The sequence below is a fragment of the Lathyrus oleraceus genome, chromosome 3 (assembly GCF_024323335.1).
Source record: "Lathyrus oleraceus cultivar Zhongwan6 chromosome 3, CAAS_Psat_ZW6_1.0, whole genome shotgun sequence".
NCBI lineage: Eukaryota > Viridiplantae > Streptophyta > Magnoliopsida > Fabales > Fabaceae > Lathyrus > Lathyrus oleraceus.
In genome coordinates this window covers 417163794-417235882 of record NC_066581.1, presented here as the reverse complement: position 1 = coordinate 417235882, position 72089 = coordinate 417163794, and the positions used below count along the sequence as shown (strand labels likewise).

At 38.4% G+C, this 72089-nt stretch overlaps 1 protein-coding gene and 2 pseudogenes across 1 annotated transcript; 1 reads left to right on the top strand and 2 right to left on the bottom strand.

Moving 5' to 3' along the window:
* Positions 1-5593: 5593 nt before the first annotated feature.
* On the bottom strand, positions 5594-7436 carry LOC127129350 (protein MAIN-LIKE 2-like). The gene is made up of 3 exons (XM_051058561.1): positions 6762-7436; positions 6587-6677; positions 5594-6502 (listed from the first exon to the last, which is right to left on the bottom strand). The coding sequence occupies exons 1-3, from the start codon at positions 7427-7429 to the stop codon at positions 6050-6052; spliced, it is 1212 nt and encodes a 403-aa protein (XP_050914518.1). The 5' UTR covers positions 7430-7436; the 3' UTR covers positions 5594-6049.
* A 27698-nt stretch (positions 7437-35134) lies between these two features.
* Positions 35135-35234, bottom strand: LOC127133855 (uncharacterized; annotated as a pseudogene).
* Positions 35235-38959: 3725 nt separating this feature from the next.
* On the top strand, positions 38960-54261 carry LOC127131517 (NEDD8-activating enzyme E1 regulatory subunit AXR1-like; annotated as a pseudogene).
* The last annotated feature ends 17828 nt before the right edge of the window (positions 54262-72089 follow it).

Sequence of the window (72089 nt, the reverse complement as noted above, 5' to 3'; positions counted from 1 at the left end):
GTAAGTAACCTTCACGCTTCAACGAGTCAAACGGAAGAATAGGCTCAACGTGCCTCTGTTGCGCGTCAAAAGCCAAAAATATAGGAGTGGAGTGTGACGTTCGTCACACCATGTGTTACGCTCATAACACAAGGTAGCTGGGCGTGACGCTCGTCACAGCTTCAGCGCTTAGGCAATTTTGGGCTGGGCTTTAGTGGAATTGTTTCTCATACTTTTTGCACCTCCTTTTCTTTGTTTTTTCACGTATGCTTCAAATAATGTTGCCTGAAATAAATAGAAGGAAATACCAAGTAATATCGAATAAAATGAAATAAATCGAATCAAATAATAATATAATTTAATTAAATCGAGTCCAAAAATGTGATATTATTTCATGTTATCACATATATAGAATCAAGTTATGATAATGAGAACAAATTGATCAAAATACTTTTAAGCACAATCAATTCAAATGTTACACTAATAGTAAAGTCTATTTCCAATGACAAAGTACACAAAAATGCAATTGAGACAAGTTATCGAACACCTTGTGTGCAATCACTTTCGTTTAGAATTTTGTATGGTTTTGTTGATTTTCAAATCCAAACACAATCTAATATATTATGATCAACTCAACAAAACCTTTTTCAAAAGGTTATCAAAAAGTTTAACTAAAAGTATTTGTAAATGAAAAGTAATATATATATATATATATATATATATATATATATATATATATATATATATATATATATATATATATATATATATATATATATATATATATATATATATATATATATATATATATATATATATATATATATATATAGATAGATAGATAGATAGATAGATAGATAGATAGATAGATAGATAGATAGATAGATAGAGAGAGTACACAAGGATTTGTTTAGGAATTTACCTAATTGGCCTCGCTATGAGTATGTTTGTCCTCAAATTGAGATAATGAAACTTTACCCTACTTTACAAAAGTATTTTACAAGAGAAATGTAGCAATACAACCCCATAAGTCTTATGTTTGATGTAGATTCTAACACTTTCTTTTCCCTTGATCAGAGCTTGATCAAGTCACCCAACAATACAAATTTTATCCACCATCTCACGCTACTTCTTTGCAATAAACCCCCTTTCTTAAAAGCTTTCACTTGATCGAATCCAAATTCCAAATTATTGTCACCTAAGATTTACCAAGATGATCCACCGTCTCACGCTACTTCTTTGCAAGAAACCCTTGTTCTTAAAATCTTTCACTTGACCAAATCCAAATTCCGAATTATTGTCACCCAAGATTTACCAAGATGACCCACTGTCTCACGCTACTCCTCTGCAAGAAACCCCCGTTATTCAAAGCTTTCACTCGATCAAATATAACTTGCGTAATCTTGTCCAAAACCTTCAAATACCTAATTGATCTTGAAGGGAAATCCCAACTTGGTTTTCTTATTTGAAACCCCCAAAGTTATATATTGGACATTATCAACATTGATTCTAGATGACACCTAAATAAAAAATGATTATGTGTAGTTTGTTTGTGTGTATGCATAGAACGTAGGTTGAAGATGAAGAGAACTCTTTGATATTCTTGGTTTCATTTTTTAAAATGATGCATGTATGAAGTGTTTGTGTGTGTGTGTCTATATATATATATATATATATATATATATATATATATATATATATATATATATATATATATATATATATATATATATATATATATATATATATATATATATATATATATATATATATATATATATATATATATATATATATATATATATATATATATATACATACATATATATCTATCTATCTATCTATCTATCTATATATATATATATATATATATATATATATATATATATATATATATATATATATATATATATATATATATATATATATATACATACATATATATATATATCTATATATATATATATATATATGTGTGTGTGTGTGTGTGTGTGTGTGTGTGTGTGTGTGTGTGTGTGTGTGCGTGTGTGTGTGTGCAAGATGGAGGAAAAAGGAATGCAAGAGGTTTAGAAAAAATGCAAATTTTTTCAAGATTTTGAATGCATGTGCCGATCTATATAAGTCATGTGTCGACTCATACAGGTGGCACATCAAATGGAAGCTGCAGGCTTTAAAAATGACTTACATGTGTCGACTCATAACTCATATGTGCCGACTCATAGAAGAATTTTTCTTCTATGTGTCGACCTGAAATTCTATATGTGTCGACACATCAAACAAAAGCTACAGCCTTTAAAAATGATCCACATGTGTCGACTCATAACATGTATGTGTCGATACATAGACCTATTTTTAACATAAAAACATGTTTTTAATGCATGAAAACTTTTCTAAACTATGTCCAACCATGTCCAAAATATTTTTATGCTTTATAATGCTAAGATGCACATTAAGACTTAAAGGATATTGTCCAATATACATAAACACTAAAATGTCCTAGTTTTGACATCATACAAAATACATCTAACGGGAAGTTACACTCACAACCCCAATTTTTTCCTACATATAATTTATTACATTCGCCTGCATTCATATAACCATTTCATTTAGTCATGTATCTCTTCATATGCATCAACATGACCATTACATTTTGTCGCATCTCGAAATATACGATCCCTCACAATGATCGCAGAAAAAATGATTCGAGTAGTGTCACCGCCGAACTTTATTTATTCCAATGAAGGAATAGAAAAATATCGATAAAACCTTTGAAAATAGAATAATGGTCTTCACAACCATATTCAAGTTCGGGAGTCGATTACATAAGGGGAAGGTATTAACACCCCTCACGTCCGTTGTACTCAACGGGAACCTTTTAGTCTAATTTGCGGTTTAAATGTTATCTATTGTTCATTTTTCTTCGAAAGATAAAAGTTTGAAAATAGAAATGGAAGGAAACCTCAAAAGGGGAAAATGGAGGTTTTTTTATAGTATGCTTGTTAAGATCTCGCAATCTTGTGCCTACGTATCCTTATAGTGAAATAAGGAAATCAGAGCATTCGTAGTTTGGGGAACTACTGTTTGTTAGTGTCTATTAATGAACAAATGTTTAGATCGCGTTCTAAAGGCTAAACATTGGCCTATCTACTCTCTGCGAAGGCTTAAGCATTAATTGGTACGCGCGTTAGAAGAGATTGAACAATGTTCTTTTTAAAAAGGATTTTGATAAGTTGGGTTAATATGTTGGAAGTTTTATTTGAACAACGATTACTTAGATAGTCGAGTAAGGTAACTCATATCCAAATAGTCAAAGAGAGGAATTGAAGGCTCTAGATTGTCTCCCTTTTCATCCTTAATTAGAAAAGGGTTTGATAATAGTTAAGGTATTTTAAATGGATGACAAATACTTGGATGATCGAGTAAGGCAACTCATATCCAAGTATTTGGGAGAGGGAATAGGAGGCTCTAGACCACTTTCTTTTACATCTAAGTTTTTATGAAAATTGGTTTGTGTATGGTTGATATTTTTTAGATAAACGAAAAACGCTCGAATGATTGAGTTAGACAACTCATATCCAAGCATTTGAGGAGAGAATCAAAGGCTCTAAATCATCTTCCTTTTTATTTAGTTTATTATGAAAATAGGTTTGATTTAATCAGGTTAGAAGTTTTTTAGAGAAATGACAATTGTCTAAATAATCAAGTAAGGGAACTTGTATTCAAACAATCAAGGAGAGGAGTCGAAGGCTCGAAACCATCCCCCTTTTCATTTCTAAATTATGTTCAAGTATAATTAGAATGTTTTAATTTTGACTTAGTAAAATACTCGACATTGAATCGAGGTTTTAAATTTGTGCTTACAGATGGATTAATGGCACATTAGGTGAATTAATCTTCTGAATAATTAATAAAAAAACGAATATGTATCATTGTAAGAAAACCCAAGAGTAAGTCATGTGAGGTTGATGGCGATGCTAGAAGCAATCGACTTACAAAGAGGTGTTTGAAAATGGGCTTGGTATTTAATCAAGAAATATTTGACTTTTAACTAGTTTAACGTAACAATAACACATCATACATGGTTTATGAGAAATGAAATAAATAAATCAAACAAGCAAAATGTGTTAATTCAAAAAACCCTCAAAGAAGGTGAGCAATTAATAAAATATTTAGTAAAATTAGTCAAAGATATTAATGAATTAAATTAAACAAAATAAAGTTACTGAAGATACTAAGTAATTTAAATTAACAAAAATAAAATTATTCAAGATAAAAAGGCAAATTTACCGAGATAACCCATTTTTTCGAAGAAATTCCCAAAATAACCCAGTTTTCAAAAAAATTCCCAATCTACCCCACTTTTAGGAGGAGGCGCCAATTGGATTGGCGCCCCCTCTTAAAAATTGCAAGGAGGCGCCAATTGGATTGGCTAGGGCACCTGCCCTAGCCAATCCAATTGGTGCCTATGTGTAATTTTTAAGAGGGGGCGCCAATCCAATTGGCGCCTCCCTTAAAAAAGCCTCAAATGAAAAAACTTCCAACATGAAAGTTGTAGATCTTTTCAAGGAAATGAATTTGGATATAAATTTTGCATCAGTTGGAGTTTTTATGAGAAAGTTATGGGCAGTTGAAGTTGGACTTCTGAGTTTTTTAACTGTTATTTGACCGATAATGTTTTGTATTATTTCATGTGTTTCTTTTAGGAATATGAATTTTTGTCCAACATAACATTTTAAGTAGACATCTTAAATTTTCCAATGCACTTGGTCCCACCTCAAAATAATTAAAAATGAGTGAGTTAGGTCCCTGCGAACTTCACCCAAAATTAGGGTTTATGTCAAAACAAGTGTATGTGAATTTTGCCAAAAGGGACCAACTTCAAGCCCTTTAGTTTGAATGATAAAAGCCTCAAATGACAAAACCTTCAACATAAAAGTTGTAGATATTTTCAAGATAATGAATTTGGACTAAAGTTTTGCATCATTTGCAATTTTTATGAGAAAGGTATGGGCACCTGAACTTGGACTCTTTGACATTTTATCTGTTATCTGACCTATAATGTTTTGTATTATTGCATGTGTTTGTGTTAGAGTTATGAATTTTTGTCCAACATAACAAGTGAAGTAGACATCTTAAATTTTCCAATGCACTTGGTCCCACCTCAAAATAATTAAAAATGAGTGAGGTAGGTCCTTACGAACTTGACCCAAAATTAGGGTTTCTGTCAAAACATGTGTATGTGAATTTTGCCAAAAGGGACCAAATTCAAGCCCTTCAACATAACAATAACAAGTCCTTGAATTAGGGTTTCTGACCTATAATGTTTTGTATTATGATATGTGTTTATTTTAGAATTATGAAAGAAACCTAATGTTTGGAGTTTACACAAAGATAAATTTGACATAATACGAATTGATATTAATAAAATTTGGATTTTACACGAAGAATCCTAATGGTGATGACCGGGATCACCTAACCGACCTCCGGTCCCACATCCCCTAGCTACCCTAACCCTTGGCTCTAACCCACGTTGACGATTCTACACCGGTGTTTGTTCATCTGATGGTCCAAGAGCGTCATTACCACCTACAGGAGAAGATCCGTTGAGGTATTCAGCCAACTCAGCATAGTCTTCAGTATTCAATGATGGTGTACCGGTGTAGCTGAGCTCATGACCCATGCCAGAGAAGTTGGGGTGTGGTTGACTCATGGATGGGCGACCGGGACGGTTGAAGGGAGACATGGGTGTGAATGATGGGTCTAGGAACGGTTGGAAAGGTTGTTGGGGTGTTTGGAAAGGGTATGGTTGTGGGATGTTTTGGTATTGTGATGTTTGGGGTTCTTGGCTACGGTAGGAGGAGGGGCGGTTAGTGTTTTGGCTAAGGCGACTTTGGTAGGGTGATGGTGTGGGTGCGAAGCGATGTTCGGTCGAAGGTTGATGGTCCATTTGTTGGTGGTGGTATGGGGGATGTTCTTGGTTTTGGGGTTGGGTGAATGGCATGTTTTGGTTGTATGTTTGTGTGTTTGTGGAACGGAAAGTTTGACGGATAGGTGGTTGTGAGTAATCGGGCTAAGAATGTTGTTGGGGGTTAGATGTTGATCCTTCTTGTGTGTAACTTGTCTGGCGTGGGTCGTAGAGGTACATATCATCGGCGATGAATTGAAATCCAACTGATCTATACCAAGCCATATAAGTACGACTTGGTTTTACCTCATTTGGCATGACTGCGTCAGTTAAGACATGGTTATGACGGTGCTTCCACTTGTGACACTCTGATCTTGCGAAGGTTTGCCAAGGGTTGTAGTTCCATTGGTCGTTCACTTTACGCATATACCATTCTCCTAGGCTAGCTGGGGGATCTGGGATATTCTGGACCATACCAAACTGCAGCTTCACACGATCGGTGTTGTGCATCTCCACTGTTGTGAACCGTATTATCGGTGTGCATGTTGTCCATACGGCTGCGTCTTCAGGGTTGATCTGATGCTCATAATCCATATTAAGGTATGGACGCCAAATGAACTGAAATGTTAAAGACGATAGGATTTAAATGAATGTAGAAAAAGTCAACATAATATGAAGAAATAATGAAATTATTTTGCTTACGTCTGCCGGTCGAAGGTGATCCAACAGGTTGCGATATTGAGTAATACAGTGTCTCGGACATCTGCTGTAATTCATACCGCGTGCCGACCATCTACACCAAAAAGTTAAAATAAATTAGTTATGGGTACTAAACTGTAAGGAAGGAAGTAAAGATATAGCAATTTAAACAACTTACTTTTTTGCATATGGAAAAGTGAAGGGGTTGTTATTGACCGGTGCTAGAGACGGTAGTCTTGACCATCCCCATGCTTGTAGCAAAACAGCACATCCAGAAAATGTAGAAGTGTCTTTGTGGGAGTTTTTGCACAACGAACTATAGAGATAGGCTAGACATGCGGATCCCCAACTATAACTACCTATTCTATCTATATGTCTAAGTAAAGGTAAGTACATAATATGCATGCTAGAACCACTACCTTCGGGAAATAAAAAGGATCCTAGTAACAACATAATGTAACACCTAGTTTTGATGATTCGAGCATCTTCGGTAGAATGCTCATCTAAATAAAAACTATTATAATATGACTTTAGGCGTGAGAGTAGTATACCTTGTCCCCTAGCATTATCATCTAACAAATCAGTGTTTAAAAGCTCCATGCAAATTGAATTTGCATAGTTGGTCTTACCATTAACAGCTTTGCCTTCAATTCGTAGTCCTAAAAGCATGTAGACGTCTTCTAACGTCACGGTACACTCACCGGTTGGAAACCAAAATGTGTGTGTCTCTGGCCTCCATCTTTCGCATAAGGCTAGAATGAACTTGTTATCTATAGACCAAGACATAATTTTGCTAATGTGACCAAAACCGGCGAGTTCAACATAAGGTTGAATCATCGGGTCCATTGGGACAAATTCGTGGACTCGAGTTCGAAACCTTGAGACATCCTATAATAGAAATAATGTAACACTTGACTAAGTCGGTATTTCAAAATAAAATGGGGTTGGTGGAGATGAAACATAAAAAATAAGTATAAGAAAAAACTTACGTATGTCGCGATGTTTGGAACTGTTCCTCTGTGTGCTTCGCCCATTGTGAGTAAAGACATATTGTTGGGGAGTTGGTGTAGATGAAAATGGAAGATTTTGTTGAAGATGAAATTGTAAAATAAGTAATGTAGATGAAGTAGTGAGAAATGTAGATGAAGTAGTGAGAATGTTGGTGTGGAAGAATTGTTGAAGGAGTGGATGAATTTATAGGCAAATGGAGGAGTGCATAAAAAATTGTGTTTGCATGGTGTCTCCACCTCATTTGGCGACCATGTACAATATTAAAGAGGGGGCGCCATTCAAATTGGCGACACCATAGGGTACATGCATGCAAGGCTAGTTCTGAATGCTTGGTTTCGAGGACTGACTCCATGGGGGCGCCATTCAAATTGGCGACCATGTACAAGCCTTAAAGGTAGGCGCCAAACCAATTGGCGCCACCTTCTGCATGTCTGACACGTGGCATTGTTGTCTCCTGCATGCTGAACAACTCACTTATGGATGGCTTGCATGATTGACACATCATCTCTGACCATCTTAGGTGTCCGACACGTGTCTGTCTTGTCTCCTGCATGCTGATGACTACCTTCTTGATAGCTTGCCTGGTTGACACATCAAGTCACACTGTCTTGCAGGATTGACACATCATCTCAGACACGTGGCTCTCTAGTATCCTGCATGCTGAATACTCACTTCTGTCTTGACTAGCTAGCATGCTTGACACATCAACTCACACTGTCTTGCATGACAGACACATCAACTCATGACTAGCTAGCATGCTTGACACATCAACTCACACTGTATTGTATGACAGACACCTCATCTCTGAAATTACTTGCATGCTTGACACAGTATCTCAGAGTAGCTTCAATGTGAGACACTGATACCATCTATTTAAGTGTCTTACTATCACATTCATCTGCACTTGCAAAATACTTTTCATCTCCAAAATACTTTTCATCTTCACTCACATTCATCTTCACTCACATTAATACTTATCATCTGCAAAATACTTTTCATCTTCACTCACATTCATCTGCACTTGCAAAATACTTTTTATCTCCAAAATGTCATCTTCATCATTATACAGTATCAACGTTCACTGCAACGGTGAAACTTTTGAGTCTGAGCTTCATGGTTTTTGTTTTAGAAACACTGATACCATTAGAGTGACAATGAAGAGAAATGCAACCTTTTTGCATTTCAAAAAAAGAATACAATCCTTTATAGCATCAGGTATTGTGTCAAAGATGACATATCAGAATCCTATATTTTTTGAGAATGGTCAATGCAAGTTTTTCCCCCTAAAGATACGAGACGATGAAGATGTTGAAAGCATGTTTCTTAGTCATGAACATTCAGGCATGGATTGTATCGAGTTGTACATTACTATACAACCATGTATACCGTCTCAACAGTCTCAACTAACCGATCAGGATCCAGCTGGTGAAGATGCTGCAGATGATGCACAATGGTCAGATGAACTCAACCCAGAAGCCGAAGTAGAGGTCGACGTTGTTGATGAAGAAGAAGAGGAGACTGAGGTACAGGTTGATCACATCCTGAACAACGACGATGAAGATGAGGCTCAATCACCACCAATACCTCCTACTCATGCCTACAATCCTCCTCAACATATGACAAATATGGATCTTCACGACGATGAAACGTTCGACAGTGTCTTCTATAATCCGTATCCGAGACCAGTAGGCGAATTAAAGGTGGGAGACATGTTTCGTACCAAAGAGGAATGTGTCTTGGCAATAAAAAAATACCATATGAACAACTTTGCTGACTTTGTAAGTTTCGTTTGGCTGCATCTTACAAGAAGAAAAATGACTCTTGGGAGATCGCCTCAATAGACCCACCACACAGTTGCGTTGCAACTAACGTTGAACAAGATCATCGTAAACTGAGCACAACTTTGATATGTCAAGACATTCTGCCATTGGTAAATAAAGACCCATCAGTGAAGGTGAGTATAATTATATCCCATATCTGAACAACATATAATTATACTCCATTTTACAAGAAAGCATGGATTGCGAGGACAAAGGCTGTTGAGCAGGTTTTCGGCAACTGGGAGGACTCATTCAAGGAATTACCACGGTTTTTATGGGCACTAAAAACTTATGTCCCAGGAACTGTGGCAATTCTGGAGACAGTGCCAGCAATGATGCCAGACGGAACCTGTGCTACAGGTAATAGAATATTTCACCGTCTTTTTTGGGCATTTGACCCGTGCATCAAAGGTTTCGCTTTCTGCAAACCTCTCCTGCAAATTGATGGCACTTGGTTATACGGAAAATACAAGGGTACTTTGCTCATGGCAGTTGCACAAGACGGTAACAACAATGTATTTCCCATTGCCTTTGCTCTTGTTGAAGGTGAAACGGCTGGTGGATGGGGTTTCTTTCTTCGACATCTCAGAACGCATGTCGCTCCACAAGCCAATCTATGTTTGATTTCTGATAGACATGCTGCCATCGAAAGTGCCTACAACAACCATGACAACGGATGGCATGATCCTCCTTCTACACATGTCTACTGTATCAGACACATTGCACAAAACTTCATGCGTGCTATAAAAGATAAGAATCTTCGCAAGAAGGTGGTGAATGTTGGGTATGCTTTAACTCAACCGTCTTTTCAATATTATCGTGATGAGATTCGTCTGTCTAATGAAGACGCGGGGAGATGGATAAATAACATCCCAGTAGAGCAGTGGACAAGAGCATTTGACGGTGGTTGTCGATGGGGCCACATGACAACAAACATTGTGGAATGCATGAACGGGGTTTTCAAAGGAATTCGAAATGTGCCGATAACCGCCTTGGTAAGATCAACCTATTATAGGTTGGCTTCTATGTTCGCAACCAGAGGTGAAAGATGGAGTGCAGTGTTAATGTCTGGACAAGTATTCAGTGAGTGTTGCATGAAGGTCATGAAAGAGGAGAGCATCAAAGCTACGACACACGTTGTAACAGTGTTTGACCGTCAAAGACAAAATTTCAGCGTCCAGGAAACAATGGGCAACAGCGAGGGGAGACCAAATTTAGCCTACGCGGTTAAACTACACAGAAGTTGGTGCGATTGTGGAAAATTTCAGGCCTTCCGCATACCTTGCTCCCATGTCATTGCAGTATGCGCTTATACTCGTCAAGACGCTTACACCCATTTATCTGATGTGTACAAGGCCAACACCATCATGAATGTATATAGTCAAAGCTTTTCAGTACTACCAATGGAGGATTACTGGCCTCCATATGAAGGAGATATTGTTTGGCACAATGAAGAGATGCGTAGAAAGAAGAAAGGAAGGCTAAACAGCACACGTATCAGAACAGAGATGGATTCCACAGATAAAATGATAAGATTATGTAGTATCTGTCGTCAACCAGGACACAACAAAAACAACTGTCCCAATCAAGGAGCATCATCTAGATCTTAAGATTTTTGTAACATTTTATCTAGACCTTAAGCTTTTTGTAACATTTTATCTTGATCTTATGCTTTTTGTAACATTGTATTTCTGTAACAATCAATCAATATATATCATTAAGTTCTTGTTACAATGAGTTTCATAACCAACATCAGTACAAAACATCTGAAAACATAAATAATTCTAACTGATTACAACAATCAAATTAATGTCGTCTCGACCAAACATCATTTCCCTAGCATCCTTATCAGTCTTCATTCGCACCCAACCAAAGATACTGTCAAGTCTCTCAATACTTCTGATTTTTTCCCCTTCTGGTATTTTCCCGTCTAACCATCGAACCAGCTCCCTCTTCAGTTGATCTAACGTGGTGATGTTCCAAAACAACATCAGCAATTGAGGTTTGTCTCTCGCATAAATCACCTTACCGTATCGGCGACGAACACCAAACATGATAGCCAAATGATTATATGAGTTGTGGAACAATAGGTCACACAACGCATCTATTTATAAGACAAAAAAGGCATTTTATGAGGGACTCGCCAATTGAGTTGGCGCATCCTTTTAAAACATACACATAGGCGCCAATTGGATTGGCTAGGGCACCTACCCTAGCCTAGGGCACCTGCCCTAGCCAATCCAATTGACGCCTCCATTCAAGTTTTAACAACAATCGCCATATGAACAACTTTCATGTTCATCAAAAATCCATTTAAAACTTGGAAGCTCATCATTCATTTCAAAACATTATAGGGCATTTTGACAGAAACCCTAATTTTGGGTGAAGTTCGCAGGGACCTAACTCACTCATTTTTAATTATTTTGAGGTGGGACCAAGTGCATTGGAAAATTTGAGTTGTCTACTTCAAATGTTATGTTGTACAAAAATTCATATTCCTAAAATAAACACATGCAATAGTGCAATACATTATAGGTCAGATAACAGTTAAAAAACTCAGAAGTCCAACTTCAACTGCCCATAACTTTCTCATAAAAACTCCAAATGTTGCAAAATTTATATCCAAATTCATTGTCTTGAAAAGATCTACAACTTTAATGTTGGAGGTTTTTTCATTTGAGGCTTTTTTAAGGGAGGCGCCAATTGGATTGGCGCCCCCTCTTAAAAATTACACATAGGCGCCAATTGGATTGGCTAGGGCAGGTGCCCTAGCCAATCCAATTGGCGCCTCCTTGCAATTTTTAAGAGGGGTCGCCAATCCAATTGGCGCCTCCTCCTAAAAGTGGGGTAGATTGGGAAATTTTTTGAAAACTGGGTTATTTTGGGAATTTCTTCGAAAAAGTGGGTTATCTCGGTAAATTTGCCTAAAAAGTAATTCAATTAAAAAAAAATAAAATAAAATTAATCAAGATGCTAGTTAATTAATTTAAACAAAGTAATTAACTAACTTAAATATCGTAATAATTAATCACAAAATAAAAACAAGAAAAAAGAAAAAGAAAAAAAGAAATGGGCCTTCCTCAAAATAAAGCCAGAGCGCGCACCATGCAGTAACAAAGGGGTGTATCATTAGCAATCTGGCCCAGGTCCATTAGAAGAGGATCCAAGTTAGTTGGTCAATAAGTTAAAAGGAAGGAAACTCAATCTCATTGACTTCGTCCCAAACCATATGATCAGAACTCCAAAGCATCCAAAGGGGATTTGGGCGCGAGCACAGGATAACTATAGTGGGGGATCCAAGCAGGATCCCCTGTTGACTCAATAACTAGCGTACGCATGGCAACATAAGGGGCTGCCAATGGTGCAGCAACCAACATGGTGCATCAATCCACACAGTAGAATTTAAAGAAAAAAATGAGCGAGAGTTCTCATTTGAAGCTCTCTCTTCTCTCTCATACCTTCAGAGCCTTTGTGCTCTCCCCCTCACATCATGAACATTGTCGGTGTTCATCAAGAACACCGAGCCCTAACCCAGGTCCTCTACTACGACTAGGGGTGGCAATTGGATCCATTAAGGTAAAATCTATCTAATCCATCCATCAAAAAATCCATCCAATTCATCCACTACATAAAAAATTAAGTTAATGGATGGATCCAATCCATCCATTTATAAGCATGGATTGATCCAATCCATCCATTTATAAGCATGGATTGATCCAATCCATCCAACACATTTTAATGATCCAATGGATTTTTTTATCTAATTTTAAAAAAATAAATCTTTTCAAATATTAAAAAAATAATATGATCCAATGGATTTTTTTATCTAATTTTAAAAAAATAATTTTTTTTTTCGAAAAAAAATCAATTTTTTATGAAAAATAAAAAATATTTTTTTTCGAAAAAAAATAAATTTTCTTTTGAAAATTCAAAAAATCGATTTTTTCCAAAAATTTAAAAATCATTTTTTTTAAAAATACCAAAATTTAATTTTATTTTTGAAAATTTTATTTTTTACGAATATAAAATAATTATTTTTTTCCGAAAATAAAAAAAAAACAGTTTTTAAATTATTTTTTCGAAAATACAAAAATATATTTTTTTTTGAAAAAAAATGATTTTTTTCGAAAAAAACTGATATTATTTTATTGAAAAAAATAAAAAACTTTATGAAAAAAATAAGTGATTTTAAAAAAAAAAAATCAAAGAAAAAATAATGGATGGATGGATATCCATCCACTAAAAATATGATAATGGATGGATTGGATGAATTTTATTCTTAATGGATGGATTGGATTGGATATTTTTAAAAAAAAATTAGTGGATTGTTAATGGACTAATGGATTGTTTTGATCTATCCATTAACTATCCAATCCGTCCATTTTGCCACCCCTAACTACGACCACCCCAAAATCCATATTCCGGTTGGGTTTGCACCAAAAACCTCAACCGAAAAATAACCCCTACCCAGATTCCGGCCAAATCGCCTCCAAACCTTAAACCACCAACACAAACCTCGCCCTAAATCTCTCCCCAAAACAAAATCTAAAGCCAATTCCTGCATAAAAACCCTCAAATTCTTGGATCGAGATCTAGGGTTTCAAAAAAACCATAAACCCCTCATTTCAAAATTAGAGCGTAAACTATTACAAACCCTTAACTAATTCCATCGCTGACAAGAAAAATCAACTACAAGACTTCAAGACCAAACAAAAATAATGAAGCAACAAAATTTACACCTATGTTCGACTCAGCATACATAAAGAAAAAGAAGCAATCACCAATCACTACATATTATATTAGCAATCGTAAGTGAAGCTTAAGGGAAGAGGAAACTACCGTCCGGATGTTACCGGAGAAAAGAATCCACAAGTAAGCGATTTTCTTTGTTTCTTCTGTTTCCCATTTTTCCACTTCTTCTTTTTCTTTAGGATTTTCTCATTGGTTACTGTTGTTAGGTTGTAGTGTTTATGCAAATGATGGGGTTAAGCTCATCTATATCATATTTTCATTGTAAAACTCTGATTAGATTTCAGGGAAATAGAGCTTTACTAAGAGGGTTGAATAATATTTTTGCAAGGTAACCGTATGGTCCAAAAAAATTCTCTATTTCAATAGCTGAAATATGATTTTATATGGAATGAAAAATGAAAGAGGTTTTGCGTAAGGAATCAAATCTCCTCTGCTCATGTGAGGGGTTTTTTTGGGACAAATTATGAGTTGGCCTTTTTTGAGGAACAAATTCGTTGGAAAATATTAGTGCATCCCTCATTTCAAATCTCTGCTGGCTGATCTTGTGGGGACTATCTGATTTGATGAGCTGGCCCTTGGTTAAAAACAAAAACTCAATGGAATTATACAAATGTGGCAAAGCAATCCTTTTGGCATGTTTTTTTACTGCTAAAGTGTTACTGCAATTTTTTTACTGATGTATGTGGTGTATTAATAACCTTATTCGTACATTTTCTGTTGGTTTGAATGTATGTATGATTACTGATATGTTCATATTGTTTGTATTGATGCCTTGCATTTTTCATTTGTAGGAGCATTGAATATGGTTTCTTTTTGTATTGTGGTATACAGGGTGTATGGTGTTGTGACGGTGAAGCAAGATGATGTAAGACATGGTGATGCGGTGGAATGCATCGTCTTTCGAACCCCCTTTTTTTCAAATTTTATTCTTAGTATTTTAATATGCAAGTATGAATAATAATATCATAGTAATGTAATTTTAGTAATGACCAAATGTGTAGTAAACTTTTAAAGAAACTTCTGGTTGTAAGTTTAAATTTTAACTTTGACTTTTCTTGAATGATGCAAATTATTATGGTTGATGCAAATTGTCTTAGGTAAATAAAACGGTTTGGCATTTAAAAATATTCAAAACTTGGCTCACATGATTACTTTATAATTTGGTTTGCATTGTTTAACTAATCAAAACATTCTCAATTTAAGGAGTTTCTAGATTGTCTTAGGGCTAAAACAAAAAACAAATTGACTACTATTTTAAAACAAATTGACTAAAAAACCAAAGTGTTGACCACGAATTCAAAGTGAGGCTGACTTTGACTATTTTTTCAACACAAGTGAAAAAATAAAATGATGCATGAGAAATGGTCAAAAGATGAGGACCAAAACAATGCAATAATTGATTTTCTTCTAAAATGTTGTATGTCTACCTAAAGTATAATACAAGGGTATGAATGCTAGTGACAAGATGAGATAACTTGATACTAAAGATCATGCCTTATTATTTTTTAAAAGATGCACATGGAAATTGAGATGGCCTGCGGATAAACCACTTGTAACAGATGAATAATTTTTCCTTTTAAAATTGAAGAGGGCAATACATGACCAGATGCAAGGGTCATGTTGATGCAAATGAGAATGATTTTAAATAGACAAAGCAATGCATATTAAAGGTAGGATAATTTTAGGGCATGACAGTTGCCCCTATCTAATTTCCTTAAACTCGGAAAGATGAATTGCCATGGTGTTTATTCTTTCCAAATAGAAGTCAATTAGATACGAAAATACCCCAAAATTTGTCTGAAAGTAAATGGGATTTGAAATGCAAGGATGAAAATGCAGATAAAAACAGTCATCAGAACAATGTATATTTTCCATGATATAACTGGGACTTTCCCAAGATGGAATGAAATCCCACTTGTATCTGAGGTTTTCTGAAAATTAGCAGAGTAGGGTCTTGATTAAAACACATGAGATTCCATGAGGATCAATGCAGCAATACCTTTTATGATACAATTAAGATATCCCAATCAAGGGAATGATACCTCAATTGTATCTTAAGATTCTTCGGGGATCCTAGAGAAGCATCTCAAGGAACAAAATGAGGTTCTTTGAATCCACGAAGCAGTATCTCAAACAACAAATGACATTCTCTGAATCAACGGAGCATCATCTTATATGATATAATCAAGTTTTTGGAAGATGGAATAATATATCAATCTATTGATTGATCTTCTCCTTTTAAGTAATCAATTTTCTTTATGACATACAAGTGCTATAAGGGTGATAGGGATGAAACTATATGAATGTATATTGAAAATCATGTGTAGAAAGTTTCACCAGAAAATTTAATCAAGAACACTTGAGAGAATTTGAAAAGATGAAGAGAAAAAATTGTTTGAAATATTTGTGTATAGGAGGTGCCTTCAAATTCTAAAAATATGTGTTATATATAACCCTTAGACACCTTTCTAAATGGTCATAATTCATGAATAGATGCCATGCTTCAAAAACACACTTCAGAAAAGGTTTTCATGAAAGAATGCATTTCTTTCTGCCACTGGTTCAGTGGTAATCGATTACCCAATATGGTGTAATCGTTTACACCTGAGCCAACGTTAAAAAAAATATTTTTTTTACTATGTAATCGATTACCCAGAACATGGTAACCGGTTACCTGCTGTAAAACTTGTCACAGGAGGCAGCGCAGAAAGTTGGTAATCGATTACCTCAAACCCGGTAATCGATTACCATCAGGGAAGAGAGACAGAATGTAGTGCAAAATGAAATGTAAGGCCAAATGAAAATATTTAAGAGGCCTAAATGAAACATTATATGTATGTATGAAAACCTTGAGCACTTGAATGAACATAGAGAGATTGAGAACTTTATACCTTAATAATTTGATCAAATCAATAGAAATCTTCAAGACTTAAAATTATTTTATAAATGAAGCTTTATTTGTGCTTGAGTCTTGAACCATTCTTTTTACAATGCACATTTTCTTGTAAAGCATGTGTTCATCAAAACACTTTGAGAAGCTTGTCTTCACATTCTCCCCCTTTTTGATGATGACAACTCTTTATTGAAAGTTTTATCCAATCTTGCTTTCTCTAACAATTGAACCCCCCCCCCCCCCCTTGATCAAAGCTCCCTCTTGATCCATGATTGAGAGAATTTTTAAATTAATTGCTAGCTGCATTGTTAGAGAGACATACAACATACAACAACCAAATATATCTTCTCCCCCTTTGTCATTAGCAAAAAGGATGGGAAAGACTAAACAATAAACAACCATGTGTTGTATGATAATATAACATATAATATGAACACATACACAAATAACAAAGCAACCAAACACATATATGTAAGACCCTAATTTTGACCCTAAGATCCCTCAGGGCATCATGTTATTGCACAAGTGCATTGCCTCAAGGATCATAGCATGTTTGGCTCCTTAACCCTAGGGTTGAGACTTGTGTGAGTGTTTTGAGACCACCAAGCATGATTGTATTGTATATTATTGATTTTCTTATTTTGATTACTAACCAAAAGCACAAAAATATGTCACTAACTCTTTTGTTTTGAAGCTCAAGTGACCATGTGCTCCAATGCTCCTAGGAGGCTCCTAAGCCCATTGAAATGACCAGATGAAGATGAGAAAAAGAATGACAATGGTCCACAAAGCTCCTAATCATCACGTATGTCTCCCAAGTATCTCAATTTTCCAATTTGATCAAGATAACCCAAAGGGCTTGAGGATTGTTTCCCAAGGAAACCCTAATTCAATTGTGCTTTGATTGTGCCTTGCCCATGAAGCAATTCCAACCTATGATCAAATTTAATCAAGTTAAGTTATTTCATTCATTATTTTATAAATATATGAGCCTATTTGAGTATCCTCATTCATTTATTCATCAAGATTGGAAGATTGGCCTTGAAAAGTTGACCAGTCAAAATCATCTAACTAAACTGAGGTCCATTGTGATACAACTTTTGATGTGTTTGTCAAATGAAGCTGACCCCAAGAAAAATAAATGTTCTTAATAACCATATAAAAAAATTTCATGTTCATAAAAAATACATTTGAAACTTGGAAGGTCATCATTCATTTCAAAACATTATAGGTCATTTTGACTGAAACCCTAATTTTGGGTTAACTTACCAAGGGCACAACTTCCTTATTTTTTATGATTTTAAGGTGAGACCAAATTAATTGGAAATATTGAGATGTATACTTCAAATGTTATGTTGCACAAAATTTCATAATCCTAAAAGAAATAAATTTGATAATACAAAACATTATAGGTCATCTTGGACCTAATTCATTGAATTTGAGAAAGTACCCAACTTCAAATGCCCATAACTTTGTCATAGAAAATCCAAATGATGCAAAATTTGAGTCTAAGTTGATCATCTAGAAACGATATACAACTTTGATGTTGGAGGTTTTTCCATTTGAAGCTTTCATAATAAAAACATATGGGTTTGATTAAGCTTGCTTTTGGTGAAATTTTTTCAAAGTGTTTTGAATATGTTTTGTACTTGGATTTTCACAGCCCGTTTTCATTAATTTGCACATGCCAAATGAATTTTTTCCCAACATGACTTTTGTTCCTTATTTCAAGGACTTTCCAACCATTATTCACATTACTAATTTGGATTTACCATTTGTGAGTTTCGAAAATATCTTCAATTATTTGCATTTTGGTATTTTATGATGAAACTTGAGTATGCAAGCTTGTCCAGTCTAATGCACACGACCATTTTCTCTCTACATGATCTCATATAGCTTTTGCAACCATCATTGGGTCTGCTACACGCTTGCACATGCCCATGCAAGCAAAATTCAAATTGCCATGCACATGAGGGAAGTGTGATGCACAACCATTTTTAGCTATAAATAACCACTCCCTCTCATTCATTCAAGAACCTTTTGGAGATATGAATTGCTGCAGCATTGAAACCATAGGCATACCAAAGGAATTTTTTAAATTTTGTTCTCACTTTCGAGCTTGAAATTCATCATCATTAGTTGATCTTCAAAGCCTAATTCCTTAGCCTTTCACTTCCCATACATCCATAGATCAAAGAGGAGCAAGGAACTTGAAGGAATCGTGGCCTGAAGTGCTTCAATTTAGAGGTATACATTCAAACTTTTTAGATCTAGAACTCTCAATTCAATGTAGTATCTTTGTGTTTGTGTGGTTTTCTGAAGTCCTCACACTTGAGGCAAGCCATTGGTGCTCTCAATTCATCATTTCATGAGCAAACAGTTAAAACACCATGATCTTCCACTTCATATTTCACTCAATATAGGAAGAGTGAGGAAGATCCATTGGTATAGTGTTGATCTCCATCACACGAGCTTCATTTCCATGGCCTTGTTTTTAATTTTTATTAAGTTTCATTTTCCTGCAACTGGTGGCCGGAATTGGTTGTCTGGCCGGAGAAGATGGTGGTTTCCACCGCCACCACCACGGGTGCATCTTCCTGGCCCTTGGATTTGGTTTTCACGTTTTAATCGTGTGCATCCATTGTGTTTACTTCATTTAATACCTTATGTGGTGCGTTTGACTTGGACATACCGTGTCCCTTATGATCTGGACCATTCAACCTTGCCACGTCAATTAATGAGCTTCATCCTGTGGCGTTGGTTTTTTCCATTTATTCTATTTTCATTTTATTTTTAGTTAATTCCTTTTATTTTCAAAAATTCATAAAAAAATCATTTGAAGTCATAAAAATATGAGACCAATTCCAAAAAATTTCTTGAAAAATCTAGTTACATATTTTGATTTTTAATTATTTTTGTGACTTCATTTGATATTTTTCATGGATTATTTGATTTTTAATAGTTTTAATTCATTTTAAAATACTTTCTGACTTTTGAAAAATCCAAAATATATTTTCATAGCATCTATGGATCATGATAAGTCAATGAAAAATAGTCTCATCAATTTATTATTTGATTTGAGATTTTAATTCATATTGTGCTATTTTTAATTGTTTTTAATTACTTTCTGATTTCAAAAATTGGTGAGAAAATTAGTCAAAACTTGTTTGACCATGTTAAACCTATGAGAATTTAATTGGACTTGTTGAAGTTGATTTGAGGTTTGACCTTATTTGTTTATTTTTTATTTGCATTTTATTTTAATTCAAAAAATACCAAAAAAAATACCATTGACTGTTTGACTTGTTATTTTCATTTCTCTTCTGTTTGGTGTTGATTGATGATGATTTGGTTCACATTTGATCAATTGGATTTGGTTGTGGTCTTCTTTTTCCCTCCCTTTCATCTTCATCCCTTTCTTTCCATCAATGGCCAATGAGTTAAAGTCTTATGGTTGGTCTTGACTAATGAGAAGTTTAACCTTCTTTGATCCAAACCAAACTCAACTTGATCCATGATCAAGTGAGTTATTTTGTGTCAAAGATAGGTTGCTTCTTGGTCAAGCAAGTAACCTAAAGTCAATACAAGGCCCTTCCTCTTTTGTTTGGCATGGCAAGTTTATGGAGCTTGGCTTACTAGTCATGATCTCTAACTTGTGTTCTTTGCCTATACTTTTATTGACCGGCCTCAAATAGGTGTGACTACTACATTAGTCCACTTACGATTGCTTAACATAGCGCTACATTGTCTTATGACAAGTTGACATAACCTTACTAACTACTAACTTTAATTTGAGCATTTAATTTCTTGTCATTTACTTTTAATTCCATTTATTTCTTGCTCATTATTCATATTGATTTTCACTTTGCTCACTTGAGCACATATTTTATGTTTATGTCATTTTTCTTTTGCTCATTAGAATGCCTTTAGAATGCTAAAACTCAAAGTTGATCTCAAAGGACTTGTCATCCAAACTTATTCTTTGTCCATTCCCTTTATTGTGTTGTGAACTTTTTGATGTTTGCTTTTGTGTGATAGGGATCCTACTTTGAGATTGTGAAAAGAGGACCTTTGTCATGAGTAGCCAAGTTAAGAGACAAGCCAATTGGAGATCCTAGGAGCTTGAATTCAAATTGTTTGATTTCTTGTTTGTGTGCTATGTCCAAAGGAAAGGAGCATGTTGAGTCATCTCTATGACTTCAAGAAAAGGAACTCCAAGGGTTTATCTTTCCCCTCTTATCTTTGTATGCTTTAGGACCAGCCCTTCTCTTCTTCTCCTCACTCTAACCAAGCCAAAATCATTTTCAAAACTTTGACTTTATTTAAAATTAGAAACATAGTCCTTATGCCTTTGACTTTTCAAAACTCTTTTCATAAATACTCATTATGAATAAACATTAATCCAACCTTGACCTCATTTTGTAAATAAATTTGACTTGTAAATACAACTCACTTCAAGTTGTTTTGTGGTTCCAATGGCCACTTTGTTAAAACCTTTTCAAAAACATCAGTCATAGGTTTGAGTTATCATAGTGGTTGATGTAAATCTCACCTCATCCTTAGTGGTTGGATTATAAGTCTTCCATGCTTATTATAGGGTTAACCCCTCACTAGCATGTTGAAGCCTTCCTCACATGGTGGATTGTTGGTTTAGGTTGAGTTTTCTCCCTTTGATAACAAAAGACCTTAAGACTTTTGGTCAAATCAATTCACTAATCTTTGAGATTTTTACCCCGAACTACAAGGTTTTGATCCTCCATTGTGATGGTACATAGGCAATGGGTTCATCTATTCAAACAACAAAATTTGTAAATATAATCTATTCTCTTCTCATCCCTCCAATCTTTTGCACAAATCTTTTCACAAATACCAACCTACAACACATATTTGCAAAAAGAGGTTCCCTTAGAGTACTAAGGATGTTTTGGGTGCGTAAAACCTTCCCATTTCATAACCAACCCCCTTACCTAGATCTCTGACATTTTTATTAGTTTTTGATTTGAAAAACTTCTTACTTGGCTTTTGTTCGCTTTTTAGCCTTTCCTTTGGACAAATAAAAGTGCGGCGGCGACTCGAATTGTATGTTGACTTTTGGTTTAGTCAATAAACCTAAAGGTAACGAAAACCCCGCTACGGAAAAGTGGCGACTCTGCTGGGGATGAGAGCACTTTCCTAGTGGGTTTAGCCTACTTTTTGCTTATTGTGTTGTATGTTTATATTTATTTGTGACATATTTTTGTGCAAATTTGGGATGAATTTATTATTTGTAATGTATGAATTGCTTGATATATCAATTGCTTGTATGCTTGGTGGTTTCTTGTGAGATGAGTTCTATAGCCGAACTCGAGTGCACTTATGATAGGAGAATGGCATAGTCTTGTTGACTTGTGTGGAGTTATTCCTTAACAAGTTAACTTGCAAGTCCATTCGCTTGGTGGAGGTCTTGTTGGGATCAATAATGTCACACGAGTAGTCGTGGTTAGGCATTACTCTTTCCAATAGGAACCTTAGAAGCCAAAGACCTTAGATACCTAGCCCATCTTGGCCTATTTTAGGACGTAGTGCGAAGGTTGTTCAAGTGTAAGATTTGAGGCGATTGTTATGCGATACTACACTCATAAGAGTCTCTCTTGAGAATATTTTTGGAAGACGAGTAGTCGTTTTATCCGATAATATCCGAAAGATGGGATGATGACTATGGGGACCTTTTTAGAAAATGATAGTTAGGTTTAACCATAGTAAATTCCCTTTAGGTGGTTCTTAACCGAGGCTCCATGCTCGTGACTCTCAACAAACCCTTGATTCGCAGTTGATCCGTTCTCGTATATCCTCAATATCAATGGAACTTGGGTGTTGATGAGGTGTAAGCCATAATCCACCAAAATGGATGATTGATATTGATGATGACTTGAGCCATCCTGTGACCTTTGTGTGGTGTGACTTGCTTGATCCTTGAGTGTGTTTGTTGCATCCATGCATTCATGCATTCATTCACATTCATGTCATCAACAATAAATATTTTTCAAGGAACTTAAGAGATCTATTTGCAAACTTTCAGACATGGATAAGCAAAGAAGGAATATGAAGAAGTACAATTTCAGACAACCCGACTTGAAAGAATTAAGGAGTTTAACATCTTATGTGTTAGAGCCCTTAGAGTTTAAAGCTTGCCATGGGAAGCTTCTGTCTATTCTTTCTACTAAGGTGGATGAAGGTCTGATGAGTGTGTTGGTGCAAATCTACAATCCTCTGTATCGATGCTTCACTTTTCCGGATTTCCAGCTTTTTCCTACATTAGAGGAGTATGCCTATCATATGGGTATACCTATTCTGGACCAGTTGTCGTTCAGTGGCTTGGAGAAGATTCCGTCTTCTCAAGAGATTGCTGACATGCTTCATATAGATGCATCTGACATTGTTGCCCATATGACTACCAAAGGTGGAATTTAAGGTCTCCCATCTGATTTTCTGATTGCCAAAGCTACTTTGTTTGGGAAGGCCATGAGTAGGGAAGCTTTTGAAGCCATATTTTGTACTCCTCATTTATGGGCTAGTGTTATTTCCCAACATCGACAACTTCGTGGATGTGAACACTATTAGGATTTTCTCTTCTCTTAATCTCGTTCCTACTCTGTTGGGTGACACTTATTTCTCTTTGCATATGAAGAATGCGAAGGGTGGTGGTTCCATTGTATGTTGTCTACCTCTGTTGTACAAGTTGTTTATTTCGCACTTGCCTCAGACGCTTGCCTTCAAGGAGAACAAGGGATGTCTACGGTGGTCCACGAGGCTTATGTCTCTCACTAATGATGAGGAAGTATGATCAGCTCGCCAAGGAGAAGGTCGACATGGAAGCAGCTCATGAGAAAGAGATGAAGAGGCTTCGTGCGACTTATCTTCCGATCTCGAAGGCTTTGGACGATTGTTTTTAGGGCTCCATAGGATGTTCATTCTCCTTTTCTCTTGTATTATATTTGGTTACCAAAACTGTACTACTTCTTTGGTGTAAAAAGTTTCCAAATATTATATTGCTATGAATATTCCATATATGTCTTAAAAATTTCAAATATTTTCAAAAAAATTGCAAATAGATCTTTATAAAGTTCCTCTGATAAAAAACAAATCATATGCACAAGCATTGCATGCATCATATGCATAAGCAGGCTTTGTTCTGAGCTATTGATCAGTGGTCTAACTCTTTGCTCTTCATTTATTTTGAAGACAAGCTGACGCACCGATATAACACCCGAGCAAATCATCAGAAGATAATGGAGCACCTCGAACAAGAAAACAGAGACCTGAAGGAAGAGATTGCTAGACTGACTGCCATGATGGAGTCAGTTCTTGCAGCATAAAGTCAAGCTTCACCAACTCCTGCAACTCCTCCTGCGAGGACGGTCATCTCTGAAGTGGCTACTTCAACGGTGCCTGCTGCCACAACCCACTTAGCTCCTAATATGCCAGCTAGATTCCCTTGGGGAATTCCATCTAACTTCGTGCCAGAGGGTTTCGCTCCCACTCTTGCTTCTATACCGGCATCTAGCCCGGTCCTGTCTATGCCACCTCCCGTTGTGCACACCTTACCTGGTGTGGAAGACACCGTTTATCATTCCGAGCCATCTGAGGACCCGAACGTATATGAAAAAATGGATGAGATGAAAGATCAATTCCTTCAGTTGCGCAAGGAACTGAAGACTTTGAGGGGTAAGGACCTTTTTGGGAAGAGTGTTGCTAATTTTTGCTTGGTGCCCAACGTTAAAATCCCAGTTAAATTAAAAGTGCCTGACTTTGAGAAGTACAAGGGAAACACGTGCCCACTTAGCCATCTTGTGATGTATGCTCGCAAGATGTCGACCCAAATAGACAACGATCAACTGTTGATTCACTACTTTCAGGACAACCTGACAGATGCTGCGCTCCGGTGGTATATGGGGCTAGAGAGTGCAAGCATCCGCACTTTCAATGATCTTGGAGAGGCGTTCGTAATGCAGTATAAATATAATGTGGACATGGCTCCAAATAGAGACCAGTTGAGGGCAATGTCTCAGAAGGACAAGGAGACCTTCAAGGAATACGCCCAGAGGTGGCGAGAATTGGCAGCTCAGATAGTGCCACCCTTGGAGGAGAAGGAGATGACAAAGATCTTCTTGAAGACTTTGAGCTCTTTCTACTACGAGCGCATAATTGCTAGTGCTCCCTCGGACTTCACCGAAATGGTGAATATGGGGATGAGGCTAGAAGAAGGGGTCCGTGAAGGACGCTTGTCTCGTGATAATGGTTCCCCGGCAAAGAAGTATGGAGGGTTTTCTAGGAAGAAGGAAGGGGAGACTCATGTTGTTTCTTCTCATGTCAAGAGAAGACCCTCTATGAAGAGGAGAGAGGTCCGACCAACTGTCAACCAACACCATGTGGCTCATATAGCACCTGCTTTCAGAGAAGTTCAACAATAACCACAACAACAACAATATCATCAACAACAATAGGCTTACCAGCCTCGCAACAATAACAACACCAGCACCAGCAACTATGAAAGGAAAAGGGTGATTTTTGACCCGATTTCGATGACGTATGCTGAGCTTTATCCTTCCTTAATTGATAGGAAGCTGATAATTCCGCGAGATCCTCCTGCTGTGCCAGCCAATCCTCAATAGTGGTACAAGCCCGAACTTCACTATGTATATCATTCTGGTGCTCTCGGACATGACGTGGGGAATTGTTTTCCTTTGAAGATCAAGGTGCAAGACCTTGTGAGGAGTGAGATATTGTTCTTTGAGGACGTAGGCCCTAATCTGAAGAAGAACCCATTGCCCGAGCATGGGAAAGCGGCTGCCAATATGGTTCAGGGGTGCCCTGGTAAATACAAAGTCCTTAATGTGAACGACATAAGGCAATCCTTGGTAGAGATGCATAAGCTGTTGTGTGAACACAGTCATTACGAGCATGATCATGATAAGTGCCAGGTGTGCACTATCAATGAAAGAGGTGTCGTCAAGTGAGAAAGGACATCCAAGAGATGATAGACCAAGGGATGATTGAGATACTTCAGAATCGTAATGAGGATGAAGTTGATCTTATTACTCCCATATTCAAAATTCCTGATCTTGTTGTCATCAAGTATGATGGCAGCAAGAAGAAAGTGTCGCCAACTCTTGTGATCAAGCCAGTGGGCCCTATCCCGTAGGTGTCAGACAAAGCGGTCACGTACCGTTATAATGTTGTTATGCTGGAAGGTGGGAAGGAGGTTTCGTTGCCCTCAACCTCCGTGGTAAGCATTTCTGACGTTAGTGGAATGACCCGTAGTGGTCGTGTTTTCTCGGCTCAGCCGAAATCCCATGAAGACGTTGTGAAGAGAGCTGTTGTCAGTCCTACCGGTCTCGTGGGGACTTCTTCTTCTTCAAACCAGTCTGTTCCTGTTGTGAAGGGTGTTGACCCTGTTATTGATAAAATAGTTAAAGCTCCTATCCTGGTTGGCCAGTCCGACATGTTAAGAGAGGATGGTGATGAGATGTTGAGGCTCATCAAGAGGAGTGAGTATAATGTTGTGGATCAGTTGCTTCAAGCTCCATCAAAGATATTTGTCCTATCTTTGTTGATGAATTCAGAGCCATACCGTGAAGCATTGCAGAGGGTGTTGGACGTGGCATCCGTGGATCACGATGTTACAATTGAGCAGTTTTATAGCATTGTTGCAAATATAACTGCCTGCAATAATTTGAGCTTTTGTGATGATGATCTTCCCGGGGAGGGAAAAGACCATGATTTGGCTTTACATATCTCCATGAATTGTAAAGACGATGCCCTGTCCAATGTGTTGGTGGATACAGGGTCATCACTCAATGTATTGCCAAAATCCACTATTGCTAAACTTTCATATCAGGGGCCTCCCATGAGGCAAAGTGGAGTGGTAGTGAAAGTTTTTGATGGATCGCATAAAGCTGTGATTGGTGAATTAGATCTCCCGATCAAGATTGGACCTAATGATTTCCAGATCACTTTCCAGGTTATGGATATACATCTGTCATATAGTTGTTTGCTTGGTAGACCATGGATTCACGAGGCAGACGCCGTGACATCCACCCTGTACCAAAAGTTGAAGTTCGTTACGAACAAGAAGTTGGTGGTGATAGGGGGAGAGAAGGCTCTCTTGGTCAGCCATTTATCTTCCTTCTCCTATATTGATATTGAGGATGAGGTTGGAGCTCCGTTCAAAGCCTTGTCTATTGTTGAGCCTTCGAGGAAAGGACTTTCTTCATTTGTCTCCTATAATGATGGGAAGTTGGCCATTGAGCATGGTGCAACTAATGGTTTGGGGAAAATGATAAAGTTGGAAGATAACAAATCTCGGGCTGGTATAGGGTACTCTTATGGTGTTTCCAATGATCTTGGGTTGTTCCAGAGTTGAGGTTTCATCCACACCGTTGAAGATCAGGAAGCTGCTGCCATCATTGAAGAAGATGAAGAGGAAGACCTTGACAATTTTGTCATACCTGGAGGAATTTGCAATAATTGGGTCGATGTTGATGTTCCAATAGTTATCCATAAGTCAACGTAATGTGTTCATTTTGTTTAAAAACCCTTCTCCCATGCCAAAAGGAGAAGTGAAGACATTGTTGGGATAATTTGATTAATACAATGATATTCATTCAATAATCGCATGTTAAATGTTTGTTTTCTCAAATTATTTTTCCTTTTTGCTTTTTGCATGAAATTGGTGATCACCATAAAACCCTAAAAAAGAGAATAAAATCAATTTTTTCATCTGCATAATGATTTGCTTTGTTTAAATTTTGAAATCTCTTTTATACTCAAAATCATTATGCAGGTTAATCAAACCCATTGAACATAGTAATCTAACACCATCTCCTAACTTTGAGTTCCCTGTATTTTAGGCAGAAGAAGATGATGTTGAAGAGATTCCTGATGAGATTACCCGTCTGCTTGAGCACGAGGAGAAGATCATTCAGCCACATCTTGAGAATCTGGAAACAATCAACTTGGGGTCAGAAGACTGCATTCGTGAAGTGAAGATTGGGGCACTCCTTGAAGAGTCTGTTAAGAAGGGGTTGATTGAGTTGCTACGAGAATATGTCGACGTCTTTGCCTGGTCGTATGAAGATATGCCTAGTCTAGATACTGGTATCGTGCAACATATCTTGCCGTTGAAGCCTGAGTGTTTGCATGTGAAGCAAAAGCTCAGAAGAACTCATCCTGATAAGGCAGTGAAGATTAAAGAAGAAGTTCATAAGCAAATTCATGTGGGGTTTCTGGTGACTTCTACATATCCTCAATGGGTGGCCAATATTGTGCCCGTGCCTAAGAAAGACGGAAAAGTCCGGATGTGTGTGGATTACCGTGACTTGAATAAAGCTAGTACAAAATATGATTTTCCTTTACCACACATTTATATATTGGTAGATAATACAGCTAAATTCAATGTCTTTTCATTTATGGACGGATTTTCCGATTATAATCAGATTAAAATGGCACCCGAGGATATGGAGAAGACAACATTCATCACACTTTGGGGAACATTCTGTTATCGAGTGATGCCTTTCGGTTTGAAGAACGTCGGAGCCACGTATCAACGTGCTATGACTACCTTATTTCATGATATGATGCACAAAGAGATTGAGGTGTATGTTGATGATATGATTACAAAGTCGAAAACGAAAGTTGAACATGTAAAGCACTTGTTGAAGCTTTTCCAGCGTTTGAGGAAGTACAAACTCCGCTTGAATCCAAACAAGTGTTCATTTGGAGTCCGTTTCAGCAAGTTATTGGGCTTTATTGTCAGTGAGAGAGGTATTGGAGTTGATCCTGCCAAGGTCAAAGCAATACAAGAGATGCCTGCGCCCAGAACTGAGAAGCAAGTCCGAGGCTTTCTTGGCCGCTTGAATTATATTTCGAGATTCATATCCCACATGACTGCCACATGTGCGCCTATATTCAAGCTCCTCCGGAAAGATCAGCGTCATGATTGGACCGAGGATTGCCAAAAGGCCTTTGATAGTATCAAAGAGTATTTGTCCGAGCCTCCGATTCTGTCTCCGCCTATTGAAGGGAGACCGTTGATTATGTACTTGACCGTGTTTGATGATTCGATGGGTTGTGTCCTTGGTCAACAAGATGAATCAGGAAAGAAATAATATGCAATATACTACTTGAGTAAAAAGTTTACCGACTCTGAGTCTCGGTACTCAATGCTTGAGAAGACATGTTGTGCTTTGGCTTGGGCCGCTAAGCGTTTACGCCAGTATATGTTGAATCATACAACTTGGTAGATATCCAAAATGGATCCAATCAAGTATATCTTTGAGAAGCCTTCTTTAATTGGGAGGATTGCCCGTTAGAAGATGTTGTTGTTTGAGTATAATATTGAGTATCGAGCTCAAAAAGCTATTAAGGTAGTATCTTGGTTGATCATTTGGCACATCAACCACTTGAGGATTATCAGTCTGTGCAATACGAATTCCCTGATGAGGAGATTTTGTATTTGAAGATGAAAGATTGTGATGAGCCTACGCTTGATGAAGGGCCAGAATCTGGTTCCCGATGGGGTATGGTGTTCGATGGCGCTGTTAATCAGTATGGAAATGGTATTAGGGCAATGATTATTACTCCTCAAGGCACACATTTTCCTTTTACAGCAAGGCTAACTTTCAAATGCACGAATAATATGGTGGAGTATGAGGCTTGTATTATGGGTTTGGAAGAATGTATTGATCTTAGGATCAAACATCTTGATGTTTATGGCGATTCGGCCCTTGTTGTTAATAAAATTAAGGGTGAATGAGAGACGAATCAGCCTGGCCTCATCCCATATAGAGAGTATGCAAGGAGGATTTCAACTTTCTTTACTAAGGTTGACTTCCATCATATTCTCGAGATGAGAATCGGATGGCGGATACTCTCATTATGCTTGCTTCAATGATTGCTGTCAATTATTGGAATGAAGTCCCGAATATTACTATGATGCACTTGGATAGACCCGCTCATGTGTTTGCAGTTGAGGAAGTGAAAGATGATAAGCTGTGGTATTATGATATCAAGTGTTTTCTCCAAAGTCAGACTTACCCGCCTGGGGCATCTGTTAAAGATAAGAAGACTTTGAGGAGATTATCTGGCAATTTCTACCTTAATGGTGATGTACTTTACAAGAGAAATTTTGACATGGTTCTGCTCAGATGCGTGGATAGACACGAAGGAGACCTGTTGATGACTGAAGTCCATGAGGGTTCGTTTGGTACTCATTCCAATGGACATGCTACGGCTAAGAAGATGCTGAGAGTAGGCAACTATTGGCTGACAATGGAGTCTGACTGCTGCAAATATGTGAAGAGATGCCACAAGTGTCAGATTTATGCGGATAAGATTCATGTTCCCCCGACACTTCTGAATGTTATTTCCTCACCATGGCCTTTCTCCATGTGGGGAATTGATATGATTGGCATGATTGAACCTAAGGCATTAAATGGTCACCGTTTTATTCTCGTAGCCATTGATTACTTCACTAAGTGGGTTAAAGCGGCATCGTATGCAAATGTGACCAGGAAGGTGGTTGTGAGGTTTATCAAGAATCAACTCATATGCCGATATGGTGTGCCAGACAAGATCATTACTGATAATGGATCTAACTTGAACAACAAGATGATGATAGAGTTGTGTAGTGAGTTTAAGATTGCGCATCATAATTCTTCTCCCTATAGACCCAAGATCAATGGGGATGTTGAAGTTGCTAACAAGAACATTAAGAAGATTATTCAGAAGATGGTTGTTACGTACAAAGATTGGCATGAGATGCTGCCATTTTCTTTGCATGGCTATCGTACATCTGTCCGCACTTCAACAGGGGCAACCCCTTTCTCTCTTGTGTATGGCATGGAGGTTGTGCTCCCCGTAGAGGTTGAGATCCCATCAATGAAAGTCTTGATGGAGGCCAAGTTGACTGAGGCTGAATGGGTTCAGAGTCGTTATGACCAACTGAATTTGATTGAAGAGAAGAGATTAACTGCCATATGCCATAGTCAGTTATATCAACAAAGGATGAAGAAAGCTTTTGATAAGAAGGTCAAGCCTCGTGTATTTTGGGAAGGTGACCTCGTGCTCAAGAAAGTCTTGTCATTAGCGCCCGATTCCAGGGGCAAGTGGACTCCAAACTATGAAGGTCCATACGTCGTTAAGAGAGCCTTTTCAGGCGGTGCTTTGTTGCTTACAACTATGGATGGGGAGGATTCCACTTGTCCTGTGAATTCAGATGTAGTGAAGAAATATTTCGCCTAAAAATAAAAACAGAATAGCTCGCTAAGTTGAAAACCCGAAAGGGCGGCTTAGGAAAAAATGAGCGTCTCGGTGGATTGAAAACCCGAAAGGGCGATCCAGGCAAAAGTTAGAGACGTGGAAAAAATGAATATATATATATATATATATATATATATATATATATATATATATATATATATATATATATATATATATATATATATATATATATATATATATATATATATATATATATATATATCGCTAGATTGGGTACCTCACCCTGGGGCAATCTAGGCAAAAATTAGGGATTTGGCAAGTAACTGCATCCTGACAAGACTTTGTTCTACAACTGTCATCTATTAAAGATTCTCGCTCAGTCATCATCAACTGAAGTTTCGAATACAGTGGATTCATAGTTGGTGGAGAAATGGTCATTATGTTCAATGTAGCCCTTTTTCCATGTATATCACCAATTTCAAACTTGTAAAGATCTAGGGAGTCTCGCCATTTGCGGACTACCATTCTATTAAATAAATTTGAGCCTTTATCCAATTCTTTGCATTCTTATTTGTTTCTATTTAACAGATGTTTACATGTTTTTAATTGATGAAAATCATTATTTTAAACAAATAAAGTTTTTATAAACTGTTTTAAACAAAATGAACATTCACAATGACTGAAAGGACAAGTGGAATGTCCTCAGTGATTTCCCAAGGATAGTATGATCACCAAAGGGTAAGACATTTGTTCATATTCTGGAATTCTTATATCCTCTTCATCAGCTTTCAGTTGTCTCCCCATCGAGCGCAGAAAGAATAATACATCATCAGCTTCCTAGAGGGTCTGGTATGAGAAGTTTCTCTTTGATGGCAGTAGATTGATCTGTCTTATTGGATTGCTTTCTCCTAGCATAATTTGTGGATGTTCATCCAACGCATTCTTGGATAGTTTGTTTGTGCATAAATGCGTGTTTCCCCCGCGGAGTCTTAGCAATCCATGATTGGTTGTATGGTTGATCTGTGGATGATCCCTTTTGATTCTAGTTCTTGCCTTGATCTTTCAGAGACGTGTATCCCTCTATATCAGGCACTAGCATTTGTGTTTTATCAATTATATGGTTGTCATCCCCTGTGTGGACTGACTTAAAATCCCTTATAGATTGTTAAACGTTGATATGCTATTCTACTCACGAGGAAGTTTGTCTTTCCCCAACATGAGTAGAAGTTCCCAGCTGAGTAAGCATGTGTTCCCTGCAGAGCTATTTTTCCAAGATGATTGTCTCCTCAGCAGGAAGTTGCCTAGAGCAATTGATGAAGGGCTTGTTTCCCTTTTCATCTCTAGCATGTCGTTTGTTGCCGAAGGATTCATTTCCAATTTCCTCAGCCAGGGTAGTTCCGTCGAGAACGCTTGCAGTTTGTCCCCGGTAGGGTTGATAACACGAAATTATATCATATTTTAGGACTTAATTCCATTAAATTCTATGACTATTTATTTCAGTTCACTTCATTTTATAAGATATTACGTGGTATTTTCTTCCTATTTGTCTCAGGTGGTTTATTTTGAAGCACAAGTAAAAATGGAAGAAAAGGAGGTGCAAAAAGGAAAGAAAATGAACCAAATGCTAAAGCCCAGCTCAAAACACAAAACGCAGGTGCCGTGCATGTGACGGACGTCACAGAGGGCGTGACGAGCGTCACGCCTTGCACACTCCTGTGACGGGCGTCACACATGGTGTGACGAACGTCACACCATTCCCCTACATTTTTGGCGCAAGGAACGCCTCAGAGACGTTGAGGAGACGTTGAGGAAGATTTCCACGCGCACGTTGAAGACCGAATAAGCGGAGGCAGTTACTTAATGACACCAATATAAATAGCCACTTTTAAAAACCTAAAGGGGTTCCGAAGCTTTTCCAATTTTTTCCTTTGCCGTTTTTCGCTTTTGCAATTTTCTTTTCCAGCAATTTAGGCATTGTTTCTTTATTTATTTTTTACAAGTTCTACACTATTTCCCTTGCAATTTACATTTTCCTTTTTAGCATTTAGTTAATTCTTTTCGCACAATAGTTTCTATACCGGAAACTATTGTGTAACTTTTTACCGGATCTAACCTTACGTTAGAATCTAGTTTTTATTTCCTTGGTTTAATTTATTGTTTAATTGAAGAATCCAAGAACAAATCCTACCGGCTTGTGGTGGAGTGTTCAAGACTATTGTTTAACGCATTCAGGTTCTTTAATTATTATTTAATGCTTTGTTTTATTATTTATTTATATTATCTGCCTGGGATGAGTCTGTTTATGCATGATATGTATTTTTGTTTGTTTAGCATGTCTGGCTAATTCGCCTAGATATCGGTATGTAAAGTAAGCGGAATAAGGGATCAAGACTAAGTCGGTCTAATTAAACTTAAAATTAAAATCAATCTTTTTACGGTCTCAATTTACAGGTTTAATAACAAGATTTTTTACAAAAGTAAAAGACATAAAGAAGTTAAAATCAATAGAGCGAGAGTTTGAGGTTTTAACTGGACAGTGTAAATTAGGCATTAACTCTAGATCAGGGCGAGAGCAAGTTTTAGAGTTAATTAAATTCTGGTCTTTTCCAAAAAGTATTTTTAAAGATTGAATGTGAGGACGAGAGTTAAGCATTCGAGTTTAATTGTATAACCTAAGTCAACAGAGCGAGAGTTTGAGATAAGGGTGTTTAAAACGGTCAGTGTTTTCTTAAAAAGAGTTTCTGCAACTTTATTGCTTTCAAAAAAATGGTTTTTGACTTAATTATAAGTGACAACTACATTAACATAAAATCATGGTTTATTCAACAGAGCGAGAGTTTGAGATAAAACCTTTAATCAATAAAGTTAACTGAAACGATTTATTTTAAAACCAAGAAACCGACAAAGAATTGATTCCCTAATTACGACGAACTACATACCGATATCCGCTTTATTAATATTTAATCTAGATCTTATTTTAGTTTTAGCTTTTCCCCCAAACAATCAAGCATTGTTCACCTTAGCTTTGCGAAGTAACCTTAGATAACGGTATATCGATTCATAAGTCCCTGTGGGATCGATATCTTTTAAAACTACGCGATAGAACTGTGCACTTGCAGTTTGTACCCCATTCTCGACTCACACAGTCGAGCGATCAAGTTTTTGGCGCCGTTGCCGGGGACTTTTTTTTATTCGATATCGTAACTCTTCCGTTACACTGTAGAGACTAAGGTTTCTTTTTCTTCTATTTCTTTCTTTCGTTGATTTGTATGCCACGCACTCGCTCACAAGGCGAACCGCTCTATTTACGAATCAACGATATCGAACTATATCTCCGAGTCTTACGACAAATTCGGGAATATCGTGCTGCAAACAATCTCCCTCCTGTAGAACTTCCTGATTTCAAAAACCTTTTTCCTTCGATAACCGAGATGGCAGAACCAGCTCGTGCTCTTAGAGATTACGCCGCTCCATCGCAAGATGAGCCGCATTCAAGTATTGCTCCGCCCGCAATCGAAGCAAACAACTTCGAACTTAAACCCTCGCTGTTGCAGGCTGTGCAACAGAACCAATTCTCTGGAAATCCTACCGAGGATCCAAACCTTCATTTATCCGTATTTGTCCAATACGCTGATACTGTTAAAGCTAATGGTGTCACTTCAGAGGCAATTCGACTTCGTCTTTTTCCTTTCTCATTGAGAGATAGCGCTAGAAGATGGCTTCAATCTCTCCCTTCCAACTCAGTCACCACATGGAACGAGTTGAAGAAAGTTTTTCTTGCCCGATACTTTCTGCCAAGCAAAACAGCTATGTTAAGAGCCCAGATAAACGGATTTAAACAGAAAGACAACGAGTCTCTTTTCGAAGCATGGGAAAGATACAAAGACATGATGAGACTTTGCCCACACCATGGTTTGGAAGACTGGTTAGTAATTCACACATTTTATAATGGTCTCTTGTACAACACAAGGTTAACAATAGACGCCGCTGCAGGTGGTGCACTAATGAACAAACCTTATGCTGATGCCTACCAGCTTATCGAAAGCATGGCCCAAAACCATTATCAGTGGGGAACCGAACGAACAACGGTGGAAAAACCTCAAACGAAAACTGGCATGTACGAGATAAGTAACCTTGATCACGTTAATGCAAAAGTGGATGCTCTGGTCCAGAAAATTGAAAGTTTAAATGTATCGCCTCCAACCGCCGTGGTTGCTATAACTCAGAATTGCGAGGTCTGTGGAATCCAAGGTCACACTCCTACGGATTGTCAACTCTTGACAGGAATCCAAGCAGAGCAAGTAAACTATGCTCAAGGAAGCCCTTACTCGAATACCTATAACTCAAATTGGAAGAACCATCCAAACTTTTCATATAAGAGTAATAATGCTTTGTACGCACCTGGACAGTCTCTAAATCAAGCCCCAGCTATACCTCCGGGATATCAGAAACCGAACCCATCCATGCCTAACAATAACGCCCCTAGGAAATCCAACTTGGAAATCATGATGGAAAACTTTATAGCTTCCCAACAACAAACCAACAAAGATTTCTTAAACCAGAATGTACACACTGGCGAACAACTTAAACAACTAGCAAGCAAAGTAGATGCCTTGGCTACCCATAACAAAATGCTGGAAACACAAATTTCACAAGTAGCTCAACAACAAGCACCTACTGCTGCCCCAACTGGTACGTTCCCTGGACAGCCCCAACCTAACCCGAGAAGCCACGCACATGCAATTATATTAAGAAGTGGAACGGAAGTGGAAGGACCGTCTGATCCAAGGATAGAAAACCAAAACCCTAAGAAATCAACTGAGGAAAGTGAACCTAAGGAAAAGGAAGAGAGTAATAAGGAAACCCTAGAAAAGAAGGAACCTTATGTACCTCCACCACCTTACAAACCACCTATCCCTTACCCTCAAAGGCTTGTTAAAACCAAAGATGCGGGCCAATTTAGAAAATTTGTTGATCTCCTTAAACAATTAAACGTTACAATTCCGTTCACCGAAGCTATTACGCATATGCTCTCATATGCTAAATTCTTAAAAGAAATTCTTTCTAATAAGAGGAAACTTGAGGATAGCAAAACCGTTACACTCCCTGCCGAATGTAGTGCTATAATCCAAAACATGCCCCCTAAACTCAAGGATCCGGGTAGTTTCTCTATACCCTGTCACATAGGAAAATTTGTCATCGACAAAGCCTTATGCGATTTAGGAGCCGAAATTAGCGTTATGCCTTTATCCATATGTAAGAAATTGGAAATGGGAGAATTAAGACCAACCAAAATGTCTGTGCAACTAGCAGATCGTTCCATCAAATATCCTGTAGGAATCCTTGAAAACGTTCCCGTACGCATAGGTCAATTCTACATTCCAACTGATTTTACAATTATGGACATTAGAGAAGATGATATTACACCCATTATACTGGGAAGACCGTTCTTAGCAACTTCCGGTGCAATCATAGACGTAAAACGAGGACGACTCACCTTCGAAGTAGGTGAAGAGAAAATTGAGTTCATTCTCTCTCAATTCTTGAAAGCACCTGCAATACAAGATACATGTTACTTCATGGATTTCATCGATGAATGCATAAAAGAAGCAGAGCTAGGAGAAGACAAATCATCAGACTATCTTTTAAAAGACAAATCTAACCAATGTTTAGCAATAACACCGGACCCGACGCAATGTCTTAACAAACAAACCCTTGACCTGAAAACACTTCCCAAAAATCTGAGATATGAATTCCTAGACTTAGAACTTGAACGACCTGTGATAGTTAATGCAGATCTAGGAAGACTCGAAACAGAAAAACTCCTACATATCTTAAGAAAGTATCCAACCGCACTAGGTTACCACATCACCGATCTTAAAGGAATAAGTCCTTCTATTTGTATGCATCGCATCATGTTAGAAGAAGACTGTAAAACCTCTAGGGAACACCAGAGGAGACTAAATCCGATCCTGAGTGAGGTAGTAAAGAAGGAAATAACCAAGTTATTAGTGTTATACCCCGATTTTGCTCCTGAATTTTTTATGTTTGTGTGGCATGCTTGGCCTAACTTTACTTTGGTTTTGTATGAGGATTGTGGTTTTGATCCAAGGTCATGGTGTTGTGAGTGTGAATATATCTATAGTCTGGGACATCTAAAAAAAACAGGTTTCTTGTGTTTCAAGCCACTTTCTAGTCATGTTATTGGTTCATGGATACTATGTCAAAACCCTAACCTTATGGTCTCATTTCATGGCCTTGTTCATGTACATCAAAAGTCATCCAAGTCATAAAAAAAAACAATTTGGAAGCCAACTTCAAACCATTTTGTTAATCCATTTCAATTTATTTCATGTCATTGTAAACCATTACATTTGATTCCATACAAGAAAAATACAAAATTTGACATTTTTGACCAATTGTTGACTTTGGTCAACGGTTGACTTTTTGGTCAACTTTGACCAAAGTCAACCCAAACTCCAAAAGCCCTAAAATTCACCATAACCATTTATTCAATGTCCATTTACAAAGAAACTACAAAGAAAATTGAATTTTAACCAATTGTTGACTTTGGTCAACAGTTGACTTTTTGGTCAACTTTGACCAAAGTCAACCCTATGCCTTTGGTCATCCCTAATCACTAAATGGGTGGCCATAACTCTCATTCCATTCTTCATTTCCATATTCTCCATGATTAAACCATGTGGACTTGTTCTCTTCATGCTTGGTCATGTTTTGAAGAATTAGAGTCTTGCTTCGCCAATCCTACTGCTTTCATCCTGTTGCGCCAACTTGTTCCAAGCCAAGTCAACCATGTTGCATAGCAAAACCAGCCCAATGCTCAATCTGCATCAGCAGCAACAACAACATGAAAAATCAGTTAACATTGCCATGAATTTCAAGCAGACGCATGGCAAGGATGCATTGTATTACCTCATCACCCAAAAGCATGAACAAATGGCCCTTTCTCACAGATGTTGTGGCTAAATTCATAAACTACAAACAAAAAAACTGGTGTCCATGAAAAGTTTATATACAGATCTATGGAAGTGCTTTGCGTTCAATAAATGGACGAGGATACCGGACCATGGAGTCTAGGAGCATCTTCTTTTAAATTTGGTTTGGTGTAATCTCCTTGCTGGATGGATTTTACGTCGCATGACCGATTTCTATCAATTATTTTGGTGGGTTGGGCTGCAGTATTCTGTTGCAGAGCATGTCACTGAGTTGACCAACGCCGCTGATTAAAGAAGGGAGCTCGAAGAAAGCAAAGATGGAAGCTTAGGTGCAACAGATCAAGTCTCTCTCGTGATCTTGTTATACATGGTTTTGATCCAAGCTGAAATCAAGCAAAGCCATTTTATCAGTAATAAGGAAAAAAAAAACAAAACACTTTGAATGTTGGTGTTACTGATAGCAGCAGTTCACAGGATGGAAGCAGATATTTGGATACTTCAAATGGGTTTCCTGATTTTGCAAAATAAGAAAATAATAAACAAGTTGTTATTTTAAACAGCACCTACACTTACGCCGCAAAACCTCGGAACTTGTGGAAGCAATCATACGGGAAGTTGGGACTCCAAGGTGATGCAAGGATGCTTCTGCCGATCGGTGTTAATGACACTGTAATTCCAACATAAGATGATGAAGCTCCTGCTGCTATCTTATACCTTTTTGAGGAAAACTGGGAAAGTTGATGTAAACAATGTAGCATTGGAGATTGGCATTTCACCAGATACATTAACCGCAAATATCAATTTGCAGGAAGGTTGTATGGCCCCTGACGTGCAGCACAAAATAGTCAATTGGCTAAAAGCCAATGCGTATACTGGGGCATTTCACAAAGGTTTAAAAGCCAAAATCGAACCAGCCAATGTATCTCTGGATGGAAGTGGAGCTTCAGACAGTTCTGATACTTCACCGTTATCTGATTCAGGCTTGCCGAATCCGGTTGCTGTTAATGTTAAGTCTGTACCACCAAGGAGAAGAACTATCAGTAACATTAGAATTTTGAAGGAGCATACTGTGATTGAATCAGAGCCTGAGCATTTTCTGGATGATCTTCGGTTGAATAATCCTTGGCCTGAACTAAAGAGGTTTGCAGAGAGGTTTGACTTGAACGTGCAAGATCCGGTTGTTCATAAACATATACCATATGTTGTCATTCTTGTCAAGATGGCTGATGAGTGGGCCAAAAAACCATGGTGGTAGGCTTCCATCAACTAGAGAAGAAAAAAGGAGTTCAAGGAGCTTCTTAAGGCTGGGATGGTTGCACAAGATGAAGATAATTATAAAGAAGCTATTGAGTCCTCCTTCAAAGTATTTGCCCCCCGAGGAATTAGTTCAGAGTTGCAACAGATACTAAATGATAGTTCTGCGGAAGTAGATTCTAGTTCGTCGGATTTTTGGGTGTTGGTGGCAGCTCTAAAGGATTTTGTTACAAACGAAGTTGGTGGAGAGGCACCTCTTGAAGGATCTATACCAGATATGACTTCTTCCACTGAACAATATGTGAATTTACAGAATATATATCAGGCTAAGGCTGAGGCTAACATTCTTGCAATAGAAAGAGTGGCGAGAAATACTTTGAAGAAAATTGGTCGAGATCCAAATAGCATTCCAAGGGCAACAGTTAAAAGCTTCTGTAAAAATGCAAGAAAACTCAAAATTTGCAGATATCGCCTGATTGAAGACGAGTTTAATTCTCCAAACCTACCGGAGTTACAGAGTTTACTTAACAGACGAGGATTACAGCATTGCTATGGGAATTTATATTTTGCTTCGGGCTGTTGACCGGTTTGCTGCTAACTACAACAGTTTTCCTGGACAGTTTGACAGTGCAATGGACGAGGATATATCTCGATTAAAGAGCACAGGATTTGGCCCTTATTGACGGTTTTGTCAGTACGGAGAACCCTCTCAAAAAGCCGCCTCTTACCACTGCAAATACTGTTTTGTCTATACTCTCCGTTGATTACCCTGTCGACAAGGTTCCTGCTATGTATCGGATGGTGGTTCAGCTATGTTGACTTTTGAAGCCTTATCAGAAACAGCCGAGTTTGTAAAGAAGTGGTTGCCTTTTGCAACAAGCACAATATTGAACCAAATGGAGTTAACCTGCTGCTCCACATGCCAAACAAATCAACCAACCAAAACCAACATGAGCCTCACATAAGAAAAACCATGCTTAGCCACTTACCACCTGGATGACCAACCTTTAGCCAAGTATCCATGCTAGCCCTGTTGCAACAACCCAGCCCAATCCTGCAGCACACAGTGATCATCAGGATGCTATGCAGGACAAGTATAGATCAAGGTCATTCCATTGGTTACACCAAGCTAAAACAGCAACGGCACGTTAAAGCATAGCACAAAAAATGGTAGATTATAACCATACAAGTAGAAGTTGATCTTGTTGTTCCCAAGCTTCGAATTCTGGTGAGATATGATTGTCGGTCGCGCTTTCAATTGAAGTAAGTCTCACCGGAATATGAGAGTTTAGAAGAAATGAATGAAGTTTGTGAGCTATGATCACAGGCTCTACCTGTTGACACCAGAACAGGAAACCAGTTCACTGGTTGCAAGATAAACCATAGTCAAGTAGAGACATTGTTGTCATGCGCATAGCCATGACCAACAATAGTAGACAATTCCATGATGAACGAACCTGCCAAGATGGAATTACAAGTCAGAATGCCAATAGCCATCAAAAGTTACAGTAAATGGAGCATGAATTGAATGATACATGGTTCAGTTCCATAAAGCAAAAAAAACCTGCTGCAAAATCTTGCCACAATAGAATCACAAACAGCTTACCAAAACACCCTGCCATGGACACTTCCTTATAAGTCCCTGCTCACTTCAAGCAACCGCAGTTGATGCCAATGCAACATACCACTCACTCTTCTTCTTGAGAAAGCCCTGTAGAAAGTCAAAACATTGGTGAAAGCTAAATATGTTCTGCTACAAAAGTGTAGAAACTCATTAGAATTCAAAAGAATTGATTCATTTATGTGGCTCACCTCAAGCCAAACAAAATCCCAAAAAACCTGTTGAACCATGTTTGTTACCTTGCAACTCAACCTACATGTAACTGTTTGCAGCCAGTCTATGCATTAAAACCATTAACAATCACTCTTCAAAATATCCATTATCCCAAGTCAAACCAAGCTCACCATTTTTTTTACTGCAGTAAAAAGGGACACATTAATCAGTCAATTTGCAAAACCTAAAGTGCAAAACCATTAACCAACAGTCAGAGGGCAAAATCCAAAAACATCCCAAATTGGTATGAGGTCAAAGCAAAGAAGAAAGTTTGTGAAGGATACCTTTTCTTGAATCTAACATGGATAGGGCAATTCAATTTCTGAGCATCCAAAGTGCTTTGCAGAGTTACTTTTGAACACAAGGGCACCAATTTGTAACCCTAATTCACAGAATATAAATAGGGAGAGAAAATCAGTAGAGGGGAGACGATAGAAAAGACTTGGAGGCAAAAATCTGAAACAAAGAAAAAATCCCAAAATCGATTACCTGGAGGCCAGCTTCTTCACGCCTTTCACCACCGCCGCGACACTTTGTAAGAACTTCTCCTTTTTTCCTTTTATCCTTTTCATATGCTTGTTGATGGAGATATCGTGTGACTGAGAGAGAGATGTTGAGAGTTGAGAGAGAACGATTTTGGTGAGAATGAGAGATAGGTGCGAACGAGATTGAGAGAGCGATGAGGGAGAGATTTCTCTGAGCTTGAGGGAGTTTGTGAGGTTGGGGAGAGGTGGAAGGAAGACGAGTTCCTGCTTCGTCGTCTCCATTTCGTTCTTTTATTTATTTTTTATTTTTTTTCTAAGTTCTTTTTATTTAATTTAATTTGTTTTTTTTAACAGAGGTAAAAAACATAAAAATGTTTGTATGTTAGTATTTTCTTTTATTGTTCTTAATCTTTTTTATTTTTTATCCCGGTTCATATATTTAAAGTAGCATCAAAATATTAAATAACCCTGAGTGGTCTGGTGGAGAAGGGCAGTGTGCATATTCTTGAGTGGGCTGGGTTCAACACTCATGTGTGGCATTTTTTGGCATTTTTATTTCTTTTAGTTATATTATTTTCCTTTTAGCATTTTTTATTCTTTTAGTATTTTGTTAATATCTTTTTTATGTCTATTATAATTTCATTTGTTAGCAAATGCATAGTTCAAAAACCATTTTTTCAAACTATAAAAATCATACTTTTCTCGGTTTAATATCGAGCCCTTTTTTACACCCTTGTAAGTCGATTGCTTTTTAAGCATCGCCATCAACCTCATATAGCTTACTCTTGGGCTTTCTTACAATGAGACATGTCCCTTGCACTTACACTCATACATTGTTTAATGCTTCATTATTTCATTCTTCGATCGTTTGATTCGATTATATACTTGTTTATATCTTAATTGTTTGATTAACTGTGGCCTACTTGTATGGTGTATGAGGCATGTATTATTATTGTTTGTTTGCCATGAACAACCCCCATTCATAACAAATGTATCCCTCTCCCATGAAATGTATAATATTCTTTCATTCTTTATTCATCTGTTAATACAAGAAATAAAATGAACACCCGATAACCATTTCAAAACAAGACCAAAACCTCGATCCAACGTCGAGTAATCATTTTTCAAAACCTAACAGAACCAGCACGTATTCATCCACCCTTTTGTAAGTCGATTGCTTTATGCATCGCCATCAACCTTGTAAGTCGACTGCTTTATGCATCGCCATCATCCTTGTAAGTCGATCGCTTCATGCATCGCCATCTACCCTTATCCCTAACACTTCTCCTTGCTCCACTCGCCAATTCTTGTTCCGATTAGGTAGCACCCATTAGATAGAACCCTTTGTATGATAACATAGGTGAGATTCCCATATTCTTTGCATGTTAACATCAGGTAGATATTCCCATTTGTAAATCCTAACACTTAAGTACATATTGCATGACAACTTTAGGGCAGAGCTTCCCCACTTCTAGACCTTTCCGAGCGTCTCCGATCCTGTGGCATGTAGTCCGTTCTATTGCAAAGAGGTAACTGCCTAAGACTCGATTCAGCGAGCTGCGACACCTACTGCTAGGACGTGAACACATTGCCCACTCTCCTTTGACACAACTGGTGTCCTCCTTTTGTAAGCCCATATTCAGATGGCAACCCCTATGTAGGGGAACTACATTGCCCTGATCCTTGTTCCAGACGAGGTATGTAGGCAGGTGGTCGTGCGAGACCACTCCGGGCACCTTTCTTTTTTCTTTTTGTGTGTGCTTGACAGTTATAGGCTCGAGTTCCCGACTCCCTATTAACTTGTTTGGTTGTTGTGTGCTTGGAAGCTGATGTAAGTCCATCAAGTGGCATTCGGGTTCTAGTGTGGTTTTGTTGGGTTCGGATGCTGATGTAAGTCCAGTGATTGGCAGTCGGGCTCCACGTTTGCCCCTTTGTGTGTGTTTGGTTCGGATGCTGATGTAAGTCCAGTGATTGGCAGTCGGGCTCCACGTTTGCCCCTTTGTGTGTGTTTGGTTCGGATGCTGATGTAAGTCCAGTGATTGGCAGTCGGGCTCCATGTTTGCCACCTTTTTGTGTGTAGGTGTCTTGTTTTGTTTCGGCGTGCGTGAGCCGAACTACGGCAACTCTGATTCTCATGTTCAGATGAGATACGTAGGCACAAGATGCGATGTCTTGTCGAGTTTGACTAACAACTAAACAACTAATCCTTGTTTTCTTTCGCCCTCGTTGCGATCCTTTCTCTCGCCCTCGTTGCGATCGAGACCTTCCCTTTCTCTCGCCCTCGTTGCGATCGAGACTTTCCCTTTCTCTTGCCCTAGTTGCAATCGAGACCCTTATTCCCGTAGTTAAGTTGAACTACGTTTTGCTCTGATTCTCATTCCCGATGAGATACGTAGGCATAAGACGCGATGTCTTAGCGAGCACACTTATCCTTAACCCATAAGTAGCCGAGCTATGAAGACTCTGATTCTCATATTCAGATGAGATACGTATGCAGTGGATGCGACATCCGTGCGAGTCATTTTCTTTGACCCCTTCTTTTAGTAAATAGTACATTAGATAAACACACACCCTTTAGACAAGAACAACAAGAGTGGATCCCGTAGAGTACTACGGATGCGTAGGGGTGCTAATACCTTCCCTTCGCATAATCGACTCCCGAACCCAAGATTTGGTTGCGAGACCTTGTCTTTTCCTTTCCTTTCTCCAGGTTTACTTCGAGCGTTTCCTTTCCCTCCTTTGGGATAAATAACGCACGGTGGCGACTCTTCTGTCACTTCTTTCTCGCCGGTTGTTTTTTCGCACACCGTATTTTTTCGGGCTGCGACAGCTGGCGACTCTGCTGGGGAACGAACCCAGAATCTCTGGTTTCCCTAAGCGAGTCCCTCCTAGCTTTTGTAGGTTTCTTGTTTGTTGGGTGTTTATTCTTTTGTACAGTTATTTATTTTTCGCATTTACCTGCTTTATCTTATTGCATTCATGTACATATGTTTGTTGTATCTGTGGGTTCCGTGGGTTGTTTGTTTGTTGAGGGGGGATGTTCTATGAGAGATAAGCCCACTACCCAGGCTTGAGCATACACATAAGTGTTAGAGTGGATAGTCATGAGGCTTGCGTGGCATGTTGCTACGTTAAGTCGTTCATGAGACCCACATTCCAGACGAGGTTTCTTTTGGATATATTCTGTCCTATGGGTGTTCCATAACGACAGATATTCCTCTAGAAATCGTCGACTCTGGTGACCATCTCCCGAGAACTCAGTCGAGGCCTCTCCTCCGAGACGTGATTATGTTAGCTCTGGTGGGCGCATTCTCGCTGCTCAATCCGAGGACCCCGAGACTGGGAACTTGCTTTAGGATATCCTGTTGAGGGGAGTCAGCAGAGGTCTTTTATCCCGTAATAATGCCAAACCTTCAGTGGTAAACGTATTATCCTCGACTGAAGGGCTGAAGCTGACAAACTTCTGTTCTTAGAACCTACCTGTGAGGGGAGGGTTTGATCTCTACAGATACGGTTTCTGCTAGTGGTGCTGTGATGGTGACTTTGGTTCAGCCAAATTTATGGACGTTTATTTCTGGGACGCCGGAGTTCTGTCCGTGGTTTATCAGCGGGTTCCGTTTATTTCGGATCCCTGGGCTGAATCTGTGGGTGCTCACTCAGATGGTGACTCAGTTCTCCAGACATGGGTTCAGATGCAAGTTGATCAGATTGACTTTGGGTTTCAGATGGTTGTGATCAGAGTTCAAGCTGAAGCTTCGGATCATGTGTGCCGAGATGCACAGCCTGCCAGTCTTGGCTCCATCATTTGCATCATAGCATGTTTATTTTCCAAAAATAAATAATAATGCATGAAAAAAAGTTAACTCGCATGTGCATATCCTTTTCAGGATCATTCATGATAAAATAGCATCCGCATCATATGCATATCATGCACATATCATCCTTGCATCGCAGACATGCTTGGGAGAGACTTCTCACTCTGGGTTTTGACTGAGACTGGATTGTTGATCATCGTCCGCACCGCAACCAGATTGAATCATCAGAGGAGTATGGATCAAGTCCAAGCTGAGTTGGCTGAGATGAGGGCAAACATGGCCCAGTTCATGACCATGATGCAAGGAGTTGTTCAGGGGCAAGAGGAGCTGTGTGCCTTAGCCCAAAGACAGGACATGGCCCAGTTCATGACCATGATGCAAGGAGTTGTTCAGGGGCAAGAGGAGTTGCGTGCCTTAGCCCAAAGACAGGACATGGCCCAGTTCATGACCATGATGCAAGGAGTTGTTCAGGGGCAAGAGGAGTTGCGTGCCTTAGCCCAGAGACAGGAAGTTGTGACTCTGCCACCCAGTCGTGCTTCACCAGAGGGGGTCCTTGTCAATGATCAAATTACTGCTGTCACTATTCCCGTCAACAACTATGCCGTGGGTGAAGATTTGAGGGGTATTATAATCAGTGGACAACCCCTTGCTACAGAGACTGTTAATGTCAGAGCAACTCTTGCTCCGGTTCGCCATCCTGGCTCTTCAAATCCTTCAAGTTCTAAAAAGCCATCCTCTGGGGCACCCAGAAGGGGAGAGGGTGAAACAAACGTTGTGCACCGTCGGAGGAGTGTGAACAAAGGACAGTATTGGCAAGTTACTGCTGTGACTATTCCAGCCACTCAACCTCAACAACAGCAGAGAAGGCCAACTCAGCAGTATCAACATCAGCAACATCGTCCGCAACAGCAGGCTTACCAGCCTCCCAATGATAATCAAGCTAGTATGAGTAATGAGAGGAAGAGGATCATTTTTGACCCGATCCCTACGTCGTACTCAGAATTGTATCCCTCTTTGATAGAGCGGAACTTGATTACTCCCAGAGACCCGCCGGCCGTACCCGTCAACCCTCGGTGTTGGTATAGGCCTGAGCAACATTGTGTGTATCATTCGGGTGCTCCTGGGCACGATGTGGAAAGCTGCTTTCAGTTGAAGAGTAAGGTGCAGAGCTTTGAGGATTTGGGTCCCAATGTTAATCGAGCTTGAAGATAGCAAGTCCCGGGCTGGCGTCGACTTGTCTTCTGAGATCTTCAGCAAAAAGGGTTGTTCAAAAGCAGAAGCTGCTGATGCAAAGGATACTGACAGTTGTCATCCCCGGTGGGATCTATCACAATTGGGTCACTGTCGGCTTTCCTACAGCGTTCATAAGTCAGAGTAATAATCACTTTGTTTAAAAACCCTTCTCCCATGCCAAAAGGAGAAGTGATGACATTGTTGGCAACATTTTGTGCAATGATATTTTTATTCAAATAAATCCATGTTAAACATTTGTTTTTCCATTTGTTTTCCCTTTTCGCTTTTTGCATGAAATTGGTGATCACAAAAAACCCTAAAAAAAACAAGAATAAAAGCAATCTTTTCATCTGCATAACGATTGTCTTGTTTGATTTTCAAAGAGCTTTTCATATCAAAATCTTTATGCAGGTTGTTTCTCAAACCCATTAAACATAATGATCGGACGTCATCTCCCAATTTTGAATTCCCTGTATTTGAAGCGGACGAAGATGATGTTGAAGGGATTCCTGACGAGATTTCCCGACTTCTTGAGCAAGAAAAGAAGATCACTCAGCTGCATCTCGAGAATCAGCAGAACAACCAACTGGGGCACATAAAAAAAAGAAGAAAAAAAAGAGAAAAAAGAAAGAGGAGGGTGCAAAATCAAAAGAAACCCAAATCAAAAGAAAGAAAAAGAAAGAAAGAAACAAAAGGAAAATAGCACCCTCAAAGTCCCAAGTTGACTGATGCTGAATGGATTCAGAGTCGTTACGACCAAGCGAATCTGATCGAAAAGAAGAGATCAACTGCCATGTGTCATGGTCAGTCATATCAGCAGAGAGTGAAGAAAGCATTCGACAAGAAGGTCAAGCCTCGTGTGTTCCGAGAAGGTGACCTTGTGCTCAAGAAAGTCTTGTCTTTCGTGCCCGATTCCAGGGGCAAGTGAACCCCCCAAGCTATGAATGTCCATATGTGGTCAAGAAAGCCTTTTCAGGCGGTGCTCTGACACTTACAACAATGGATGGAGAAGTTCACTCGTCCTGTGAATTCCCGATGCAGTCAAGAAATACTTCGCAAAAAAACAAAAAAAGAACAAAAAGCTCGCTAAGTCGAACACCCCAAAGGGCAACTTAGGCAAAAAGGGTATCCCGGTGGACTGAAACCCGAAAGGGCGGTCCAGGAAAAAGAGGGAATGGAACGAACAACTGCGTCTGACATGATCGTCTGTGCTCATGAGAATCTTCGACAGAGACCGATCGGAAGCATCTTGTTCAGAAGACAGAAAGTGCGGAAAATCTTGAGGACATATGAGGTGTAACTGAGTTGGAACCCGATGAGATCACAGTTTCACGTTGCCATTAGGATAGATTTTTTCCTTTTATGTGCAATCACCTCTTTCCAGGGTTTGCTTCCTGTGTGTTGCTCGGTTGTGAGCCATCTTTTATTCCAGTCAATAAAGCGTGTGTTCGGTCAAGTAAATTTTGTTTTTGTGTCATTACCATTCTGATTACGAAAACATCCATTTATTTTTGATAAGAATATTTGCATTTTGAAACATAGAGGTCCCTTCCGATGCATGCTTATGAGGTTGAAATCTGGAAATCTTATTCGGAAGTTTGAGTGACTTAGGCGTTGAAATATCGGAACACCTGGGGCATACCTGGGGCACGCTTTTATCTAACGATCTCTGCTGCAGAGCCTGATCAGGGGCAAGAGATAATTGAACGGTGAAAAGGCCCGTGACAGAGTTGTGACGGCGACCCTGGAGGATTAATCATCTTCAAATTCTAAGGACTGGAAAGTTTGTATGAATCCCAGGAATTCGATCTTCGTGGGATGAATCAGAAGAGTCTAGGCAAGTCTGGGTGTTCTCAAAAGAGGAAAGCCGACACTGTGGGTGGACGATGGATGCCGCTGTTCGGCGACTCGACAGGTGTTCCGTGTCCAATAAGCTGTATTTCCCCAGTGGCTGTGAGAGGGCTACCTCCCTAACAGATTTGAGATCAGTGTCTCCTCAGCGAGCCTGAAGGTTACTGCCTTCCCAGTAGGGTTTGTGTTGATGGTTTTCCCTCAGCGAGGTCCCCAAGCGGATCGGGTTCGGAGAAAATCATCCCCAGTAGAGATAAGAATGGGTTGCCTCCCCTAGCAGGGTAATCTCCAAGCAGTTCGGGTTCGATTGAGTGCATCCTCAGCAAGGTTTGTCTTTCCCCAACAGGGTGGAAGTTGACGTGATTATAAGATCCTCAGCACAGTTCCTGGAGTTCCCCGGTGTTGTCTCTGGAGGAGACGTGTGTTTATGCATTCATCATTTAGATAAGCATAGCATATTGCATCATTAGTGCATAGCATTTCCATGATCATGGGGCATTGTGTAAAACAAGAAAAAAACTCATGCATCAACATTGCAAACATATCCATTAGCCCTAGGCCGTGGTGACCAGCCGAGATTGGTTTGTTGGAAAGAGTTTAGCATCGCGCCATTGGATCGGCTTCATAATTGGGTTCATCAGCATGGTTGAGAGGTTGGTGCTTTCCCAACAAGTGACTCCTTAGTTGAGTGGGTATCCCCAGCAGTGTTACTCCCCGAAGTTGGCAGCATCTTGCAAGCTTGGGTCCATTCCTTTAGCAGAAGTGGGTGTGTCTGATCTCTCCATGTAGAGTCTACCCCTTAAGCAGAAAGTGTCTACCATTTCCTTCTGCGCTCCCCACTGAGTTATATCCTCGTGGATGACGTTTGTTTCCGTTCCCTCCATAATGGGATGGGTTTTCCCTATTGAGTTCTTTCCTCATTAGGATGAGTCTTGATTCAGTTTGCCTTCTTGGATCGATCCTAAATTGGCTTCTTGTTCGCTGTCCCTTGTACTTCTCTGGGGCATAAATGAATAGTCGCTCACTAACCGGCACTCATTCATCTCATCCTCAGCAGAATTTGTGGCTTCTACCTACAAACCGGTAGTTGTAAGTCCTATCTTTGTGGTTTTCTACCTACTAGCTGGTAGTTGTAAAATCCCACTTTCATCCCCTTGTTGGAGTTAACCCTTTGTGCTCATCCTATCGATGACTGGTTACTTTTCCGTGGTTTTCTGCCTACTAACCGGTAGATGTAATCCCCTCTTTGCGGTTATCAGTACCCAGTTGGCGGTATTGATATTCTTTTCCCCTCTGGATACTTGCCTTGATCAAGCAGTATTGTCCCCCATTGGGTCTTCCCCTTCTTTTTGGATACTTGCTCCGAGTAAGCAACTTTATCCTCTTTTGATTGGTCATCTTTGCATGCCTAGTCCTGGTACCCTGATGCTTTTCTTTTCGGTCGATTATTCATTTAACAACCTACAACCCGGTTATGGATAATCTTCCATGCGAGTGTATTATCTACGTTTTGACGGCTATGGATAATATATCTCATGCACTCTTTGGTCAATCTTTCGATTGTTATCCCCAGCATAGGTCTTTGGCATGCGTGCCGGCTCACGTATCACTGTTTTGCTATCTTCGCCGATGCTGATAGACATGAAGTTTTCCCGGTATCCAGACCGAAGTGGCATTCAGGCCAGTTCCCGGTATCCAGAACGAAGTGGCATTCAGGCCAGTTTCCGATTTCCAGATCGAAGAAGTTCTCAACAGTCAGGACGAAGAACTTGTGGTGTTCAGACCAGTTTTCCCGGTATCCAGACCGAAGTGGCATTCCAGGCCAGTTCCCGGTATCCAGACCGAAGTGGCATTCAGGCCAGTTTTCCCGGTATCCAGACCGAAGTGGCATTCCAGGCCAGTTCCCGGTATCCAGACCGAAGTGGCATTCAGGCCAGTTTTCCCGGTATCTAGACCGAAGTGGCATTCCAGGCCAGTTTTCCCGGTATCCAGACCGAAATGGCATTCCAGGCCAGTTTTCCTGGTATCCAGACCGAAGTGGCATTCCAGGCCAGTTCCCGATATCCAGACCGAAGTGGCATTCAGGCCAGTGTTCCCGGTATCCAGACCGAAGTGGCGTCCAGGCCAGTTCCCGGTATCCAGACCGAAGTGGCATTCAAGCCAGTTTCCGATTTCCAGATCGAAGAAGTTCTCAACAGTCAGGACGAAGAACTTGTGGCATTCAGGACAGTTCCCGGTATCCAGACCGAAGTGGCATTCAAGCCAGTTTCCGATTTCCAGATCGAAGTGGAGTTCAGACCAGATTTCCGGTGATCAGACCAACATTGATACTCTCATATTCCAATGCTTAGTGTTCAGACTAGTGTGCGGCGTTCAGGCCATGGGCATTCCTGTGTTACCATTTATTTTGGTATTCAGGTCAACTTTCTGTTTCGGTACTCAGGCCGATTTTCACCGTATCAGACAGATTCTTCTTTTGAGATTGCTTCTTTGACGATGCTGACAGGCATTGTTTCATAGGGATTCATGATCAAAATCCGGGTCTCCTTAGTATTTAACCATCTCCCACTATGATCATGTGAAGAACATCTTGCTTCATATTTCTCTAGTTGAAGACGCTTAAATAGGGGCAACTGTTATACCCCAATTTTGCTCCTGAATTTTTTATGTTTGTGTGGCATGCTTGGCCTAACTTTACTTTGGTTTTGTATGAGGATTGTGGTTTTGATCCAAGGTCATGGTGTTGTGAGTGTGAATATATCTATAGTCTGGGACATCTAAAAAAAACAGGTTTCTTGTGTTTCAAGCCACTTTCTAGTCATGTTATTGGTTCATGGATACTATGTCAAAACCCTAACCTTATGGTCTCATTTCATGGCCTTGTTCATGTACATCAAAAGTCATCCAAGTCATAAAAAAAAACAATTTGGAAGCCAACTTCAAACCATTTTGTTAATCCATTTCAATTTATTTCATGTCATTGTAAACCATTACATTTGATTCCATACAAGAAAAATACAAAATTTGACATTTTTGACCAATTGTTGACTTTGGTCAACGGTTGACTTTTTGGTCAACTTTGACCAAAGTCAACCCAAACTCCAAAAGCCCTAAAATTCATCATAACCATTTATTCAATGTCCATTTACAAAGAAACTACAAAGAAAATTGAATTTTAACCAATTGTTGACTTTGGTCAACAGTTGACTTTTTGGTCAACTTTGACCAAAGTCAACCCTATGCCTTTGGTCATCCCTAATCACTAAATGGGTGGCCATAACTCTCATTCCATTCTTCATTTCCATATTCTCCATGATTAAACCATGTGGACTTGTTCTCTTCATGCTTGGTCATGTTTTGAAGAATTAGAGTCTTGCTTCGCCAATCCTACTGCTTTCATCCTGTTGCGCCAACTTGTTCCAAGCCAAGTCAACCATGTTGCATAGCAAAACCAGCCCAATGCTCAATCTGCATCAGCAGCAACAACAACATGAAAAATCAGTTAACATTACCATGAATTTCGAGCAGACGCATGGCAAGGATGCATTGTATTACCTCATCACCCAAAAGCATGAACAAATGGCCCTTTCTCTCAGATGCTGTGGCTAAATTCATAAACTACAAACAAAAAAACTGGTGTCCATGAAAAGTTTATATACAGATCTTTGGAAGTGCTTTGCGTTCAATAAATGGACGAGGATACCGGACCATGGAGTCTAGGAGCATCTTCTTTTAAATTTGGTTTGGTGTAATATCCTTGCTGGATGGATTTTACGTCGCATGACCGATTTCTATCAATTATTTTGGTGGGTTGGGCTGCAGTATTCTGTTGCAGAGCATGTCACTGAGTTGACCAACGCCGCTGATTAAAGAAGGGAGCTCGAAGAAAGCAAAGATGGAAGCTTAGGTGCAACAGATCAAGTCTCTCTCGTGATCTTGTTATACATGGTTTTGATCCAAGCTGAAATCAAGCAAAGCCATTTTATCAGTAATAAGGAAAAAAAAAACAAAACACTTTGAATGTTGGTGTTACTGATAGCAGCAGTTCACAGGATGGAAGCAGATATTTGGATACTTCAAATGGGTTTCCTGATTTTGCAAAATAAGAAAATAATAAACAAGTTGTTATTTTAAACAGCACCTACACTTACGCCGCAAAACCTCGGAACTTGTGGAAGCAATCATACGGGAAGTTGGGACTCCAAGGTGATGCAAGGATGCTTCTGCCGATCGGTGTTAATGACACTGTAATTCCAACATAAGATGATGAAGCTCCTGCTTCTATCTTATACCTTTTTGAGGAAAACTGGGAAAGTTGATGTAAACAATGTAGCATTGGAGATTGGCATTTCACCAGATACATTAACCGCAAATATCAATTTGCAGGAAGGTTGTATGGCCCCTGACGTGCAGCACAAAATAGTCAATTGGCTAAAAGCCAATGCGTATACTGGGGCATTTCACAAAGGTTTAAAAGCCAAAATCGAACCAGCCAATCTATCTCTGGATGGAAGTGGAGCTTCAGACAGTTCTGATACTTCACCGTTATCTGATTCAGGCTTGCCGAATCCGGTTGCTGTTAATGTTAAGTCTGTACCACCAAGGAGAAGAACTATCAGTAACATTAGAATTTTGAAGGAGCATACTGTGATTGAATCAGAGCCTGAGCATTTTCTGGATGATCTTCGGTTGAATAATCCTTGGCCTGAACTAAAGAGGTTTGCAGAGAGGTTTGACTTGAACGTGCAAGATCTGGTTGTTCATAAACATATACCATATGTTGTCATTCTTGTCAAGATGGCTGATGAGTGGGCCAAAAAACCATGGTGGTAGGCTTCCATCAACTAGAGAAGAAAAAAGGAGTTCAAGGAGCTTCTTAAGGCTGGGATGGTTGCACAAGATGAAGATAATTATAAAGAAGCTATTGAGTCCTCCTTCAAAGTATTTGCCCCCCGAGGAATTAGTTCAGAGTTGCAACAGATACTAAATGATAGTTCTGCGGAAGTAGATTCTAGTTCGTCGGATTTTTGGGTGTTGGTGGCAGCTCTAAAGGATTTTGTTACAAACGAAGTTGGTGGAGAGGCACCTCTTGAAGGATCTATACCAGATATGACTTCTTCCACTGAACAATATGTGAATTTACAGAATATATATCAGGCTAAGGCTGAGGCTGACATTCTTGCAATAGAAAGAGTGGCGAGAAATACTTTGAAGAAAATTGGTCGAGATCCAAATAGCATTCCAAGGGCAACAGTTAAAAGCTTCTGTAAAAATGCAAGAAAACTCAAAATTTGCAGATATCGCCTGATTGAAGACGAGTTTAATTCTCCAAACCTACCGGAGTTACAGAGTTTACTTAACAGACGAGGATTACAGCATTGCTATGGGAATTTATATTTTGCTTCGGGCTGTTGACCGGTTTGCTGCTAACTACAACAGTTTTCCTGGACAGTTTGACAGTGCAATGGACGAGGATATATCTCGATTAAAGAGCACAGGAGTTGGCCCTTATTGACGGTTTTGTCAGTACGGAGAACCCTCTCAAAAAGCCGCCTCTTACCACTGCAAATACTGTTTTGTCTATACTCTCCGTTGATTACCCTGTCGACAAGGTTCCTGCTATGTATCGGATGGTGGTTCAGCTATGTTGACTTTTGAAGCCTTATCAGAAACAGCCGAGTTTGTAAAGAAGTGGTTGCCTTTTGCAACAAGCACAATATTGAACCAAATGGAGTTAACCTGCTGCTCCACATGCCAAACAAATCAACCAACCAAAACCAACATGAGCCTCACATAAGAAAAACCATGCTTAGCCACTTACCACCTGGATGACCAACCTTTAGCCAAGTATCCATGCTAGCCCTGTTGCAACAACCCAGCCCAATCCTGCAGCACACAGTGATCATCAGGATGCTATGCAGGACAAGTATAGATCAAGGTCATTCCATTGGTTACACCAAGCTAAAACAGCAACGGCACGTTAAAGCATAGCACAAAAAATGGTAGATTATAACCATACAAGTAGAAGTTGATCTTGTTGTTCCCAAGCTTCGAATTCTGGTGAGATATGATTGTCGGTCGCGCTTTCAATTGAAGTAAGTCTCACCGGAATATGAGAGTTTAGAAGAAATGAATGAAGTTTGTGAGCTATGATCACAGGCTCTACTTGTTGACACCAGAACAGGAAACCAGTTCACTGGTTGCAAGATAAACCATAGTCAAGTAGAGACATTGTTGTCATGCGCATAGCCATGACCAACAATAGTAGACAATTCCATGATGAACGAACCTGCCAAGATGGAATTACAAGTCAGAATGCCAATAGCCATCAAAAGTTACAGTAAATGGAGCATGAATTGAATGATACATGGTTCAGTTCCATAAAGCAAAAAAAACCTGCTGCAAAATCTTGCCACAATAGAATCACAAACAGCTTACCAAAACACCCTGCCATGGACACTTCCTTATAAGTCCCTGCTCACTTCAAGCAACCGCAGTTGATGCCAATGCAACATACCACTCACTCTTCTTCTTGAGAAAGCCCTGTAGAAAGTCAAAACATTGGTGAAAGCTAAATATGTTCTGCTACAAAAGTGTAGAAACTCATTAGAATTCAAAAGAATTGATTCATTTATGTGGCTCACCTCAAGCCAAACAAAATCCCAAAAAACCTGTTGAACCATGTTTGTTACCTTGCAACTCAACCTACATGTAACTGTTTGCAGCAAGTCTATGCATTAAAACCATTAACAATCACTCTTCAAAATATCCATTATCCCAAGTCAAACCAAGCTCACCATTTTTTTTACTGCAGTAAAAAGGGACACATTAATCAGTCAATTTGCAAAACCTAAAGTGCAAAACCATTAACCAACAGTCAGAGGGCAAAATCCAAAAACATCCCAAATTGGTATGAGGTCAAAGCAGAGAAGAAAGTTTGTGAAGGATACCTTTTCTTGAATCTAACATGGATAGGGCAATTCAATTTCTGAGCATCCAAAGTGCTTTGCAGAGTTACTTTTGAACACAAGGGCACCAATTTGTAACCCTAATTCACAGAATATAAATAGGGAGAGAAAATCAGTAGAGGGGAGACGACAGAAAAGACTTGGAGGCGAAAATCTGAAACAAAGAAAAAATCCCAAAATCGATTACCTGGAGGCCAGCTTCTTCACGCCTTTCACCACCGCCGCGACACTTTGTAAGAACTTCTCCTTTTTTTCCTTTTATCCTTTTCATATGCTTGTTGATGGAGATATCGTGTGACTGAGAGAGAGATGTTGAGAGTTGAGAGAGAACGATTTTGGTGAGAATGAGAGATAGGTGCGAACGAGATTGAGAGAGCGATGAGGGAGAGATTTCTCTGAGCTTGAGGGAGTTTGTGAGGTTGGGGAGAGGTGGAAGGAAGACGAGTTCCTGCTTCGTCGTCTCCATTTCGTTCTTTTCTCTTTTTTTATTTTTTTTCTAAGTTCTTTTTATTTAATTTAATTTGTTTTTTTTAACAGAGGTAAAAAACATAAAAATGTTTGTATGTTAGTATTTTCTTTTATTGTTCTTAATCTTTTTTATTTTTTATCCCGGTTCATATATTTAAAGTAGCATCAAAATATTAAATAACCCTGAGTGGTCTGGTGGAGAAGGGCAGTGTGCATATTCTTGAGTGGGGTGGGTTCAACACTCATGTGTGGCATTTTTTGGCATTTTTATTTCTTTTAGTTATATTATTTTCCTTTTAGCATTTTTTATTCTTTTAGTATTTTGTTAATATCTTTTTTATGTCTATTATAATTTCATTTGTTAGCAAATGCATAGTTCAAAAACCATTTTTTCAAACTATAAAAATCATACTTTTCTCGGTTTAATATCGAGCCCTTTTTTACACCCTTGTAAGTCGATTGCTTTTTAAGCATCGCCATCAACCTCACATAGCTTACTCTTGGGCTTTCTTACAATGAGACATGTCCCTTGCACTTACACTCATACATTGTTTAATGCTTCATTATTTCATTCTTCGATCGTTTGATTCGATTATGAGCGTCACACAATCCATAACGAACGGCACGCCAAGTGCCTGTTACGAACGTCACACCCCTGTGACGAGCGTAACACCCTTCAGACTAGTGAACGTTAAGGAGCCGTTGGAAACGAACGTTACACCTTTTTACTTTTTATCTTCCCCATTTATTTCCATTCAACCACACTTAATTACTTTTCAACCACTTTTTCTTTCCAACTTCCAAATTCTTCTCCTATAAATACCCCTCAAAACCTTCCTTCATTCACCACAAACCATTCTCTCCTATCAAATACATTTCTTTTCTTTCCAAATCACCCCTTCAAAATTCATTCATCACAATGGCGGGAAATCAGAATTTCGGAAATATCATCTTCCGATCCGAAGATGAAAATTATCAAAGAGAGCAATTCGAGCGTTTCCAACAGCGAGGCGTCGTTTCCACCAGGTACCCCGATTTAACTTGTTTACAACAATTAGGATTACTCCAAGGTATCGAATGGATGCTCCGTCAAGCCAACTTAACCTTCCTTTGCACTCATAATCAACCCACCTACCCATCCCTAACCTTAGAATTCTTAAGTTCATACGACTACACCACTCCCGCCGGTGAAGACGAATTTTTAACCGGTACCGCAACCTTCCGTATGTTTAACACCGAGTACTCCTTAACCCAAAACCAATTGAGTACCATGCTACAATTTCCCATAGAAGGTCTGCTACACCCCAGAATCCCTCCACACTCAAACTTGAACACAGTTGACGTTTTCGGCCTTTTCAAGAAAATTTCCGGTATCGATACCTACAACTGGGAAGAGCTCCTTCTTTCCCATATACATAACCCCACTATCCGGTACTTTATCCGCATCTTGCAAAACACAGTTTTTGGAAGACCAAACAACAGCAAGGTCAACTCAAAGGAGCTATTCTTCCTCCAATGCGTCTTCGAACCGGATACTCAGGTAAACGCCGCCTCCTTTCTATTTCATCATATCCGCACCTTATGTGCTAGAGGCCGGCAACCTTTTATAATTGGTGGATTAATCACCACCATAGCACTTGGCCTAAACCTAGGGGATAAACTCCAAACTTTAGAATCTCTACCTCCCCTATCTATGGATATCAGCTACTGTCGATCCAGCCGCCTGATTAAGAACAGAGTAGGCGGAGGATATTATCTTATGGTGAACAACCAGGCAGTCCCAAGAGTTGTTCTACCAAATATCGCCCTAACTGATGTCACAAACCCCGACCGCCACCTCTATGATCTAAACGCTCCCGAAGCCACCGAGCCTTCACAAACAAACCCGCACACAGACGAGTTTGAAGCAATGGAGCAAGGTGATCATCCGCCTACACAACAGTCAGTCCCGCTTAACCCTTCCGGTAATGCAACTGGCCCATCCTCCCAACGTCGTCGACGAAGAAGGCCTGCAACCAACGACGACATCATGGATGCTATTGATGGAATGCAGGCACAAAATGTCGAGATGATGCAGATAATGCATCAAATGCAACAACAACAAGATGCTAGGAATGCCATAACCGACCAGCGGTTTACTGAGTTGTTCAGCAGGTTCGACAACTTAGACTTACGTCAGAGATCACCAGGTCCAAGAACCAGAGGCGGAAGACAACCTTAGTTGTAGTTTCTTTTTCCTTTCCATATTGTATTTCATTTCCTTAAAACATTGGGGACAATGTTTAGTTTAAGTATGGGGGGGGGGGGGGGGGGGGGGGGGGGGGGGGGGGGGGGGGGGGGAAACCATGTTCTTTCCATTTCCATTTCTTCAAGTATGTACCTTTCCCTTCATTGTTTTAATTATAAAAAAAAAAAAAAAAAAAAAAAAATCTATTATTTTAAGTTAAGTCCCGAGTGTGAACAAATTTCTATTATCTATTCCCTCAATTTTCTTGAGCCATAACAAAAATTTAACACACCAAATAAGTATAAAGGTTGCTTATTTTATAAAACTTGAGTGAAATCAAAACGAAATCATTACCATAACAACGCTCTGAGAACCTCAACATGTTAGATCAGGATAAGTACCTATTATACCGATTCCTTGAACTTTTAGTTTTATAGTAACCCCAAGTAGTTTATACGAGAAGTCAGCACCATCTCAATAGCAAACTACGTGGAGAGCCGATGAATATAAGTGGATGATTCCCAAAGTAACGAAAATATATATATATATATATATATATATATATATATATATATATATAAATATATCAGGAAATGCACTAATTAAATTAGGTGATCCTTACCAGATCACTTAATCTAAAGGTTGCAGATCATACAAAAACACAATATGAAAGATCCATTATGAGTTGGTTCAGTAGGTATCTGGTACTGAACTTGGTAGGGCGAACTACGGTTCGATCCCCCGCAATTTGCAATGGGCTGAATAACGAAGTTGTCCGATTTATGTACCAGAACTTCTAGCTAAAAGGGAATCATAATCACTAACCGGTTACTCCACTATGTGCGCGAAAAGATAAAGGGCTTAATGTGATTTCGCTAGAATGAAAACGGGTGAAATAAGAGTAAAGGAACTAGGATAGCTATCATAGTGTACTTGAACTGATTTGCATAAGGTGGGGTTATCTAGGTTGTGACAGTGGGTGTTGATATCAAGATTTAACTCAAGTTGCTTCTAAACAAAATCCACTTGCAACCTATTACGAATTGATGTGTGTTTTGAAATTTCATCTGGCTAAATTTTTAAAACGAGTTCTATACTGAATTTTGTTTGAGGACAAGCAAAGATCTAAGTATGGGGGAGTTTGATAACACGAAATTATATCATATTTTAGGACTTAATTCCATTAAATTCTATGACTATTTATTTCAGTTCACTTCATTTTATAAGATATTACGTGGTATTTTCTTCCTATTTGTCTCAGGTGGTTTATTTTGAAGCACAAGTAAAAATGGAAGAAAAGGAGGTGCAAAAAGGAAAGAAAATGAACCAAATGCTAAAGCCCAGCCCAAAACACAAAACGCAGGTGCCGTGCATGTGACGGACGTCACAGAGGGCGTGACGAGCGTCACGCCTTGCACACTCCTGTGACGGGCGTCACACCATTCCCCTACATTTTTGGCGCAAGGAACGCCTCAGAGACGTTGAGGAGACGTTGAGGAAGATTTCCACGCGCACGTTGAAGACCGAATAAGCGGAGGCAGTTACTTAATGACACCAATATAAATAGCCACTTTTAAAAACCTAAAGGGGTTCCGAAGCTTTTCCAATTTTTTCCTTTGCCGTTTTTCGCTTTTGCAATTTTCTTTTCCAGCAATTTAGGCATTGTTTCTTTATTTATTTTTTACAAGTTCTACACTATTTCCCTTGCAATTTACATTTTCCTTTTTAGCATTTAGTTAATTCTTTTCGCACAATAGTTTCTATACCGGAAACTATTGTGTAACTTTTTACCGGATCTAACCTTACGTTAGAATCTAGTTTTTATTTCCTTGGTTTAATTTATTGTTTAATTGAAGAATCCAAGAACAAATCCTACCGGCTTGTGGTGGAGTGTTCAAGACTATTGTTTAACGCATTCAGGTTCTTTAATTATTATTTAATGCTTTGTTTTATTATTTATTTATATTATCTGCCTGGGATGAGTCTGTTTATGCATGATATGTATTTTTGTTTGTTTAGCATGTCTGGCTAATTCGCCTAGATATCGGTATGTAAAGTAAGCGGAATAAGGGATCAAGACTAAGTCGGTCTAATTAAACTTAAAATTAAAATCAATCTTTTTACGGTCTCAATTTACAGGTTTAATAACAAGATTTTTTACAAAAGTAAAAGACATAAAGAAGTTAAAATCAATAGAGCGAGAGTTTGAGGTTTTAACTGGACAGTGTAAATTAGGCATTAACTCTAGATCAGGGCGAGAGCAAGTTTTAGAGTTAATTAAATTCTGGTCTTTTCCAAAAAGTATTTTTAAAGATTGAATGTGAGGACGAGAGTTAAGCATTCGAGTTTAATTGTATAACCTAAGTCAACAGAGCGAGAGTTTGAGATAAGGGTGTTTAAAACGGTCAGTGTTTTCTTAAAAAGAGTTTCTGTAACTTTATTGCTTTCAAAAAAATGGTTTTTGACTTAATTATAAGTGACAGCTACATTAACATAAAATCATGGTTTATTCAACAGAGCGAGAGTTTGAGATAAAACCTTTAATCAATAAAGTTAACTGAAACGATTTATTTTAAAACCAAGAAACCGACAAAGAATTGATTCCCTAATTACGACGAACTACATACCGATATCCGCTTTATTAATATTTAATCTAGATCTTATTTTAGTTTTAGCTTTTCCCCCAAACAATCAAGCATTGTTCACCTTAGCTTTGCGAAGTAACCTTAGATAACGGTATATCGATTCATAAGTCCCTGTGGGATCGATATCTTTTAAAACTACGCGATAGAACTGTGCACTTGCAGTTTGTACCCCATTCTCGACTCACACAGTCGAGCGATCAAGGGTTGCTTGATCCGAGTTTAATCTTTGTATCTCCTCCGAGTCTGAAGATTTCTTCTAACATTGAGAGCTGGTGGTGAAGATGTTTATCCCCTTCCCCAGTGGAGCAAATGCTATTTCTCCCCTTAGCAAAGTTTCCTCTCCAGCAGATAGGAAGGAGTGTTTTAATTGGTGTGCATCTAGTTAGTGGTTGTTCCCCGTGGAGTTTCACATCATACCTTGATAAGCCTCCCCAGTAGAGTTTCTTCTCCGACAAATCTTATTTTTTTAACTACCTATCCCCGAGAGAGTTGATGGAATCTCCCCGACAAATCTTCTGCATCTTCCTTATGTCAGGATTGCTCGCCCCTGGAAGACTCCTATTGCGCAGAGTATTGTTTCTTGCAGTTGGAAGCTTTGACTTTCCTCATCCCCAGCTGTGGTCGACGTCTTCCCGTGTTTATTCATCTTCCAGAGATAATCCTCACCAGAATTGAGTTCTCTGTTTGGTTATCTTCTTTCGCTACTCTTGAATACATCTTCTTTGTATCCTCAGCAAGTGTAGCTTTGGGTTGGGGCTTGATATCCCTGATGATTTATTTTCATCCTGCTGAGGTTGTTCCCCAAACTGAGTTCTCGAGTAGGCTTCGCCCTTCTTGTGAAGATGTTGTGTCGGGTGTCTGTTTGGGATTCTTGGACTTGTTTGTGTTAGATATGTCTGTTTGTCAGCATTAATCATACACAAATTATGCATATACATGCATAATCATAGCTTTCAGATATTCATGTTGCATTCTTTGCCATATATCCTTGCTTGTCATCTCCTGCTATTGGTGAAATGTTCTTCCCCAAGCAGATGTCTGAGTCTGATCTCTCCATATAGAGTCAGCTCCATAGGCAGAAAGTGTCTATCTTTTTCTTCTTTCGTCCCCACTGAGTTATGTCCTCGTGGATGATTTTTGTTTCAGTTTCCTCCCCAGTTGTGTATCGGGATGGAATTACTCCCTTGAGTTATATCCTCATAGGGTTGAGTCTTGTTTGATTGTGTCTTTATAGTTTGTTCCTAGATTGACTTCCTTTCTTGTTATCCCTTGCAGTTCCCTATGGTTTAGTTGTTCAATTGCTCAGTAACTAGTAATTGTTCATCCTTTTCCCAGCGAATCTTGTGGCCTTCTACCCAGTAACCGGTAGTTGTAAGTCCTATTTCTGTGGTTTCCTACCCAGTGACCGGTAGATGTAATCCCCTCTTTGTTGGTTATCTTTACCCAATAATCGGTATTGATATTCCTTCGTTTTTTAGTATACCACCCAGTAACCGGTGATATATCTCTTGGATAATTACTTTTGTCAGGCAATTTATCCCTTGCAAGTCATCTTTCATTTACCCTTGTTTGGTAATGATGGTTTCTCCTTCTGATTGGTCATCATTTTATACCCAGTAAGCCGGTATCCCGATGTCCTTTCTTTTCGGTCGATTTATTCTTCATTAACCCAGTAACCGGTTGTGGATATTCTTCGATGCGAGTATGTTCTCTACGTTATGACAGTAATAGATAATATATCTCATACGCTCTTCAGTTGAAGTGTTTTTCTTCCTTAGTCGAGTAAGATTCATATTTCCTTGCGGAATCGAATTTCCATCCTTTAAGTCAACTTTTCTTTTTCAGCCCTCCTTTCGGATGATGAGTGTCTTGGATATGTTCCCAATTCACGCCTGGTTGGTCACCTATTATATACCCAGTAACCGGTATCCCTGGTGTTCCTTCCTTCTGCTCCCTATTATGACTTTTTGTCCCCTGTGGAGTCAGATTTTCCTGAGTTGAGATGTGCCCTTCGGGTTCTCCTCGGATGTTTCGCATGATTGATATCTTTCACCCTTATATCAGTCTTAGATATCCTTTCTCCCTGAGCGTGTTGTTCTCTCACTCAGTAACCGGTGTTTTGATAACATGTCTCTTTTTGAGTTTATTACCCAGTAACCGGTAATATCTTGTATGGATAGTTTTGTTGTATTGGCATATTCCCCAATACATGCATCTTTGCGTCAGCTCGAGTCCTTCCATTGATTTATTTTCGTGGAATTCCTTCGAGTCCTTCCATAGTGAGTGTATTACTCCTATGGGTCTTCGGTGCCTCCCGATTTCTTTCTCTTTGTGCCAATTATTCACCATGAAGATTTTAATTTTGCATACACACATTCGCATCATGAGGTCTCTTAGGGACCAAAATTCGTCTCTTTGTTATTATTTAAGCTCATTCTATCTCGTCGAGATGAAGATTTTAACCTTCACATCTCCGGATAAAACGACCTTAAATAGGGGCATCTGTAAGACCCTAATTTTGACCCTAAGATCCCTCATGGCATCATGTTATTGCACAAGTGCATTGCCTCAAGGATCATAGCATGTTTGGCTCCTTAACCCTAGGGTTGGGACTTGTGTGAGTGTTTTGAGACCACCAAGCATGCTTTTATTGTATATTATTTCTTTTCTTATTTTGATTACTAACCAAAAGTACAAAAATATGTCACTAACTCTTTTTGTTTTGAAGCTCAAGTGATCATGTGCTCCAATGCTCCTAGGAGGCTCCTAAGCCCATTGAAATGGCCAGATGACGATGAGAAAAAGCATGACAATGGTCCAAAAAGCTCCTAATTATCACATATGTCTCCCAAGTATCTCAATTTGAAAATTTGATCAAGATAACCCAAAGGGCTTGATGATTGTTTCCCAAGGAAACCCTAATTCAACAATGTTTTGACTATGCCTTGCCCATGAAGCAATTCCAACCTATGATCAAATTTAATCAAGGGAAGTTCTTTCATTCATTATTTTATGCATATATGAGCCTATTTGAGGATCCTCATTCATTTATTCATCAAGATTGGAAGTTTGGCCTTGAAAAGTTGACCAGTCAAAATCATCTGACTAAATTGAGGTCCTTGAGATACAACTTTTGATGCGTTTGTCAAATGAATATTACCCCTAAAGAAACAATGTTCTTAAGAACCATATGAACAACTTTCATGTTCATCAAAAATCCATTAGAAACTTGGAAGGTCATCATTCATTTCAAAACATTATAGGTCATTTTGACTGAAACCCTAATTTTGGGTCAACTTACCAAGGGCACAACTTCCTTATTTCTTATGATTTTGAGGTGATACCAAATTAATTGGAAATATTGAGATGTATACTTCAAATTTTATGTTGGACAAAATTTCATAATCCTAAAATAAATACATGTGATAATACAAAACATTATAGGTCATCTTGGACCTAATTCATTGAATTTGAAAAAGTACCCAACTTAAAATGCCCATAACTTTGTCATAGAAATTCCAAATTATGAAAACTTTGAGTCTAAATTGATCACCTTGAATAGATATACAACTTTTATGTTGGAGGTGTTTCCATTTTAAGCTTGAATCATGAAAATAAAGGGGTTTGATTAAGCTTGCTTTTGGTGAAAATGTTTCAAAGTGTTTTGAATAGGTTTTGTACTTGGATTTTCACAACCAGTTTTCATTAATTTGAACATGCCAAATGAATTTTTTCCCAACATGACTTTTGTTCCTTATTTCAAGGGCTTTCCAAACGTTACTCACATTACTCATTTAGATTTAGCATTTGTGAGTTTCGAAATTATCTTCATTTATGTGTATTTTGGTATTTTATGATGAAACTTGAATATGCAAGCTTATTCAGTCCAATGCGCACGACCATTTGCTATCTACATGATCTCAGCTAGCTTTTGCAACCATCATTAGGCCTGCTACACGCTTGCACAGGCCCATGCAAGCAAAATTCAAATTGCCATGCACATGAGGGAAGTGGGATGCACAGCCATTTTCAACTATAAATAACCACTCCCTCTCATTCATTCAAGAACCTTTTGGAGATCTGAATTGCTGCATCATTGAAATGATAGCCATACCAAAGGAATTTTTTAAATTTTATTCTCACTTTCGAGCTTGAAATTCAGCATCATTAGCTGATCTTCAAAGCCTAATTCCTTAGCCTTTCACTTCCCCTACATCCATAGATCAAAGAGGAGCAAGGAACTTAAAGGAATCGTGGCCTGAAGTACTTCAGTTCAGAGGTATACATTCAAACTTTTTGGATCTAGAACTCTCAATTCAATGTAGTATCCATGTGTTTGTGTGGTTTTCTGAAGTCCTCACACTTAAGGCAAGCCATTGGTGCTTTCAATTCATCATTTCGTGAGCAAACAGTTGGAACACCATGATCTTCCACTTACATTTCTCTCAATATAGGAAGAGTGAGGAAGATCCATTGGTATAGTGTTGATCTCCATCACACGAGCTTCATTTCCATGGCCTTGTTTTTAATTTTTATTAAGTTTCATTTTCCTGCAACTGGTGGCCGGAATTGGTTGTCTGGCCGGAGAAGATGGTGGTTTCCACCGCCACCACCACGTGTGCATCTTCCTGGCCCTTGGATTTAGTTTTAATGTTTTAATCGTGTGCATCCATTATTTTTACTTCATTTAATACCTTATGTGGCGCGTTTGACTTGGACATACTGTGTTTCTTATGATCTGGATCATTCAACCTTGCCACGTCAATTAATGAGCTTCATTAAAAAATTCATTTGAAGTCATAAAAATATGAGACCAATTCCAAAAAAAATCTTGAAAAATCTAGTTTCATATTTTGATTTTTAATTATTTTTGTGACTTCATTTGATATTTTTCATGGATTATTTGATTTTTAATAGTTATAACTCATTTTAAAATACTTTCTGACTTTTGAAAAATCCAAAAAATATTTTCATAGCATCTATGGATCATGATAAGTCAATGAAAAATAGTCTCATCAATTTCTTATTTGATTTGAGGTTTTAATTCATATTGTGCTATTTTTAATTGTTTTTAATTACTTTCTGATTTCAAAAATTGGTGAGAAAATTAGTCAAAACTTGTTTGACCATGTTAAACCTATGAGAATTTAATTGGACTTGTTGAAGTTGATTTGAATTGAATTTGAGGTTTGACCTTATTTGTTTATTTTTTATTTGCATTTTATTTTAATTCAAAAAATACCAAAAAAAAATACCATTGACTCTTTGACTTGTTATTTTCATTTCTCTTCTGTTTGGTGTTGATTGATGATGATTTGTTTCACATTTGATCAATTGGATTTGGTTGTGGTCTTCTTTTTCCCTCCCTCCCTTTCATCTTCATCCCTTTCTTTCCATCAATGGTCAATGAGTTAAAGTCTTATGGTTGGTCTTGACAAATGAGAAGTTTAACCTTCTTTGATCCAAACCAAACTCAACTTGATCCATGATCAAGTGAGTTATTTTGTGTCAAAGATAGGTTGCTTCTTGGTCAAGCAAGTAACCTAAAGTCAATACAAGGCCCTTCCCCTTTTGTTTGGCATGACAAGTTTATGGAGCTTGGCTTACTAGTCATGACCTCTAACTTGTGTTCTTTGCCTATACTTTTATTGACCGGCCTCAAATAGGTGTGACTACTACATTAGTCCACTTACGATTGCTTAACATAGCGCTACATTGTCTTATGACAAGCTGACATAACCTTACTAACTACTAACTTTAATTTGAGCATTTAATTTCTTGTCATTTACTTTTAATTCCATTTATTTCTTGCTCATTATTCATATTGATTTTCACTTTGCTCACTTGAGCACATATTTTATGTTTATGTCATTTTTCTTTTGCTCATTTGAGCCCATTATTGTATATATGTTGTTATCTTGTGTTTGCTTTTGTGTTTGTTTTGTGTGAACCAAATGCAAAAGGAGAAAGGACTTAAAATTAGGACTTACCTATGCTTAAAGGAGTTCAAGAGAAACTAGGCCTCATGCCTTTAGAATGCAAAGTTTGTTGAAGAGCAACTAGGCCTCATGCCTTTAGAATGCTAAAACTCAAAGTTGATTTCAAAGGACTTCTCTTCCAAACTTATTCTTTGTCCATTCCCTTTATTGTGTTGTGAACTTTTTGATATTTGCTTTTGTGTGATAGGGATCCCACTTTGAGATTGTGAAAAGAGGACCTTTGTCATGAGTAGCCAAGTTAAGAGACAAGCCAATTGGAGATCCTAGGAGCTTGAATTCAAATTGTTTGATTGCTTGTTTGTATGCTAAGTCCAAAGGAAAGGAGCATCTTGAGTCATCTCTATGACTTCAAGAAAAGGAACTCCAAGGGTTTATCTTTCCCCTCTTATCTTTGTATGATTTAGGACTAGCCCTTCTCTTCTTGTCCTCACTCTAACCAAGCCAAAATCATTTTCAAAACTTTGACTTTATTTCAAATTAGAAACCTAGGCCTTATGCCTTTGAGTTTTCAAAACTCTTTTCATAAATACTCATTGTGAATAAACATTAATCCAACCTTGACCTCATTTTGTAAATAAATTTGACTTGTAAATACAACTCACTTCAAGTTGTTTTGTGGTACCAATGGCCACTTTGTTAAAACCTTTTCAAAAACATTAGTCATAGGTTTGAGTTATCATAGTGGTTGATGTAAATCTCACCTCATCCTTAGTGGTTGGATTATAAGTCTTCCATGCTTATTATAGGGTTAACCCCTCACTAGCATGTTGAAGCCTTCCTCACATGGTGGATTGTTGGTTTAGGTTGAGTTTTCTCCCTTTGATAACAAAAGACCTTAAGACTTTTGGTCAAATCAATTTACTAATCTTTGAGATTTTTACCCCGAACTACGAGGTTTTGATCCTCCTTTGTGATGGTATGTAGGCAATGGATTCATCCATTCAAACAACAAAATTTGTAAATATAATCTATTCTCTTCTCATCCCTCCAATCTTTTGCACAAATCTTTTCACAAATACCAGCCTACAACACATATTTGTAAAAAGAGGTTCCCTTAGAGTACTAAGGATGTTTTTGGTGCGTAAAACCTTCCTATTTCATAACCAACCCCCTTACCTAGATCTCTGATATTTTTATTAGTTTTTGATTTGAAAAACTTCTTACTTGGCTTTTGTTCGCTTTTTAGCCTTTCCTTTGGACAAATAAAAGTGCGGTGGCGACTCAAATTGTATGTTGACTTTTGGTTTAGTTAATAAACCTAAAGGTAACGAAAACTCCGCTACAATATAATAATACAAAACCAACTTTACCATACATAATAATTAAAACATAAATTTAAAGACAAAAAAATTCAGCATAGCAAAAGAAACAAGAAACAAGAAACAAACACAATAATTATTTTAAACACTTTAATCACTTTCCGACATTTCCACATTCTCTTCATCTTCTCCTTCATCTTCACCACTTTACTCTTCATCACTAATTTCCAGGTTTTGGGATTTGTTAAGATTTTCCAAAAGTCTCTTAATGGAAGTCATTTCAAATTTCTGCTCATGATAATTACGAATCATAGTGGATTCAACTGAACAGATCTTATTGTAGAGGACTTCATTGGTGTATCCGCCTTCCGGAGCCAGTGGAGAAGCATTAGAGGGTTCATCCTTATACTTATACACATCATCCTTGTCCGAAAAGATACAAATATTCCTAACCGACGTTGAAGCATTAATCTCATATTCCCTAGCAAACATCTTCTTCTTCAGTTCCCGTTTCAGATCAATTCCACAACCTTCCAAAAATTTGGTGAGTAACCTAGCATAGGGTAATCCACTGGTTAAGGATTGTTGGTGCTTCATATGGTACATGATAGTCTATGCACAATTTACTTGAATCTTATTTTTGATAGCCTATATAAATTGTAACTCGAAATCACCAATTTAGGAATGATTTGAGTGTTTCGGCATCAACGCATAAGTAATTAAGTAATGGAGCATCCTATCACTCACAGTCAAGTTCTTTGCAAACAAAAGTAATTGGGAAGAAGTTGGATTCTTCTTGCCAAGAATAGCTTGCTGAGAAATACGACTGATATTGAAGAAATAATCTATCTTACAACCTTCCCATTCCGGAACTAACCCAATGCTGAAACGCTTGACCAACAAAAGGAATTCCTAAATAGTTTCCAAAAGCTTATAAATCCAAGATAATATTAGTATTCTTAACTTTAGAAGTGAGGACATCATTATCACCATAAATAATAACTAGATTTGCATAAAAAACTTTAACTAAATTCGGATAAAAATTTCCCGTGTCAGAAACCATAGAATATACTCCTTGCAGTCTCAAGAGCTCAGGAAAGTCAAAACTGTGAGAAGGGAATGATGAGAGATTACCATATTTCACCGGCATGAGAGGTCAATTCCTGAAATCAAAAGTAAGTCTTCTAGTCTTGAGAGATGGTGCATCATGTTCAGCTTCTTGAGGTTTTGAGATGGCTTCATCAATTTTGGATTTTCCTTATCTTTCTTTGAAGGAGCCATGGATGGAGCTTGAAGAGATTAAGAGTTAGGTTTTTGGAAGAAAAAAATGGATTTGACTTGGGAAGAAGTTTGGAATGGGTTTGGGTAAGAGAGATTGAAAATATAGAGAGATTTACGAGTGGGGTTTTAATGGAGTTTTAATTTTAGGTGATTGAAATAAATGAGAGAGGAGAAGTTTGAAGGAAGGTTTATGGTAGATGAAGAGTGAAGGGGTTCAAAACAAAAATATTGGAAAGTGGTAACTTAATGAATAAGCACTTAAAAATATAGAAAAATAACACATATTTGATAAAAGGAAAAAATCTGGAAAACGTTCAGGTGTAATCGATTACCCTGAAAGGTGTAAACGGTTACACTATGCAAAAACACAGTAATGAGTCACGCAAGCAGGCATGTAATCGATTACAGAATAAGGGGTAATCGATTATCTTAAATAAAAAAATAGAGTGTTCACCAGGATCGGCATGCAATGAATTTTAATATACCAACGAATACACATGTTATTAAATATCCTTAGGCAAATTTATGTGAAGCAAACATGTCATACGAACATTATAAAGGCATACAACATTAGTTTTTCTTCAAAAATGAAAGTTTGAGGTAATGAGAGAGTGTACCTTTGTATTTGTACTAATTAATTTTGCAGAATCAAATGTCACAATCATCTAAAATACCAAGTTCCCTCTGAATTTTGTAAAATGATTCCTTCGGGAGAGGTTTTGTGAATATGTCGGTGAGATGATTATGCGTATCCGCGAACGAGACTTCAACATCGCCTTTGAGCACATGATCACGCAAGAAGTGATGTCGTATGTCTATGTGTTTAGTACGAGAATGCATGATTGGATTCTTTGTTATATTTATTGCGCTTGTGTCATCGCATCAAAGTGGTATGCATCCGAGATTTAGTCCAAAATCACTCAGTTGTTGCTTTAGCCATAAATTCTGAGCACAACAACTTCCTGTTAATATGTATTCCGCTTCTGCAGTGCTAAGAGTAACACATGCTTGTTTCTTACATGCCCAAGAAACTAATGCATTTCCTAGGATGTGACATGTTCCAGTTGTACTTTTTCTATCAGTTTTGCAACCTACATAATCCGAGTCAAAATATCCAACTAAATCACATATACTACCTTTAGGATACCATAGGCCGACATTCGTTGTTCCTTTGAGATACTTAATGATTATTTTAATATTGGTGAGATGCGATTCCTTTGGATTGGCTTGAAATCACGCACAAAGACACACACTAAACATTATATCAGGACGACTTGCCATCAAATATAGTAAGTAACCAATCATACCTCTATACTTTGTAATATCAATCGAAACACCTGATTCATCTTGATCAACATAAGTTCCGGATCCCATTGGAGTATACATTGTCTTGCAACTATCCATGTCGAATCATTTCAACAACTCTTTGCAGTACTTTGATGAGTTGGTGAAGATTCCATCCTTTAGCTTCTTAATTTGGAGTCCAAGAAAATACTTCATCTTACCCATCCTGGACATCTCGAATTCTCCTTGCATCATCAATGAAAATTCTTCACATGTTTCTTTGTTTGTTGAGCAGAATATGATGTCGTCAACATAGACTTGAACCAATAAAGTGTTACCTTTTATTTTCTTAAGAAACAAGGTCTTGTCAACTTTACCTTTTTCAAATCCTCTTTCACAAAGAAAGTTGCTAAGTCAATCATACCACGCCCTTGATGCTTGTTTTTAGCCATAAAGAGCTTTCTTCAACTTGAAGACATGTGAAGGATTCTTGAAGTCTTCAAATCTCGGGGGTTGTTTGACATAGACTTCTTCATTTATGTAGCCATTCAAGAAGGAGTGATTGACATCCATTTGGAATAACTTAAAATTTAATGAACACATATAAGCAAGTAATAAACGAATAGCTTCTAACCTGGCAACTGGAGCGAACGTTTCTTCAAAATCAATGCCTTCCTCTTGATTGTATCCTTGGGACACAAACCTTTCTTTGTTTCGAACAATTATACCATTCTCATCAACCTTGTTCTTAAACACCCATCCGGTACCTATGATGCGTTTACCACTTGGCATAGGGACAAGTTCCTAAACTTGATTCCTTTCGAATTGGTTTAACTCTTCTTGCATAGCAATTATCCATTGGTCGTCTCCTAAGGCTTCATCAACTTTGGAAGGTTCAATTTGTGAAACAAACGCCATATTCAAGCATGCATCTTTGAGATTTAATCTTGTTGCAATGCCTTGAATAATATCACCAATGACTTTATCAATTGGATGATTTCTATAAGTTCTCCATTCTTTAGGTAGATCATTATCATTTTACTCTTGTTGAATTAGTTCTTCATGATATTCCATTTGATTATCTTTGATAACTTTGGAAGTATCTTCTTGAGGAACATCTACAATATCATCATCATCACACAAAACAACATCCTTCTTGGGAGGGTTAGTTTCATCGGGAAAAAAATGCATAGATTATTCAATAGTTAAAGT

What these genes read in the sequence shown, in the direction of transcription:
- LOC127129350 (XM_051058561.1), bottom strand. Translation starts at nt 7,429, where the DNA reads ATGGACCCGATGATTCAACCTTATGTTGAACTCGCCGGTTTTGGTCAC. An exon ending in ACTTTTCCATATGCAAAAAA is followed by an intron (nt 6,678 to 6,761) that starts GTAAGTTGTTTA and finishes TTTTTGGTGTAG; the next exon opens with ATGGTCGGCACGCGGTATGA. An exon ending in ATCACCTTCGACCGGCAGAC is followed by an intron (nt 6,503 to 6,586) that starts GTAAGCAAAATA and finishes TTAACATTTCAG; the next exon opens with TTCATTTGGCGTCCATACCT.